The sequence below is a fragment of the Syzygium oleosum genome, unplaced genomic scaffold (genome assembly GCF_021117445.2).
Source record: "Syzygium oleosum isolate NSW1041296 unplaced genomic scaffold, Sole_v2.1 Sole_v2.01, whole genome shotgun sequence".
Classification (NCBI taxonomy): Eukaryota; Viridiplantae; Streptophyta; class Magnoliopsida; order Myrtales; family Myrtaceae; genus Syzygium; species Syzygium oleosum.
Window position 1 is genome coordinate 33,158,554 of NW_026607485.1, and position 71,925 is coordinate 33,230,478.

Below are 71,925 nucleotides of genomic sequence, written 5' to 3' on the forward strand. Positions count from 1 at the left end.
AGTCTAGTCAGCACTGACGTCCTACGTGGCACGACCAGCAATCCGACATGTTCTGACAAAGCTCAAAATGATATCGTTTCGAGAAAAAATTTAATTTAAATTTAATTTCTTTCCTTCGTCTTCCTAGATTTCAGTTGCTAGAGCCTCGGTGATGGCCGGTGACCCTCGCCAACCACTACTGAGGGTGGCACAGCCTTTGACTTTCTACAACTTGACCAATATTTTTTGGAATAGAAGATAGAAATACCTGATTGAGATTCGGATCGGCTCCAAGGGCCACAAGCCTTGCCTTCATCTTCCCTGATTTGCATCTTAGGGCCCGTTTGGTAACGTGCCAAATAGTAAAAATTTCTATTCTTTTGTTCCCAGAAATAGTTTGGGAACAGAAATGCATTTGGTAAACTTTTTGTTCCTGGGCACGTTTTTGCAAAAATTTGTGCCGAGAAACAGTTTTGGAAGAGAAACAAGAAGTAAAAAAAAGTTGCTTCTTGTTTCTCGGCACAATTTTGAGAATAAGTTTTTTTTTTTTTTTTTTTTTCTTTTTTTATTTTTGTGTTGTTCTTCCCATTTGGGCTGCTGCCGGCCACCGGCGACCGGCCGCAGCCCGGGTCCGGGCGAGGGCGTCACGGCCCTCGCCGGCCGCCGGCGGAGGCGAGGGTCGCCCTCGCCGGCGAGGGCGAGGGCTGGACCCTCGCCGCCTGGGCGAGGCGGCCTCGCCCAGATCGAGCGAGGCCGAGCCTCGCCGTCGGTCGCGACGGCGAGGTCGGCCTTGCCCGAGACGGCGAGGCTACGCTTCGCCAGATCCGGCGAGGCCGAGCCTCGCCGTCGCGACCCACGGCGAAGCCGACCTCGCCGTGGGTCGCGACGGCGAGGTCGGCCTCGCCCAGATCTGGCGAGGCCGAGCCTCGCCGTCGCGACCCACGGCGAGGTCGGCTTCGCCGTGGGTCGCGACGGCGAGGCTCGGCCTCGCCGCTCTGGGCGAGGCCGCCTCGCCCGGGCGGCAAGGGTCCCTCTCGCCTCGCCGGCGGGCCGTGATGCTCGCCCTCGCCGGCGAGGGCCGTGATGCCCTCGCCGGCCCTGGGCTGTGGCCGGTCGCCGATCGCCGGCGACCGGCCATGGCCAAAGAAGAAAATGAATAAAAAGAAAAAAAAAATTAAATAATTCAAAATATTATTAAAATATTATTTGGGAACAGAAATTTTGTGTAGTTACCAAAGGCGTTTCTATTCTTTTCTACTCTAGGAATAGAAATTTTGGACAGTTTATCAAACGCCTTCAAATACTCAGAAATTGTTTCCGGGCACAGAATAAAAAAAAATCATTTCTGTTCAGAAATAGCTCCGGGGCACAGAATGGTATTCATGCGCACCCTTAGCACCCATTTTTCCATTACCCCATCAAAACTCGTTATTCTCCACCAGTAAAGGAGTGCTAAGATGCAAATCGGGGAAAACGAAGATAAATCTTGTGGCAGGTATGCTATCCCACACACAGACAGCTCTCCAGGCCTCTATAAAAGGGATTGCCTTTTAGCCACCAAGCCCCTCTTCGAATTTTGATTCACACCTTAGAACTGCTTTATAGTAGCAGGATTCTGATGCACAGGTTCCATATCATGGCAAGTGCAGAGCATACTACCAAGACTAATTAACGCACATACGTTTATTTAAAGAATCATACCAGGCAGAAAGGTAGAAGTGAAGATTTAGGGACTCATAATGCACACAAATTTTATTTCTTGAGGCTTTTCTAGGAGCAGATCCTGCCTCCAAACTTTACAAGTATTGCCTTATATAGGCATAAAAGTAGACAAATAGCTAATTATTGGTGAAGGTATGGAAGTCACTAATAATTTGACACTCTCCGACTAACTACAAAGGCTTTTATAACTGACAGACAACTACAAAGACTTTTACAACTGACAGATGACTGACAGACTCATAATAAACTCTTGGACGACAGTTTTCCTTTTTGCTACAGTGATGAACAATGACTGCTACAGTGATGAACAATACATTTGCTACAGTACTTTTGCTACAATAACTTCCCGATAACGAGCCATTTTTTCAACCGTGCTCGGTACGTCTTTAGAGGTCATATTTATGAATCAGTTCTTCGGTATTGTCGTCATCAGAGCTATTCGAATTATCTCCGTCCTTTTGTCACCTGTATTCTCTAAGGAATCTTTCCACTTTTGCGATCTCTAGGCCCACGTCTTCATGAAGTTCTAAAAAATTTTGTCTTTTTTGTAGAGACTCATAGGAAGTACTGGAATGTCTACAGAACTTGAGGCGATATTAACGGGACATGATGGAATAGCTGGCTGGGGAAAGTTTTCTAATTGCAGTGATGGACTGTTTTTGTCAAGACCTAGACTGAGTGCAAGTTATAGCTTACTGTAATCATATGGGTCTTGCAATAATGGTCCTCCCCATGGATCATGTGACTGAGGGGCTTGAGATGAGGACGAGGACTCTTGAGGTGAGGACGAGGCAGCATCATCCATATCAGCTTGTATATTTATGCCATAATATTGTCCCAACGCTATATCAATTACTGTCTGATACCTGTGATCAGCTGGATGATCCCAAGATACGTTGCTAGAACTAGTTGGCCATACCTCTAGTGGTATCACTTGGTTGTATTGGCATAGAAGTCTCTGGAGCTCTCTATATTCCTAAGGAAGTGTCAAGATTATGGAAGAGTTTTGACGAACTTCTCTGGAATCGGCTAAGGCTTGTATGTAGTTACTCATACATCAGCTGGAATTTTACTCACATCTCCATTTGGATGAATAAATAACCATGGCCTGTGAAACAGGACTGTTGTATGCAACTCCGGATTGGGTCGACAGGTTCTAAGTTGTTCTTGAAACATGCATTTCCAAGCTCCCAATAATTTGAACCAATTAAGCATATCACCCAAATGCTTAAACTTCTTTTCTCCTAAGAGAACTCTGCCAATAATGAAAATAATTTTAGTTGTTGGAAACTCAATGGCTATGGTATAAAGATTGAACAGATACCAATATAACTACTTGAATTCTTCTGGGAACTCGTCTTCAAGATTGAGAGAGATAGGATGGATGAAAGGATAATCTGGATATAGTCCACTAGGCCTGAGACTTAATCTTCTGTACTTGCTAAAAATCAGCAGTTGATATTTCCACATTAGTGACGGCAGATTTTCAAAAAGGGTGTTGTCTTGGATGTATATAGGAACTTCTAGCGGGTACTACCTGCTGGGCTAAGAAGGTTTCATCTTGATGAATTTGAATCCACCGAATGGATTTCGTGATACATACATATTTATGGATGTAATTGGTGTAGCAAATTTTTTTGGCCATGATAAGAAATCAGCAAGCACATTTTTCTTTCCTACTATATGCTTGGTTTCAAAGGAATACTATGAAAACCATTCCGCCCATCTAAGGAGTTAAGGATGAGGAATTTACTTCTGTTTGAACTTCAGCATTTGGGAGAAAGAGAACATATCTAGTTCAACTAGAAAGTGATATCCAAGAAGATAAAATTCAAACTTCTTGATGACATACCTTACCGTCAATATTTCCTTGAAAGTAGAATGATAATGCATTTCGCTTTGCGTAAATCTTCTATTTTTGTGTCCACATCTTTTACGCTTTCCATTGATTTTTTTCGAAAAGAACGGCAGTCCAATACTCATCATCAGCATCTGTTTGTAAAATTCTCTTCCCAATAGATGAGATTTGCAGAGAAAGAAGATGTTGCAAAACTTTTTTGAGACATCTAATTGATTTAGTCTATTGAAGTCCCCATGCAGGAGCATCTTTTTTAAGCATCTGCTGCAGTGGACTCACTCTGAGATAATTGACTATCCCAATAAATTGTTGAATCTATTTGAGAGAAAGATTCTCATCAAGAAATTTGTGCAATTCTTCAGCAATATGGGGACCAGGATAATATGACTCGTCCTTAAGATGCATTACGAGAAATTCAATTTCTCGCTAGGCAATAATCATCTTTTTCTGGGATAGCATAATGCCATATTTCTGGACCAATTCAGCAAATTGGCCTAGCAGTTTACAATGAGAATCCTCATCGGAACTATAGAGGAGGATATCATCAACGTAAATTTGGGTATTAGCCAAAATATGATGGAAGATTCTGCACATAACCTTTTGGAATAATGAAGGAGCAGTTTTAAGACCAAAGGAGAGTACTGTCCACTAAAAATGTTGATTGGGGATGCAAAATCCGATCTTGTGCCTATTATATGGATGAATTCCCAATTGCCAGAACTCGGCTTTAAGGTCAAATTTGGAATAGACCTTAGCTTGAGTTAGAATGGAAAATAACGAGTTCCGATGGCGTAATGGAAACTTATCGTCTTGGAGGAACTGATTGAGAAGTTGGTAATTGATGACTAGCCTCATTTTCCCTATATCTAGCTCAGAACGCTTATTCACGTAAAATACTTCACAAGACCACTAAAAGTCAGATGGCTTAATTAATCCTTAATGGAGTAAGTCTGAGCATTCCTTCTGTGCCAAGATCAAATGGTCTGGATTCATCCCTGAATGAGTTGCTTGGTGAGATTGATATCTTCATTTTTCTTAAAAGACAGATGGATGAAAAAGTCATGATTTTTTCACAAAGGGTTTGGACATTTAAGGACAAATTCTGAATGAGATTCTGCACATGCACCAAGAAGGGCTTGTATGATAGGATCTAGTATATTCATTTGGATAGCAAAAAATCGTTGGATGTCCACAAACTCTTTGAATTGTCCTTTGAACCGGAGTCCATTAGACAAAATTCTAAGTTTGGAAATATGGGTCAGGATGTCCCATCCAATGATGATGTCTTTATCTGGTGAGTTAGAACCAAGGATTTTAGTGGTGAGAGAACATTGTGGGAAGAGCCAAAAGGTAATAGGTTTGCTTCAGACTCTTGTGGCAAAAGTATCTCCAGAAGCAGAATTAAAATACCGGGTGTATGAATTTCAATATTCTTCTGGAAGAATTTTGGTGTCAAGCATCGAAGCGCTGGCTCTAATATCTATAAGGGCTATAAGAGAAATAGTTTTAGCATATTTGGAAAGATAGATTTTGATGGGAAATTGTGGAAGAAATATATGCACAAAGATCTTGTATCGTGAGAGGTTTTGGATTTTCAGAAGAAAATACTCCTTTTTCTACTTCTTCATATGAGTCTTCAATGTCACTGGACTGGGTCCTGTCTAGATAGTGCATATGGTGTGCATTGTTGATTCATCTTCTAAAAAGAAGACAGATTCAACATCATCATCCTGAAGAGAAATTTCAGTTTCTTTTTCAAGCTCCTAGATTAAATGAGAATTTCTTCTCTGAGCCTTCGGACAATTCTTCGTAAAGTGGCCTCTTTTGTTACAGATGTAACATCGGTCGGATTTCTTACGTCTTCCAAACTGATCGCATTTGGATCGTCTTCTTCTCAAGAAATGCCATTTACATATTCTTCCTAGACTGAGGGAGAATCGTTTGAAGTGCTTTTTTTCTTTTTACGCTGATCTCCGCAAGAAGAGTCATCACATGATTCTTTCTTTAGACACTTGATTCTTAATTCTGGTCTTCGACAGGCTCGATCAAACTCTTTATTGCTCTTATGATAACTTCCGAATGCCTTTTAACGAATACAGAGGTCATCAAGAGCCAAATGTATCTCCTCCTGCAGTTCTCCTATCGAGATATCAGCAATCTTTCGTTGCTTATTCTGAAAGGATCTTTCTACAACTTGACCAATTTCTTTTGGAATAGAAGATAGAAATATTTGCTTCAGATTTGGATCGGCTCCAAGGGCATAAAACAATTTAAGCATTTTTAACAATTTAAGTATTTCATAAAAATGCTTATTCAGGTGTTTTCAACGTAGAGAGCATCATCTTTTATCAAAAAACTCTCTCCTTTTGAGTTTAGGTTGGTCTTCTAGTTTACCAATAAAGAAATGGTGGATGATGCAGATTACATAATGAAAATCTGTTTTGAGTAAGAACGTCATCTGATATTGATCAGAAATAGTTTTTCACTGCCAGTAAATCTGCTGACGAACTCAGTCAATATATCATATCGATTTTCAACAGTAAGGGCTCTAGTGCTGAGCCAAATATGGAACTCCTGTAGTCTTTCTGGCCATTTAGTGTATGGAATATCATTAAGAGTGAAATAGTATTTGGAGGTCGAAGTTCCAAAACGAGAGTTCTAATTATGAATGTTTACTATTTCTGGTTCAGATGAGTTTGATTCCATATCTACCTCAGGGGGATCAGCCATGAGAGTAGCAGGTTTAGGGAAATTTTGTATCTCAGGGTCAGAATGTAAGGCTTCTTATGAAGAAAAAGAGGCTGTTTCAGAGTTGGAAGAGGCATTTTGCTGGGATGGATCGATTGTAGCAATAACTGGTAGCTTCTATTGGCATTGATCTCACAAAAAAGCCTCTAATGGATTTGAAATCATGGATAAAGAATGAGGTTTATGGGAAGGTTCAGGAACGTCTGACTTATTCTCCTGCTGCATCTTCTTTTGTTTTTCCATTTCACGGATATGATTTCGAAGTGTAACAATATCAGTCCGATTTTCTTTTGGGGCTTCAACAATGATTGAGGCAACTGAAGTGACTTTTGTAGGGGAGATTTTCATCCGAGTTAGGTACCAAGATTGAGAAAATGGATCTATCGTAGGAACATATTTTCGTTCTTGAAGGAGTTTAATTTGTCTATGTAGCTTTTCCATTTCGGCAGTCTAGTTTTCCAAATATTGATGGGAAATATATTTACCCGATTTCATCTGCTGCAGTTTCTTCTGGAACGTCTCAAGCAATTTATTTGTGACCAAAGCCGTTTGATCAACCTTTTGATCAACATGGTGAAGGCGGGCTTGGACGGTTGAAAGTTTTGTATCAATTGTCATGATGACATTATTTTGTGCCAGAGCATTTTCTGATTGCCAATTCTAAATAACTTTAGCGGAAGTAACTTTCTTTTGTCTCCCATGATTATCTATATTCGTAGGGTTTGGAATCTTTGGCATGTGTCGAAACCGATGGTGTGTGGCTGTAAATTCTTCTAATGCTGGAAAAGGAGCACTAGAATTTGTTCTTTTCAAGGGCGGAAAGTCCGAGGGTTGGAACATACAGACAGCTGGGAGTACTGGCGGTGGTTCAGGCTTTGAAACATATGAAAGCTAGGGTGCTTTGGGTAATTGCAAAGAATAGAATTTTTTCCTAATCCATTTTTTGATGGGTTTATAGAAGAGTGAAACAACTGGCTTTTGTGGTGGAGTTTTTCTGGGTGGTGCTTGTGGAGGTGAAAGAGGTTTACAAGGTTCAGGAACTAGTAGAGGAATTTGTGGCCGGGGTGGTCCATATGAAACCATAAATTGGTATCTTCCTCCATCCTCACTAATGAGTCCTATGGTAGGATCCCCATTAAGATATCTCTGGTAGAGATTATCTTTGGACCGTTTCTTTTTCTTTTTGGATAGTTTGTCATCTTCTTCGTCATCAGGAGGGCTTGTGCAAAAGGAACATTGACAATCTAGATCCCAGAAGCAGTATCCTATTCGAGGATCTTTGTAAAAATGAATAGGTCATCCCTCTTGATCAAAAAACTCAATCATAGTATTTGGATCAAAGTCACCTACCTCCATAGGAACATTAGCATGACAAGGTTACATCATAAAAATAGTAGGAAAAATAGAAGAAGAGGCTTCTTCCTTTCCCTTACTAAATTTAATGACAACCGTACCATCTTTCTTTTTTGTGAACTGAGATTCCATGGATTGGATAAGCCTGGAGTTCTGATGGAGTTTTTCATAGTTAATTACTCAAATATCAGGGAGTAACTTAACTAATTGATCCTGAGGAATTTGTCTTGGTACATGAACATAGGAAGTTTGATCATTATCCACTGAGATGAAAAGAGCATGAAAATTAAGATCAATAGCATGATTTTGGACCCGATATACCATTTGGTAATGTAAAGTAGTAGCTATAAAATCAAGGGTCTGAGGAGCTCCGGTGAGATACAGTTGAACTTTAAGAGCAGAAAGGAGTCTTGGGTACATAAGGGCCATGTTAAAATTTGGAAACAGAGTAACAAATACTGTTCCAGCATTAAGGGTGGTTTGGATTGTACCAATACAAGCATGTTGGTAATCCAAGAAACGAGTATCCAGAAGGGCCATTCGGGCAACAACAGGTAATCCTTTTCTACCATAAAAGAATAGTGCAAGACGGAGAGCACCAAAGTGAAGATTCGTATACCCTTGTTGTACCCATTAACGTGGAGAATCAGAAGGTATCTGGAGGGTAACAAAATGTTCTTGCTAGGTAGCAGAAATAGGATGTTGATCGAATCGGGATGATTGGACATATTCCTTAACTTCTCGGGATGTATGTTTGATAAGCTGTTTGATGGAACGGAGAGGGGAGAAAGATGGGGGTTTTGCGTAAACAGAATACGAATTAATAAGTGGAAGGTGAGTTTCCGAAATTTTACTATCTTCATTAAGGTATGAAACCTCATAAAAATAGTTAATTTTAGAAACATTTGAAGTGCGAAGATCTAAATGGGCATTTATAGTGACTGGTGGACTGGAATCAGTAGAATTACTCATGATGGAATAAGTCTACCTTTTCCATCTGGTATTTCATCTAAAAACAAGTCTGCTCCCAACGCCCAAGATGAACAGTAGAAAAGGGAAAGAAAAGAAGAAACAAAAGAAAAAAATTTTAAATTTTTTTTAAAGAAAATTGCAAGATGACTCGCTTCATCTAAGATCGTCTATCAACCGCCGGCCGTGGCATGTAGGATGGCCAGCGTTAGACCGGACCGCCACGTCAACGACTTCCGGCCTAAATCGACTTGACGAACTACATTGAAAAATCGCGTCGAAATATTTAGGAGTATATTGGCCAAAACGGAACGTTTATGATCAAATCGGTGACCTCACAATAGGTTCAGGACCTTTGGACTGTTTCCCTCGTCGTCAAAGTCCTCGTCAATTTTGCCGGACAAATTACGTCAATAAATTACCATCACCCATCATGAAACTTACTGCTAACGTCGACGTACGCAACTTCTTGCAGCGTACGCAACAGGCGCGTGGACATAGACTTCACGATAGCAATAATTTCAGCTGACGGAATCGCAAGCAAATAGCATTTCTGTTCCACATGCGAGCATCACAGCGACTCAGATCGGGACATGTTTGTAAGCGATGAGGAAAGTTCCGCCGTATTTCGACCGATTTCTGCCGGTCAACCAACTTGCAGACTTGGGACGGCCGTTGGCACCGCAATCCGCAGCCAAATTGGAACATAAGATGAGGAGTCATTACCTCCAATACATGGCGGAAGTGGGAAAAGCTATGATTTTCACATCAGTGGGACACACACATGATAATGTAGTTTATACGTATATGATGATATAGTTAAAATACTAACACGATTCGCGGCAAATGTGTCAATTACGTCCGTCCAAACTAACTAATTGAAAAGAGTAATTATAGCATACCCCACTTGTGTGAAATTTTTATTTCCCACAACCGGGCTTACCCACGATTGATTTGATGGTTAACGAGCAAAAATAGTGATTAAAACCTTCAAATCAAGAATGGATCAGATTGCTTGCGTAAAATTCTTTATATGAATTGACCTTTTACGTATGTGGAATTATTATGTCAAAGGAAGTAAATACTATAAAAAGTTTTCCCTCTGCCGAAAATTGATAGCCTATTCGGTGTTACTTTTAGCTTTTATTTTTTACTACTATTCCTTTTCTTGTTTAACTTTTTATTTTAAACCTGCTGTCGAAAGCTTAAAAAGAATTTTAAGCGCATAAATGTCAATATGCATATATGGGGGAAAGTAAAAAAAAAATCATAAATCTATTGCATTGTCACCAACTCAATCTTAAATCTTTTAATTAGATCAATTTAATTCTATACATTTTTTTATTTGTGCCAATTGAGTCCATCCAGCAAATTTTGGCCAAAAATCACTGACATGGATGTCGGTTGTCCTACGTGGCACGATCGGTGCTGATGTGGACAAATTTTTATTATTTTTCTGAATTTTTTCCTTTTTATTTTCGTTTTTTTATTTTGGCCGGCGAGGGTCGCGGCCCTTGCCTCCCTCACCCAAGCCGTCATCCGCCGCCGGCAATGGCCAAGACCCTTGCTAGCGGCCGGTGAGGGTTCGCAAACCTTGTCACCGGCCACAATGAAAAAAAATAAAAGAAAAAACAATTAAAAAAATTTATTTATTATTTGTGCACGTTAGTACCGGTCATGTCACGTAAAACGATCGAAGTCTATGTCGGCGATTTCCGATCAAAATTGACCGAATGGTTTTAATTGGCACAAATACAAACGATTTAGAACTAAATTGATCTAATTGAAAAGTTTAAAATTGAATTGGTATCAATGCAATAGATTTAGGACTTTTTTAGCAATTTCCCCACGTACATGGAGTCATGTGAAAGTTTTCATATTGTTTTAAAACTTAGAGTATGGCGGTCTTGAAAAATGCATAGATAAAATCTGAAAAAATAAGCATGGTGATTTTGATGTTTCAAGAAACGCTAAAGCTGATACATGGGCATGGTGATACAGATAACTAGGGGTAAGCATGGTCCGAGTGGGCGGTTCCCACCCTAGAATCGTGAAATTGCCCACTAAGGATCAGTTCTGAAAAATTAGAATCAGGAATCGCCCTTTGATTCTATGGGTCCACCGAGGACCCGACTGCTGATCCGGTCCGGTTCCCAAGTGGGTTCATGGAACCAATCCCACTAGCCAAGGACGGAGACAAAAAGACAAAGACGGAGATGAAGAGTTTGAGACAGTGAGGTGAGCATCGAACGAGAAAAGTGAGAGTGAGAGTGAGCGTGAGGCAAAAGCAAAAAAATGTGTTTCTCGGCTCAATATGAGACTATGAACGTCGAGCGAGTTAGGTTTAGTTTAGGAATTTATGATTTTTCTTTTTTAAAAAAAATTAAATAAATATATTATATTTATTATTATATTACCTATTTGGTCCAGGTGGCAAGTGGGTGGTTCCACACCTGGAACAGGGATTTAGATCGGTACCCACCGGTTTCTAAAAATTGAAACTGAAAATCGGATCGATTTCCTTAGAAATCACCGGTTCCGAGTGGTCCGGGCAATTCATGATTCTTTTGCGCAACCCTACAGACAACCCCTGGAATTGCATGTGTGGTTTCTCCCTCTGTCGGTCTGAACTCATACGCCCACTTGATCGGGCCTAATAAAGCCAAGGGTTGACAATGAATAGGTAGGCCCATCATAGCAACTTGGAAAAAGTGACCATACATATCTACTTCCAAACTAGGGGTCAATAGATATTTCACCAATATAATATTCACTACTCAGTAAAGATACAGATGTAATTGTTCCCTTATACAACTCTTATCATGTAGATACTTCTTGATTATCATACTCGTCTTCGCTATAAATACCACTTGCACGAACCCATTCATTCATGCAACACAACCCAACACAAAACGCAAACCCGAACCCCAAAATCCTCTTTGCTAAGTCCTCTCTCTTGTTTGCCCTAGAAAAGCTAGCCATGCAAACCCAAAAGCCTCATGCAGCTCTCCTCGCGAGCCCCGGCATGGGCCACCTCATCCCCGTCGTGGAGCTCGGGAAGCGCCTCAGTGCCCACCATGGCTTCGATGTCACCATCTTCGTGGTGGCGGCCGACTCGTCGACCGAGAAATCCCCCATCTTCGCCTCGGCGTCGGGTCTGGACCACCTGAAGCTCGTCTTACTCCCCCCGGTGGACGTTTCTGGGCTCATCGACTTGACCACCTCAGTCGTGACCCAGCTAGTGATGATGATGCGCGAGGCCTTGCCTTCATTGAGGGCCGCGATCTCCATCATGAGGACACGTCCGACGGCTCTCGTGGTCGATTTGTTCGGAACCGAAGCTCTGGCTGTGGCTGAGGAGTTCGACATGCTCAAGTACGTTTTCATTACCTCGACGGCGCGGTTTCTTGCGGCCACCATTCACTTGCCCAACATAGATGCGAAGGCAGAACATGAGCATCGTATTATGAAAAAGCCTTGGGAAATTCCAGGTCTTGAACCGGTCCGATTCGAGGACACCTTGGACCTGTTCCTGAACCAGACCGATAAGAGCCTTTACGCCGAGTATACTCGAATCGGGAGGGAAATACCGACAGCCGATGGAATCCTGGTGAACACATGGCAAGATCTAGAGCCTTCAACCTTGCATGCACTAGAAGACGATGAGTTCTTGGGCCGGGTCGCTAAGGCGCCGGTTCACCCGGTCGGTCCATTGGTTAGACCAGTCGGACCGAATTTCAAGAGTGAGGTGATGAACTGGTTGGACAAGCAACCCGTCGAATCGGTCATTTACGTTTCGTTCGGGAGCGGCGGGACCCTATCGGCGGAGCAAACCACCGAGCTGGCCTGGGGGCTGGAGCTGAGCCGGCAGAGATTCGTTTGGGTGGTGCGCCCGCCCGTGGACAACGACGCGTCCGGGAATTTCTTCAACGTGTCCAACAGCCAGGACGGGACGCCGAATTATCTCCCCCAGGGGTTCTACACCCGGGTCGGCGATAGGGGAGTGGTGGTGCCCATGTGGGCCCCGCAGACCGAGATCCTGGCCCACAAGTCCGTGGGAGGGTTCGTGTCACACTGCGGCTGGAATTCAACCCTGGAGAGCATAGTGAACGGAGTGCCCATGGTGGCGTGGCCGCTCTACGCGGAGCAGGGGATGAACGCCGCCATGCTGGTGGAGATGCTCGGCACAGCAGTCCGGCCAAGGACGAGGCCAGCCAACCGGGCGATCGGGAGGGAGGAGATAGCGGACATGGTGAGGAGCATCATGGATTCGAAAGGGAACGGGATGAGGACCAGGGCCAGGGAACTGCAGCGTGGGGCGACGGGAGCCGTATGCAAGGGTGGTTCCTCGGACAACTCACTGACCCAAGTGGCCAAGGAATGCGAAATCAAGCTGCACCGCCTAAGTGCCAAGGCTCTTGGTGCTTAGAAATTGCATAGATTTAGCTGCTTCCTCTTTTGTTTTTCTCATACTTTTGGAGATTATCTTTCGTTCTCCTTCTTTCGGTTTCGAAATGCGTGGAACAACGGCGGTGGATCTATGTGCACAGGCTCTTCTCTAGTTTTGTCACACTGATTTTTCTTAATACATAACCTATGTGACAGGAAAATGTATATGGACCGACCCCACATGACGATAAGGCACACCGTCTCTCAAACAACTCCACACGGACGTCGTATTAAGTTTGTGATTACGTTTGCTAGAGTTTAAAGCACGTGGAATAGATAAATAAATAAAAGTTCATTTTGGGTTCCAATGTCTAGATCAGTGGGTCGACATCCATCTCAAACGTTGATCCACAATTAAAGATCCTTAATTTAAATTGGAGTTTAAAGAATAGGGAAGCAAAGAAGGTATGGGCGATCACATCACCAAAAAGAATCAAACAAATCCCATAGGACATTGACGTAGACTTTGGCAATATACGAAGACAGCAAATTCGTGCTCTGTTCCAAGTTCCAGGTCCCTTGTCACGTGGCCGATGACTGAGATGAATGCAAGTCTACGCAAATGAATGAGCAGAGATCTTCTTTGTCCCTTTCAAAATTATGTGCCCCAATGCTCTGTCCACATATTACATGGGCTGAGCTTGCGGGTTCCTGTCGATCGTATAATATGTGACTTACAAAGTATACCCAACGCAAAATATTGCAATATTCAAAATATTAATTTGCACTAACATTGTTTCGTCGAAAAGTGTCGACAAAGCACCTTTCGAAATGTGAATCAATATGGAAATCGACAAAAGATGGGAAGAGTCCTTTGTTAATTTTGGACAGAAATTGTGGATTGACCCAAAAATTAAAAGTACGAAAATTGGAGGCAATCAACATCGGCCATGTAAAAGGGGACTAAAATTGTAAAGATAAGAAGAAGATAAAATACAACATTAATTGATTTGCGGTCATTTGCTCGAATCACAATCCTAATACGTAGAGCTAGTAGAAACAATTAACAACAATTACAAAGAAAGTAAATAACATCCTATATGACTCCTAAAATTCAGTAACATGTATTTATAAACGGTTACCAAAAGATCCATTACTCAACGATTATGGCCTCATCACTCGCCCCACGTCAACAGTTTCTTCCACAACTCGTAAACTTTCTCGCTGATGGTTATAATAACCCACATTTTTCGGCCATTATCATTAATGGCTTTTGAGATTCACGGATTCTACGGATGGGTGATCCTGCTTACCGAAATTATTGGCCTCATGACTCAAGAGCTTATCTCGCTCTTGATTCGTCAATCTTCATCTTAGCTTCAATTCTTTTGTCTATCAAATCAAGTTTCATTTGCTGACACTTCGTGACTCAACACTCAGCAATTTTCTTTTATATTATCTGTTGGCAACTCCGCATCATCTTTGTCGATTTTCCATAGTTGCTAACCTAAAGGACTTAGCAAATTTTATCATCTTCATATCTACTCGATGTTATTCAACCTGAGTCGACAGTAATGACTTGGGCATTTTGGGTAATAATAAATATGAAGAAATAATGTTTTGCAAATTATAAACTTTTACGTAACCAATGCATCGAAACACTAATGAACCGCAAGTATAGAGACTGATATCCCACGGTCCATCCAATACAATCCCTCTTAGATAATTTAATATTTTAAGACGCCTCTTCACTTGATTAGACAACTTTATTAATCACTACCTAACATTACCCTTCTAAGTTTTGAGTCGCTGATTTGGTACTATAGCTATTAGCTATGGCTGTGATGCTTTTGCCTTGATTGTTTCGGAGAACATCTTCACAAAGTCCCTTCAACGTTTGAGATTATCCAATCTGACAGCTATTATTGAACAAAGCATCTCCTCCCTTCTTTGCGCGCAAGCTTCCATACTAGTTAGAACTTAGGCGATTATCAATTCAGGACAAAAACAAAGACACCACAAAATAAAGTCAGGCCAACATATGTTCTTCCAGCTTTCTGAAGAACAATATGAGATTTGGCGAATCAGCCATGAGTTTTTCCCTTTTTCCCACTATGGCGAAAAGTCGCCAGAAAAGGACCTTTCGTTATTCTTGATAGCATTCCAGAAACTGAGTAAACGTGAGCAGGAATCTCAAAATGGTGCACTCTTACTCTTTCTTTAACCAGCCAAGAAATACTAGTCGGAAGGCAGGCAATGCAAAACTAGAGAGCCACTAGCAGGGGTTGCTGCTCAGGTCTGATCTTTGCCCAATTGATCCTACAACCCTCTCATGCAAGCTAAAGAATTGTCTTATCTATGATGCCTTCGATCGATGGTTTACAAATATAGATGTTGCATACATTTAATATTAGTTAAGTTTGCATGTGGGTGATATCTATAACTTGTAACCCTCTAATCAGAGATCTCCAACTAAGAATAGAAGACAATATGGCTCTTCTTAATATCACATAATGGGCATGCAATGTGGAATATAGAAAATCGGTGTGAGTGTCCCACATCCGCATTTCACTAGATCATGGTTGGATTATGGTTGTGAAAGTGTAGTTTGTTGGGTGATTGAATCAAAATTCAGTGCTTGATTGCAAAATTTTAACTATAGTCTAATGAACATTGACGGAATTTTCTTATCCGATGAAACGTACCATTGTAGGGAGAATAATGTCAACTAATTTAAAAGTTGTTTTAATATCTATAGACCGTAACTACTAGTTAGAAGTACTGTTAGAGGCACATTGCATGACGTGATTTATGGAGCTACCTAACTTTCCAAACACGTACATAAATTCCCAAGTCATCAATGACGTTGAAAAGTATATGTTCAGCTGAATCAAACATAGGGTTTCAAGATTCTTATGCCCTGGTCACTGGAGTAGGCCATTTGTGTATCAAAAACTTCAATAAATAATCTGAGGAGGTCGCACGTTCAGTTCAGACACACTCTTATTCTCCTGGGCTGGGTATAAAAAGCAATTTGTACGTGTTCAAACTCTCTCACTCATGACTGACAGATGGTAATCTAACGAATAATTTTAATTAATAGGAAACGACAATGCATGAGAACAAAACAGAGATTAAACAAGTTGAAATGGAGGTTTAAAGGGAAATTTCGTAGTTTGTATATGTTATTGGACAGGAACGTGGCCACTTTGTTAGCTAGGGCATGATAATTCGGGCTTTCCTATCCGAGTGGGGTTTTTACTTTTCATATTTGTCTCTCATCGTTTGAGAGATGATTAGGACAAAGAAGAGGACAATGTTTTGAAAAGGGAACGATGACACAAATAATCCATGAACTTTGGTCCAACGTGCAATGTGGTCCATAAATTTTTTATTTGTTCAATGTAGTCCCTAGACTTTAGCCCAATGTGTAATGTGATCTCTGAACATTTGATTTTTTCAATATAGTCCTTAGACTTTTGGTACATGTTCAATTTAATCCCCGAACAATATGAAAATGTCCAATGCTATCCTTCCATTAATTCAAATTTGGAGACATTAGTTCTCAGAACTCCACACCACCTCATAGTCGGGTTGTAATAGAGTTTCCCATAATTTGAAAGCAAAGCTTGAAGAATTAACAAAATCTAGAATTCTAGATGGTCTATCTTGAAGTCCCATGACCCTTGTTACTCGGGCAAAGAACCAGGTGGAAGAAAGACTAAGATTGGACTATACGAGAGAGAGAGAGAGAGAGAGAGAGAGAGAGAGAGAGAGAGAGAATGATATTGAACGCAATTAAAGGTTGAAGAAAGATTTTGTTCACGCACATTAACTTGTCGATTGAGTTCCAGGGGTCCTAGTCTAATTTCCATCTAGAAATGCTGATTCGAGAAGTGCTTATGATCATTGACTCCATGATGATCACCCAAATGGAATGAAATTGAGGCACTAATGGTGTCCCATCAGTGAATGTACTGAATGCTAATTCCAAAAACTAAGCTATAGAGGAAAGAGGAATATCACTTCACAAAGCCAACTGGACCTACAGGACAAGGATTTGAAGAGTCTCATGCCGTGCTCATTGGAGTAAAACTTGTGGCTACACAAAAGTCTTTCCAAGAAAATTCGAGCAGCTCGCGTCTTTTTCATCATCGTAGTGCTTTGTTTCCGTTCTCTGTCTCCGTCAATACAAAGAGGCAATGGAAATGGAGGTTACACAGAAACTTCGCTGTTATTGTGGACTGTAATGTGCCCAAAACAGAGATCTCCATTACCAAACGAACACGACAATACATGCGTAGGTTACCGAGAAGTTCCGCTGTTTATGGAGGCCTCGAACTGCTATGAACCCCTCTTCAAAGAGGATTTGACAAAGAGTTAGGCATAATTCCCTAAAAAAACCCTAACTTTAGGTCAAGTCCCAAATCTGCCCCAAACTTTTTTTTATCTCAGACAAAATCCCAAACTTTAGGTCAAGTCCCAAATTTGTCCCGAACTTTTTTTTGTCTCAAACAAAACCCCAAATTTTATGTCCAGTCCTAAATCTGCCCCGAATTTTTTTTTATCTTAGAAAAGACTCCAAACATTAAGTCCAGTCCCAAATCTGCCTCAAATTGTATTTTGTGTTAAAAAAATCACCAAAATTCAATTTATTTTCAAATATATACCCCCGTAATCCGGTCTCTACTTGACGTGGCACTTCCACGTCAATAACAAATCCACATCAACAAAGTAATTGGGCTTTTTTTTAGACAAAGAAAAATTCAAGACAAATTTGGATTGAACCTAAAAATTGAGTTTTTCTTTAAATTAAAAAAAGTTTTTGTGGGATGGATTTATTATCGTCCCTAACTTTCATATCCCAGAACGGTTTTATTTTGAAGAATTTCAACAATTTTATTGGGTTGGATTTGATATCGAAGTGGAAATGCGACGTCGGTTTGTACCTATTACCCCATTACTTTGCTGATGTGAATTTGTTATCGACGTGGAAGTGTCACGTCAAGTTAGAACGGGATTACGGGGGTATATTTTTGAAAATAAATTGAAATTTGCTTATTTTTTTTACACAAAACAAAATTCGGGCTAGATTTGGGACTGAACTTAAAGTTTGGAGTTTTTTCTGAGACAAAAAAAAAATTTCGGGATAAATTTGAGACTAGACCTAAAGTTTGGAGTTTTTTCTGAGACAAAAAAAAAGTTAGAGCACGTTTGGGACTGAATCTAAAATTTTGTGTTTTTTCTTAGATAAAAAAAATTCAGAATAGATTTGAGCCTTGATTTAAAGTTGGGGTTTTTTTCGGGGAATTCACCCAAAGAGTTATTAGACAAAAGTATTGAGTAGACCTCGCGATGGAATTTGGACACAGAAAATGCCAAGCAGGTGCATGTTAGTTGACCACCTAGTTTGACACTAGATTTCTTTTTCTTGTTTTTTTGGGTCAAAATTTGACACTAGCTTTCATGTAAACATCGACGTGGCTTCTGACCAAAAAAAGAAAACATTAGCGTGGGTGCGGGTGCGTCTCGATTAATATACAAAAAGTAATGAAAGAGAATCAGAAATAGATGCTCGACTCTGCCTATAAATATCATTCAACCAAACTCATGCAAATCCATCACTACGAGTGCCATATCAAGTACTGCTTAGATCTCTCAAGTATTAAGCCATGCAAAACCCAAACCCTCATGCGGTCCTCCTCGCCAGCCCCGGCATGGGCCACCTCATCCCCGTGTTGGAGCTCGGGAAACACCTCGCCACCCACCACGGCTTTGACGTGACCATCTTCGTGGTTGCCGCCGATGCCTCCATCACAAAATCTTCACTCTTTGAGCCGTCACGGTCGAGTCGGTTGAGTCTCGTATTGCTGCCTCCGGTGGACATTTCCGGCCTCATTGATTCGACCACCTCTGTCGTGACCCAGCTCGTGATCATGATGCATGAGGCTCTGCCATCGCTTCGGGCCGCCATCTCTGCCATGAAGTCTCACCCCACCGCTCTCATTGTCGACTTGTTCGGAACCGAGGCTTTTGCGGTAGCGGAGGAGTTCGACATGCTAAAGTACATCTTCATCACATCGACGGCATGGTTTCTTGCGGTCACCGTTCACTTGCCGTATATAGATGAAGAAGCAGAACAGGAGCACCGCATCATGAAAAGGCCGCTTGACGTCCCAGGGTGTCGGTCCATTCGCTTCGAGGATACCTTGGACCTGTTCCTCGACCAAAGCGATAAGAATCTCTATGCGAACTTCACTCGCATTGGGATGGAGATATCGAACGCTGATGGGATCTTAGTGAACACGTGGCAGGATCTCGAGCCGTTGACCTTGAGTGCACTGGAAAATGAGAAGTTCCTGGGTCGGGTCGTCAAGGCACCGGTTTACCCGGTGGGTCCGCTCGTTAGTCCTGTCGGGCAAAGTTCCCAAAGTGAGGTGATGGATTGGCTAGACATGCAACCGATGGAGTCGGTGATCTACGTCTCGTTCGGTAGTGGCGGAACCTTGTCAGCGAAGCAAACTTCCGAGCTCGCCTGGGGGTTGGAGCTGAGCCAACATAGATTCATCTGGGTGGTGCGCCCGCCCGTGGATGGTGATGTGTCCGCAAACTTCTTCAACGTGACAAACAGCCATGACGGAACCCTGAACTATCTCCCCGATGGCTTCTTCACTAGAATCCGGAACAGGGGCATGGTGTTGCCCATGTGGGCGCCGCAGACTGAGATCTTGGCACACGAATCAATCGGCGGGTTCTTCACACACTGCGGTTGGAATTCAACCCTAGGGAGTATGTTCAACGGGGTGCCTATGGTGGCGTGGCCACTCTACGCCGAGCAACAAATGAACGCGGCGATGTTAGCAGAAGAGCTCGGGGTGGCAGTCCGGCCAAAGACACAGCCAAACGCCAGCGTGATCGAGAGGGAGGAGATAGCGGAGATGGTGAGAAGGGTCATGGAATGGAAGGGCAATGAGCTGAGAGATAAAGTTAAGGAGCTACAAGGAAGTGCCAAGCAAGCGCTAATGCAAGGTGGTTCCTCTTACAATTCACTGTCGAGAGTGTCAAAGGAGTGTGAACTCAAGCTGCATCGTCTGCGTGCTATGGCTCTTGGTGGTTGAAGAAGATGGCTTTAGCATTTTTGTGTGTTTGATTCTTTCTGTCGATTCTCGATAATGTCTTCATTTCGTCATTCATGCATTATGATTTTGTAGACACGAGAGCTGTTGATACTGTCTTCATTTGGTGATCAAGTTACCTCTTTCTGACCCTCCAATCCAATTTAAAATCACCGGATTAAAATTGATTATGACGTCTGTTGGAAATATAATGCGGTTGTAAATTAAGTCAATGCGAAAATACCAAAGAAATAAACGAGGAACGATAAAAGACACCAGAGATTTACGTGATTCGGTCCGAATATCGGTACCTACATTTACGGAGAGAGCCAGCAACAAATAATTTACTATAATCGGAGAATCAGAATTATAATTCACTCATACGTTCAAGTATTTCCCACACCTAAATTTAAGCCCAAATCCAAAGTATTTACGAATAAATAACTTAATTGGACGAAATAAACTCACGGCACAAATCACCGTGTTCGGAGAATTCCTTCGTACGATTTCTCATCGGCGATCGCAACTTCTTCCTGTGTGGCTCTTCGCGGCTCAAAAGAAAAACCCACGGTTCTTTTCCCTTATGTATCCACGCGGCCACCGCAGGTTAGAGAAGAGAAAAAAAACAAACGAACCCTTGTTTTTGATGTTTTCTCACACAATGACCTTTATGCCCTTGGATAATACAAAAGAACAAACTCTTCAACCGCACAACGTGAACGCTCTGATCTTCTTTTCTTTTACCCTTGGGCCCACAAACTACCCATGAAAGAAATATATAAATTGTAGAATATGTGTGCTCATCTTTTGTCCTGTAGTGCCAATATGTCCTTTTTGCTGAAGAGGTCCACAGTACGTACCAGGAGAGGATTTCCTTTCGTGAACGATCTTCAATATTATCCCCAATACAAAAGATATATTTATCGGAGCAAGACACATTCCGTAAATAGCTCAAACTCGAGCCGTAATTTCACAAGGTCAATCAACTCTATGGAATTTAATCGACAAGTGATAAACCTCCTGATCGAAAAGGTGCTGGTGGGAAGAGTCAAAAAGTGCCTTTATAAGGGCACTTGGCCCTGCATTCATACAGCTAATTACATATAATCACAGTCTATGACGAATCGGTTTTGGTTTGTTTCCGTCTTTTTCTTTATTTTCTGTGAGAACGGACCGAAACACACGATGTTGGAGAGACTCATGAATATGACTAAGTGTGTAAAACAGTTGTTGTTATTAATTTTTTGGTTGACGGCAAGAAAAATTTCGATACCGCATGATAGATATTTAAAATTAGTTGAAGTTGTTGATATGTGCGTGTGAGTTTTGTTAAAAAAAAATTCTTATATCGGGAAATTGATATGGTGTGCAGTAGTTAATTATCCTAAGAGACTCATAACTCATTGGTTTAAATTTTTAAATGAACGTGAGCTTAATCATATATGTTGACGGACTCGAACTTTGATTCTCCCTTGGCAATCTCTCCAGATTAATGTATTGGGCTTTTGCTGTGCGCTCTCAACGAGTGGTGGCAGAGCCGATAGTTGATCAATGTCCCACTCACAACATGTATCGGAGTTTGGTAAATATCTCAATAAAGGAATCCCGTGACCAATGTAGTTTTCAAGCAACCTTCATTGTTCGTTTTGGCAAAAGAGACTTGGGTGAAGGTGGTGTGGCGATCCTTCAAAACAATTATTGAAATACACGTGTGAATTGTGGTAAAATAAAATCCAATATCGAAGAATTGGCGTGGTGTGGAGTTGCTTATATATATTCTAGTTGGCATATAACTCATTGTCTTAACCTTTTGAGTGAAGGTGGAACTAAGTGAATATGTTAACTGGCTAAAATTTTGGCTCTCCCTTTACGATTTCTCCAAGCAAAGGAATCGGACTTCTATTTTGCACTCCCAACAGAAACTTCTACCTCAAGGAAACTATCCAAAAAGTCATAAACCTATTGTACGAAGGCCGATTCGGTCCAAAATTTTTCAATTTTACCAATTTAGTCCTCAACCTTTTGACGATTTGCCAATGTAGTCATTCTGATCAATTTTGGCTGAAAATTGCTAATATGGATATCGACCATCTTACGTGACACCATCGTCACTGACATGGACGAAGGAAACAAATAAAAAGAAAATAAAAGAAAAGAAAAAGGGAAAAAAGAGAAAAATTAGAAAATTCTAAAAAAATTACAAAAATCGCCCACGTTAACACCGGCCGTGCCCCGTAGGACAATCGGCACTAACTGAACCGCCATGTCAGCAACTTCTAGCCAAAATTGGCTGAAATGATTAAATTAGCAAGTCATTAAAAGGTGTAGAACTAAATTTGACAAAATTAAAAAGTTTTGGACTAAATTAACCGTTGTACAATATTATGACTTTTTGGATAATTATTCCGAGGAAGAACATCCTAACTAAAAACAATGTTTTTGTGCTCTAATCTTCCATAACAAGAATTAGCATTCGCTTATTCAATGTGCTTTGGTGTCTTGATCTTTATCTTATCAGAAAATACCACAAAACACTTGTTAACAATAACTACATATAATAAATATGTATTCTTAAGATATTGAATACTAAACAAGTAATTGAATTTTGACTTATCAGGAGGGAAATAAATGCACACAAAGGATGATGTTTAGACAATGTTATGAAATATTTTGTTGATATAGTTGCTTTCATTAATTAGCTAGACGGTCCTAAACTTCTTATCAGTTGGTCGGTCATGTGTCTTTGACGGCCAATTACATGACCTTAACGTTTCATTCTCTTTTTTTTTTTTTTTTGATTGATCAAGTTCTAAAAAAAAATACCAAAAAAGTCCTAAACTATTATACTTGTGCTATTTCAATCATAAACATTTCAATGGTACGAATTGAGTCCTAAACATTTTTACATTTTGTTAATTGAATCCATCCGACCAATTTTAACAGAATATTGCCAACGTAGACGCTAGCCGTCCTAGGTAACACGATCGGCACTAACGTTGACTTTTTAAATAATAGTATAATAATTGTTTATAATGTTTTTGGTTTTTTTCCTTTTTTTTTTCTTTTTTTTTTCTTTACTCTCTCTCTTTTTTGGCTGAGGGCCGACAAGGGCTGCCAACCGACCCTCACCGGCCACCAGCAAGGGCCAGCAGCCCTCGCCGACACTAGGTGAGGGCATGGTGCCCTCGCCTGATGCCCTCGCTATGGTCAGTGAGGGCCTGGTGAGGGGCACGACGCCCTCCCCTGATTTGGGCAAGGCCACAACGCCCAAATCGGGCGAGGGCTTTGTGCCCTCACCCCGATCCGACGAGGGTCGGCCGGCGGCCTTTGTCGGCCCTCAGTAAAAAAAAAAAAAAAAGAGAGTAAAGAACATAAAAGAAATAAACATTAAAAAAATTCAAAAAATTATTAAGATATTATTATTAAATGTCTACACTAGCACCGGGCATGCCACGTAGGACGGCCAAGATGTACTTCAACGATTTCCAGCCAAAATTGGCCGGATGAACTCAATTAGCAAAATATGAAAAGGTTTAGGACTCAATTGGCACAATTAAATTGTTTAGGACTGAAATGCAATAGGTTTAAAATTTTTTTGTACTTTTCTCGTAAAAAAAGGAACAAATACTAGAATTCTATGTTTCGGTGTTGTGAAGTGTTGGTCATGGACTCATCGAGAAGAATAAAAAAAAAATTGGAGGTGGACTAGAACTACAATTCTAGATGCTCTAAGTCCCACCACCCATGTTTCTTGGGCAAAGACCGTGGTGGAAGAAAGACTAGTTTGGACTATACTAGAGAGAGAGAGAGTGGTGGTGGTAGAATTCACCAAAAATAATTCCTACTCTCTAAATCACAAATAAATTGTACTTAGGGTGAGCAGAGTCCAATCCATAGAGACTGACAAATAGTTAATCCCTTGAAAACCAAGTAAACAATAAAAGCGAAATTAAAATGGGAGGTTTATGCAGAATATTCTTAAATAAAATAAGCAAACAGAAATTAAAGAAAATCATATTATGCAACATCTAGCAAAGGTAATCTCATTCAAGTTCGGAAGTTGATCATTGAGTCAAACGAATAATCTCAAACACTGCAATAGACTGGTTATGGTTGTTGAAACGCTTCTAACAACCTAATCTTTCCTTAATATTAGATTAACCGAACACGCACATGTGATTAATCCCTTATTAACGAATAACCCCAACACGCGCCAAGGATTCAATTCGCTAATAGCATGAAAAACGAGAAAAACCCAACCCTAGCCAATAAATCACACGCGTAACTTATTCAAGCTAGATCATATATTCTCGTAATACAACTTGAAAATCTGGTTTTAATCAAGTCATATTATTTGCCATTATTATTAAAACACCTAAACAATTACGGGTTTGGGTATTTCAATTGGCAAACTATAACCCTGTCAATTGCACAACGAGCTCTTATTGTAACAACCAACAAAGCAATGGTAAACAATAAAACAGAGAATATATAAATACTGCAGAAATTAAGAAGGAGGATTAAGTTTAGATCTCACAACTTGAATAAACTTGAACTTTGATAATCCTTTGCTAGATTAAAAAGGAGTTAGCCACACATGGCTACAAAATGCGCAAAATAATATGTTTCTGAATTTTGTGGAGTGAAATCTCTCCTCCCCTCTTGCGTTCAACCTCTTAAATAAATAAATAAAAAGAGAAAGTCTAGAAAAAGAAATTCTATCCAACATGGAAAGAGAAAATAAAAGGCAAAATCTTCTCCCTAATGTCCCTAATTAAGAGTTCTATTTAAGTACAAAAATCCTCCTCAATCAGATATGGAAAATATGGAAATTAATGGCCAAATCACGTTCCCAAATTCTGCGCTAGCTTTACATCCACGCGATCTTAAGCAGTGAGCACGGATCTCTGGAAAATGGATCTTTTACATGCAAAATCCCAACCAACAGCTCAAAAACACATCAAAAGCGTCCAAAATCTTCGCGATTGCATCATTCACCATCACCTAACCACAATGCATAAAAACAAATAAATAACACTTTATTTATTCGAATATTTGCCCAAAATACCACCAAATATAATCAAAATATAAGTCAAAACGTAGTTAAAGGTTGAAGAAAGATTTTGTTCGCGCACGTTAACTGGTCTTTTGGGTTCCTAAGGTCCAAGTCTGAGAGAGAGAGAGAGAGAGAGAGAGAATGAACGTAATTAAAGGTTGAAGAAAGATTTTGTTCGCGCACGTTAACTGGTCTTTTGGGTTCCAAAGGTCCAAGTCTGTTTCATCTAGTAATGATGAATCAAGAAGTGCTCATGACCATTGATTCCATGATGATCAACCCCATAGGATTTGAAAATGAGGTACTAATAAAGTCCGATTATAAGCATGCTAGATGTGACATAATGAGAACTAATACCATGTCGCAGAGCTGAATTCCAAAAACTAAGCTATAAAGAAAATGAATCCACATCGTATATTTCGTATGTTTTGGTGTGTCGACACAGAAGATCTTGCCTCAGAGCTCACATGCGTTTCAAGCTTTACCTTGTATTATCGTAGTCATGAATCCTTAAACGTCCCACACCTTCGTCCAATAACCAATCTCTTTTTTCATCATACATGTTGGTCATAACCTCATTCACAAAAAGTTTCAAAGAACATATTATGATGGTATGCTACTAGCTGATAGTGCTATCCGAAGAACAAATTACATGACGTCGCTCATGAAAATTTAAGCATGCACAATTTTTCTAGTCGCCAATTACTATTTAAAGAAGAAGACGCATCTCTTTCACTGACTCAATCCCGGTAAAAAGCCAACTAGACCTCCTGGACACGGATTTCGCGAGTCTCATGCCGTGGTCGTCAGGGTAAAACCTTTTGGCTTAGCAAAAGTTTACCAAGAAAATTCGAGGAGGTCGCGTCTTTCTCATCATCGTCGTCGTCGTCATTATGCTTCGCTTCTGTTCTTTGTCTATGACACAAAACAGCAATTTTCACGGGGCATGACAATTTGGACTCTTGTCCATGTTCTGTAGCCTTTTAAGGTTGGTAACTTTATTTCCGTCGTTTCTCATTGTTTTTCGAGGCCTCGGACCGCTATGAACCCCACTTCAAAAGCGGATTACACGCGATTCATTATAAAGCGTTGGACAAAAGAATCGTAAGGACTTTGAGAGCTAGTGTGGCATTGACCCTGTGAAGTAATTTGGCCGCAGAAAATGCCAAAACAGGTGTTCGATTGTTGACCACCTGGTTTGATACAAGTTTTCGTGTGAACATGAACGTGTGTCTGGATTACTATACCAAAAAGTCATGAAAGAAAAAATAGAAGCTTAATTCTGCCTATAAGTATCATTCATTCGAACTCATGCAAATTCATCACAACGAGCCCCATATCAAGTACCGCATAGTTTTCTCTCAAGTACTGAACCATGCAAAACACAAACCCTCATGCAGTCCTCCTTGCCAGCCCCGGCATGGGCCACTTCATCCCCGTGGTGGAGCTCGGAAAACGCCTCGCCACCCATCATGGCTTCGACGTGACCATTTTTGTGGTCGTCGCCGATGCCTCCATAACAGAATCTCCACTCTTTAAGCCGCCGCGGACTCCAAATCCGCTGAACCTCGTGTTGCTTCCTCCGGTCGACATTTCCGCCCTTGTCGATTCGACCTCGTCGGTCGCAAGCCAACTGGTGATCATGATGCGTGAGGCTCTGCCATCGCTTCGGGCCGACATCTCTGCCATGAAGTATCACCCCACCGCTCTCATAGTTGACTTATTCGGAACTGAAGCTTTAGCAATAGCAGAGGAGTTCGACATGCTTAAGTACGTCTTCATCACGTCGACAGCATGGTTTCTTGCGGTCACCGTGCACTTTCCATATATAGATGAAGAAGCAGAACACAATCACCGCGTTATGAAAAGGCCGCTCGACATCCCGGGGTGTCGGTCCATTCGCTTCGAGGATACCTTGGACCTGTTCCTTGACCAAACCGGCGATAGGAATCTCTTTTCGGGCTTCACTCGCGTTGGGATGGAGATCTCGAATGCTGATGGGATCTTAGTGAACACGTGGCAGGATCTCGAGCCTTTGACTTTGCGTGCACTCGAAAATGAGAAGTTCCTGGGTCGGGTCGTCAAGGCGTCGGTTTATCCGGTGGGTCCGCTTGTTAGGCCTACCAGGCAAAGTTCAAAAAGTGAGGTGATGGATTGGCTAGACATGCAACCGATGGAGTCGGTGATCTACGTCTCTTTCGGGAGCGGCGGAACCTTGTCGGCGAAGCAAACGTCCGAGCTCGCCTGGGGGTTGGAGCTGAGCCAACATAGATTCATCTGGGTGGTGCGCCCACCAGTGGACGGCGATGCGTCTGCAAACTTCTTCAACGTGACAAACAGCCACGACGGAACCCCAAGCTTTCTCCCTGATGGCTTTTTCACTAGAATCCGGAACAGGGGCATGGTGGTACCCATGTGGGCGCCGCAGACCGAGATCTTGGCACATAAATCTATTGGCGGGTTCTTCTCGCACTGTGGTTGGAATTCGACCCTGGAGAGTATGGTCAATGGGGTGCCTATGGTGGCGTGGCCGCTCTACGCCGAGCAACAGATGAACGCAGCGATGTTAACAGAAGAGCTAGAGGTGGCAGTCCAGCCAAAGATACGGCCGAATGCCGGCGTGATCGAGAGGGAGGAGATAGCAGAGATGGTGAGGAGGGTCATGGAATTGAAGGGCAATGAGATGAGGGATAAAGTTAAGGAGCTTCAAAGAAGTGCCAACCATGTACTGATGCAAGGTGGTTCCTCTTACAATTCACTGTCGAGAGTGTCAAAGGAGTGTGAACTCAAGCTGCATCGTCTGAGTGCCATGGCTCTTGGCGCTTGAAGATATGGATTTTTGCATTTTGTATGTTTGATATTTTCGGAAGATTCTCGATAACGTCTTGATCTCGTCAGTCATCCACAATAATATCGTCGACAGAGAGTTGTTGATTATGGTTGAAGATGATATGGATAACAGTCAACAATAAAATGGTAACCAAATTGACGCGAATTTGAATCCGATTCCCAAGTCTTAGTCATTTAATAGCACCGGAAACGTAAAAAGAAATCCGTTTTTTTGTCACAGAAAAAGGACATAAGTGCATTAGAATATCCCCGTGATTCGATTATTACTGGATATGTATGAAATGAAAAGAGCTGAAGAGTCGTCGTTAAAAAGTTCACAATTACCCAACTACTATCACACTGATTCCGTGCAAACTTCGCCTCCAGTGGAGACCTCAGTGACTCGCACACTAGCAAGATTCATAGAAGCATGCAATGCTCATTCCTTATGTTCTAAATGTGAGTCACTTCCTCGCTTGCCTCACCAGCCGTCCAATTATTTCTCGCACTTCTAGGTCCAATAGTAACTGTCTAGGGCTTGTTTGTTTGGATTAAGAAAAACTAGAACAGATGTTAGTTTTCAAGTCTAAATCTAAAATTAAATCCTTTGAAACGTCAAGTGTTTCACGCTGAAAAAAGTCGAAGCGAGTGCACCACAAAACTTTCGAAAGAAGAGTAGCGAGCACGGTCTTCAAAAGCATGCTTTCGGTATAAATTTTTAAACTTTGCAAATGCTTTTGCGTGGGTATCGCCATACAAGTTTAGTGTGTTGAATGGCAAATTCTATGGTTCAACGCATAGTATAAGTCGCTGACCAGCTTGCGTAACCTCAATGATCGAGACAACATACAAAGTCCAAAATCGATTCTAGCTTGCTTCGATTTGCCTTTGGAAATCGGCTTTCAACCTTTTCACGTTAAATGCGTCACCACTCTTTACATTAAATGCACAAAAGCCTTTAAACCATACATATTGACAGTTAAAGTCACTCTAAATTCTTTGAAATCTTTTCATAAATTGTTACATAATTACGTTTTGATGGAAAATTCAGACTTGACGTATTGAATGGCTTAAAACCGTAAAAGGGTCCAACCCAAACGCCCTCAAAAGTACTACGTTTGGCGTGAATCTTACAGGAGCTACTGACTCTTCCATTAGCAACTTTTAACAATGGAAGCGAACCTACCACCCAAAGCCTGAATATCGAGCCAAACGACTTTTCAAAACCTACTTAGGCCAAACTTCATATTCCCAGAAATTGGCAATTTCGAAGGGTTTACTCTATGTTGAGGCAGAAAAGTAATGATCTTTAGCCAATCAAAGGAAAAGGACTTTGCAAGTATGAAACATATATGATGCTCGCAAGAGAGAGAGAGAGATGGATAGCTATTAGCTCACAGATGAAACCATGGAGACAGATCAACCCTCAAAACCAAGCTCCACGGTCTTTTAACTAATTAACCACTCCCAAAAAAAAGGCAGAAAATATTTTTTCCTTTCCTTCTACCCCAGCTAGTCAATTCGTGTGCGTTTTGTGTGTGTGTGTGTGAATATTTTCTCGAGATCGTGAGAGAGAGGGAGAGAGAGATCAGGAGGCATGGAACCTTGGCTGCCTGCTCAATTCAATTGTGGAAGATGGTCTTGACGAAATTGACAACCCCACCTTTTCGAAAAAAAAAAAATTGACAGCCCCAACTCATTTCTCTTTTTCCCTTTTATAAAGATGACCGAATTTTTGACACCGTGACTCATTTTCTGCACAATCTATATCTCAATTTCTCTCACCTAGCTCAAGTTCTGCTCAAATTAAAGGCTACCCCAGCCCATCCACAAAATTATCCCCAAAAAGACTGCAAATGGGTCAGATGATGCAACCATAAGATCTGAAGCACAAATCTGTAAAAGGCAATTGACATTCAGGATGAAAGTAGAATCAACAGTTTCCCTACCAAAGAAGCCTCTCCGAAACATCTAAAAACACATTTTTTGAGTCACATCACACGATTAACATATGGCAAGAACAGGGTCTAAAGAAACATAAGAAGATGCAGATCAAAGTTCACCATGAACCTTCTGCACCAACAGTGGGGTTCTTGTATGCTTCAAAGCCCCAGAAGGTTTTCAAAGAGTAGGGTGGAAAAAGTGTTGCTCCTTCTTCAGTGATTTTTGCAATCTGCAGGTCAAGTGCGCCATGTCATTTAGATGTTTCGAAATCAAGCTACTGTCAGTTCTACAAAAAAAAAATTGTGAATGCCCGTAGACAGAACTACATATAAGCAAATGCAAGAGAACAAACAGAAGAGCATGTGAGACAAGTGCAACAAAAGAGTGCGAAATGAAGTCATGCACCAGAGGAGATCAATTGCTGTGCATAACGAACATGACCAGTGAGAAGCTTCTCCACCATCTTGATTATGATTTAATTTCTCTTATCATTGTAACTACCATTTGTCAAAATTTACCAAGCAACTTGTCAGCCCCAGACACTACGAAACCGACTTGTCCGCCCCCTCCTTCTCTCCCTCATGCTCAGTGCTTGGTACAATTCATTAGTTTATAACATGGATCTTGTGGTAGTTCCGAAGCAAGAAAACGACAGACCTCAAATAAACTACAAATTCAAGCTCTAGCAGTTCTCAAATGTCAAGATTAAAGGCTAAAATCCTTTAAAAAGCCAAAAAACAGTATGATATCTCTTGGGTTCCAATTTTGACTTAGAATATGGATTTTCCTAATGAAGTTCAAAAAGAAATATACTGGAAAGAAGATTTGAGGAACAAAGAGCTTCGAAAACAACTTGACATTCATCCTCGTTATTCTTCATCAAGATGCAGAATTCAAAACTCTCTGTAAACATCTCCTCAGAATTTTTACGATACAAACCAATACAAGTCATCCATGACTAATCATTGTACAACTAGGTGATAATCATCCATCACAGGTGGGTTGGACTGGCTTAGGTGGAAATGTAGAGAGGGCATGGACCGTATTGTGGTGGATCCAAGAGGGGGTCAGAGTGCAGGTTTTTCTAATGCAGGGGCTGGATGTGCTGGGCATGGACTGTGTATTGCAATGGTGGATCCAAGAGGGGGCCAGAGTGCAGGTTTTTCTAATGCAGGGGCTGGATTTGCAATTACGTAATCCACAAAAGGGTACTCTGTAATTCTCCCTCTTAGCCCCAGATAGGACAGCCTTTCCTTAACAAAAGGAGGAAGCATAAGTGCGCGCATAAGTGTGCATCAGTTCACCAAAATCACACAGTTATACGAGGAAGAGAAAGCACACATCCCAGCTTTATACTACGCTGCCAATTGCAACCATTGAGAAATAGAGACAACCATAAACTATAACACAGAGAAGACTAGAACCTGAAGCTTGTTAACTGCAGATCTGTCACGATACAGAAGCACACGCATGCACTTCTCCAACAGCTTAACACCATCTTCAAAACTCAAGTTCTCGTTCCACTCGTCCCGAAGAATTGGCCGTGCAAGGTGATTTCCAAACCCAGTCGCCACATGGTTATCTTCGAAATTCACACCGATCATGCTAACCTGTATAAAATTGAACGACAAGTGAATGATTATCCGACAACATTCTGAAAAATTAAATCAATCTAACCAAGGGTCGAGACCTACCATGCCAAGATATTTTTGTCCATTCTTAACTCCACCTAGAACCAGTGAGTTCCACAATGGATTGAACTTATTCCGCCTATTGTACATAACCCGAGTCAGATAATTATGCACCTCTTTCGGCCCCAAGGAATTCCCATCATCCCACATGTTGTCATAAAGACTGCAACAACGGACACCAGAATCATCAGTCTTGGTCAAAAGCAGCCTCAAAGTTAAAAAAGCAGGGTAACTAATATTTGGTGATAAAAAAAAATACTGCTGCTTGTAATCTTGATCAATTGATACATACATCAGTTCATCAAGATATCGTAATATCTCCTGAAAATCACTTATCTCTCCACTCGCCCCAAGGAGAGAATGTTTCCCAATAGGCTTTATTCGCTCAACAGTTTTGTATCTCAAGGTGGATCCATAAGATCCTGTAAAATATTCGTCACTATCAGAGCACATAGATGAACAGAACACTGACATAGTCACAAATAAGGAGAATGGAGGACTCAATAACTATGTTACTAAAAAATGTTTGCAAACAACAGAGGAAACCAGTTCTAAGATAACTATACTATCTAAAGTTAAAGAGCTTTGAAAGTAATGTAGTTATGACAACTTAACTAGGTAGAAATAGTTGAAACGGAAGAAAATAGGCAAGCAGTAGAATGCTTCCTTCTGGCATGGCTAGTCAAGACTAATGTACACAATGAGCAGATATATAGCATGCCAGAACAAAAGGAGTAGCGAAGCAGCAAACAGCTTTTCTGATTTTCCTCGAAAAGTGACAACGGGCGGGTACCGCCAAAAAAGACATTTAGCAACCCAGTTTATATTGAAAAGCAGAAGCATCAAGCTTTAGTATTCAAATTAAACCAGATTCTCATATTTCATTGTGGATTACATAGAGCTGAAATTTCCATCAATTAAAAATTTCAGAAGTCAATAACATATATTCCAAAATACAAGTGTGTCATTTAAAAGATAGGTGAATCAGCACCCATCTGCATTAGTAGCAACCAACCATTCTTAATGGAACATTGATACAACTCAATGGAATACTGACAGAATTATCTGTAACCATAGAGGGGACAAGACGACCATCTCAATGCATTGCTAATCAGTCCACCCTTAAAACACCTCAAAGCGACACTTGCTAGCACTCTCTCACCATTAATTGTGATCTTCATAAACAACAAAATTGAGCAACGGCCTTTACCGCTCTCTTTGGATGGTTTCACCCAGAAAAGATCATCTCTAAAATCCGACAATTCCAATCTTAAGACAATGCCATTGGAGACGTTCCTAAATTCCCAGCATACACGATAACCGGGCCAATTGTTATAATGGGTTCCCTCCGAACCTTCTGCCAGGGATATCCCTGCATATCTTCAGAGATATTCGGTCGACCGAGAAATTAACCTTAATTCCTCAATCATCTAAGGAAGCAACAAAAAATGAGGCATCTTAAACTAATCCAAAATCGACTCAAAATCATTCTGGAGGGATCGACAGCCATCTAACTCCCCAACACAGACAGATAATCAGATGTTCCCCCAAAGCGAAAGTCCCCAAATTGTTCAAATCAAAGTGCAGCAGCAGCAGCAGCATAAGGGAATCGCAAAAACCCGATCGAGCAAAAGAAGCTAACCTCCCATGTCGGCCGCCATCAGAATCCCATCCCTGTACTTGAAAGCCACCACGGACGTGCCCGTCACATACGGATACCTACATCGCGCGAGCCCCAAAAATCCGCGGTCAATTCCACGCGCGGAAAAAGAGGCGCGCGCGCATCGTCCGCCGCGCGGGGAGCCGGAAACCCCTCGACGCGCGACGAGCGATCGGAGATGGAAGGGAAGGTTTTTAGCTTACAGAGTCCTTTCGGAGTCCAACGAGAAGGACGAGGCGTCCGGGCCCCGTTCCCCATCCACGACCGGCATCTTGGAGAGAGACATGCTTCGATCGGCGACGGCGACGGCGACGGCGACGGAAGGAGGAGGAAGAAGAAGTGGAGAAGTATCTACCGTCTTAAATAGCAGATAGCGTTTGCCCTACTCTGCTCAAGCCCGGCAAGCCAGCGAAATGAATTCGAATTTTTATTGCAGCAAATGTTTTTTTTTTTTTAACTTTTGCGAAGACCTATAATTAAAATGGATATATACACTGAGCATATATTCCGTTTCTTTAATCTTTCATATGGAAATATTCGATTTCGGGACACATCGAAAGGGGAGTTCAGAGCGCACCTTTTTTTGTAAGATAATAAATAGATTTTTTTCTTTTTTTTTTTTACATAGGAAAAGTCGGCTAGCTTGTAACCTGTCTTCGTAAGAAAAAATTACTCTTTTAACGGAAGAAAATATTAGCTAGGCTTACAAGTTTTATTTGTGAAGGAAAAAAAAAAAAGAAAAAAAAAAAAAATAATATTAAAATTAATTCGGGTAAAATGTGAAGTCGTGCAGGTTTGTGGAAGGTTGGGTAAAATTGTCAATGAGTATTGTTAGAGTTTTTATGGTCAAAAAATAGTTTGGGTAAATGTGTCACAAATGTACCAGCTTTAATTTTTAGTTATTAACCCTAATTAAAATGCTGAAAACTTCTTATCGCCGTCATCCAGATAAAATGGATATATACACTAAGCATATATTCCGTTTCTTTTTAATCTTTCATATGGAAATATTCGATTTCGGGACACATCGAAAGGGAAGTTCAGGGCGCACCTTTTTTTGTAAGATAATAAATAGATTTTTTCTTTTTTTTTCTTACATAAGAAAAGTCGGCTAGCTTGTAGCCTGTCTTCATAAGAAAAAATTACTCTTTTAACGTAAGAAAATATTAGCTACGCTTACAAGTTTTATTTGTGCAGAAACGAAACATGTGAAGTCGTGCGGTTTTGGAAGGTTGGATAACCAATAAATATATATTTTTTTAATTTTTTCATATATATAAAATTTAATATATATATATGAAAAATATTTAATATTGATCCCATTGGAATCGATTGTTCAATTTTTTCATATATTATATATATTTTTCCAATTTTTTCCATGACCTTATGGGATCAAATTAGAACTACAAAGGAAAGAAGGGAGCAATCAGTTTCCGGTTCACAAATAATATTTAATATTGATCTCATTGGAACCGGTTCCCGATTCTTGGATTGGATCGGACCGGACCGGGAACCGCTCACCCCTAGGTTGGATTGGGCTTTGGACTTGGATCCCATATGGGCTACAAAGTTTAGTGGGCGGGCTTGACATGGGCCTTCACAGTTCAAGGATGGCAGAGAGATAGATACCCAAACTGCTCATATGGTGAGCCTGGTTTGACTGGTGGACAACTTGCTAATGAGTAGAATCATTGTTAGATCTACCTCCTCGGTATGGTTGCAAAGGCAAGGCATCGATATTGGGATCGCGGATTCATGATGAATTACTTATTTGTGATCCGATCCATAAGATGTGCCGAGTGAGAATTAATCAATCGGAGACCTCACGTTTTTTGAAACTCTAGATTCCAATAGCTTTTCCGTTCGATCAACCCCTTGATTGAACATAGAAAACTTAGATTTTATTGTCGCCGCGTCTGCTTGATAGCTACTGCTAGCTTTGCAATTAGTAACCTAACGAGTCTAAAATAAATTAGGATTATGAATATAGAAGACGAATGATTATGTACTCATTCCTGATGAATAGAGATCCTCTCAGTTAAGTATGATTAACGTGCTAACTAGGCAAGTTCCTTTCTCTTATATTATCTCATGCTAAATCTCACGCTCATCACAAGTTGGAATTGTGATTATCTCAATTTTTTTTTACTAAAGCCCTTGAATGGAATGATCTTGAGTTAAAACCTGCTAAGCTGTTGGTTTAGATGACACGAGAGTCCGCTCATCTCTTTGTCGTCTTGAATTCAAGTCTTGCTAGGAGACTACTGCAAGAGTAAATCTCAAATGCACCAAGCCAACATGAGAGAGTCTGCTCTTAACATCGTCCGAGGACGTGAATTAGTCGAAATGCGTGAGAGCCAGCCCAAACATCGCCTAATTGCTAAAACGAAAACCCCACTACTACAACATTTTATGTCCTAGATCATCCTGCCCTTTCTCTTTTTCATACTCCTTTTAGAAATATATTGGCCAAATTGGTGTTCGTATCTCAATCCTCACATCCCTTCTCCATCTATCCCTCTAAATTAAGAATAGAATGAAAATGGGTGTTGTTGACAAGCATGCACAAGGTTACATTTGATATGACAAAACGAAATGAGCATTCTTAAACACAACGGGAACGGTGACACAATTTGCATCTTATCAAAGAGGAAGAACATTAGCAGGTGAAATCGGAGGCATTGGCATCCCATTAACAAGAGGAAGAAAAATACTCTCACTCAACCGATTAAAAAAAGAAAGGTTTGATTCCAAACACAAAACATCCAAGACATGAGCCGTGAAAAGGAACCGAGTAATGCCACAGGACCACTCTGCAAAACCTTTCTTTAGACTTTCCATCGCATACTGCAAAGAAACCGAAAGCGTAGCCTAAAAAGATCGTCATCACATGTACAAATCTGTAAAGTTCCAAGAACGAAAATAGCATCCAGCGCTTCTCTACCAAAGAAGCCTCTACGAAACATCTGCAAGCGCATTTCAGAAGTGTTACATCACATGATTGTCATGACAAGATCAGGGTCTGAACAAACAGAAGAATATGCAGATCAAAGTCCAACATGAATGTTCTGCACCAACAGAGGGGTCCACAGAGGTTTTCAAGGAGTAGGGCGGAAAATTTGTTGCTGCTTCTTCAGTGATTTTTTGCATTCTGCAAGTCAAGTGCGCCGTGTCATTTAGATGGTTCGAAATCAAGCTACTGTAAAAAAAGAAAAGAACAAGTCCAATTGCCGTGGACAGAACTCGATATTAGCAGATGCAAGAGATTAAACAGAAGAACATGTGCGACAATTGCAACAAAAGAGTGCGAAGTGAAGTCATGCACCAGAGGAGATCAATTGCTGTCTATAAGGAACATGACTAGTGAGAAGCTTCTGTGCTGTCTTAATTAGGATTTAATTTCTCTAGTCATTGTAATTACTATCTGTCAAATATTTATAAAGCAACTTGTCATTAGTTTATAACATAGATTGTGTAATAGCTCAGTAAATATGAGAACCTCAAATTACCTACAAATTCAAGCGCCAGCAGTTCTCAAATGTCAAGATAAAAGGCTAAAAATCAATGGCCAAAGAACAGTATGATATCTCTTGGGGTTCCAATTGTGACTTAGAATCTGGGGCATCCCAATGAATTTCAAAACCAAACATACTGGGAAGAAGATTTAGGGGACAAAGAGCTTACAACTTGACATTCATTCTCATTAATCTTCATTAAAATGCAAACTTCAAATCTGTCTGAAAGCATCTCCTCAGAATTTTCAAGATACGAACCAATACAAGTCATCCATGACCAATCATTGTACAACCAGGTAACAATCATGCATCACGGGTGGGTTGGACTGCTTAGGTGAAAATGTAGAGAGGGCAGGGACCATATTGGCAATGGAGGATCCAAGAGGGGGTCAGGGTGCAGATTTTCTAATGCAGTGCTGGAGGTGCAATTTCGTAATCCGCAAAAGAGTACACTGTAATTCTCCCTCCCAGTCCCAGATAAGACATCCTTTCCTTAACAGAAGGCGGACACATTAGTGTGCATCCGTTCCCCAAGATCACACAGTTATATGAGGAAGATGAAAACACTTGCTAACAACAGGTAAGACAAAGAGGACTAGAAGTCTAGAACCTGAAGTTCGTTGACTGCAGATCTGTCGCGACACAAAAGCAAACGCATGCACTTCTCCAATAGCTTAACGCCATCTTCAAAACTCAAGTTCTCGTTCCACTCGTCGCGAAGAATTGGCAGTGCGAGGGGATTGCCAAACCCAAGTAGCCACATGGTTATCTTCGAAACTCGCACTTATCATGCTAACCTGGATAAAATTGCATGGCAAGTGTATGAGAATTCGACAACATTCTGAGAAGTCAAATGAATCTAAACAAGGGTCGCGACCTACCATGCCAAGATATTTTTGTCCATTTTAAACTCCACCCAGAACCTGTCAGTTCCCCAATGGGTTGAACTTGTTCCGCCTACCAGACATAATCGGAGTCCGATAATTTTGCACCTCTTTGGGCCCCTAGGAATTCCCATCATCCCACATTTTGTCGTAAAAACTGCAACAACGGACCCCAGAATCAAAAGTCTTGTTCAGAAGCAGCCTCAAAGTTAGAGAAGCAGAGTAACAAGTATACGTCAATTAGAAAGAAACTGCTGCTTGTAATCTTAATCAAGTGATAACGCAATATCTCCTGAAAATCACTTATCTCTCTGTTTACACCAAAAAGTGAAAAAAAATCATGGAAATAGGCATCGGGAGCTTTGGCGTCGGTAACTTACCGATAGTTCGCAACTTACCGATAGTGGGTGAGCAGAGGATCGGCGTCGGTAACTTACCGATAGTTCGCAACTTACCGATAGTGGGTGAATTGAGGATCGGCATCAGCAACTTACCGATAGTTAGATGTCAATAACAAAACTGCTTATGGATAAGGGTGGTTATTTGAACGTGGAGAGTGCCTAGAAAATAGGAAGATAATAACCACCGTTAGGAAGTTACTTTTTATTTAAAATTTAAAGTTTGTAAACGCTTGTACGGGATTATAAATATCCCAAGTTTGTATTTTAAAGACCCCCCGAAATCAACAACAGAACTCACGTTCTTTATCAGTTTATATTTTCTTTTATCTTTACATTTCCTGCACTCGTACCTTTACATTTGGCCAAGGCCATTATTTTCCTGCAATTTACAAGCTTTAATTCTTTAGGAGTAGTTCTAATGCTCAGATTCACGTCGCCGAGTCGTCCTCCGATATGAATCTTCATCCTTGGTGCTTCATCGTCGAGTCAAATCCCGGCGTAGTACCGCCGCTCTTTCAAGCTTCGTCCTCGAGTCAAATTCCGTCGAAGTTTGTTTCAATAGTACTTCCTAAACTTTTCCGTCGAGTCAAACTCCGGTTTGGTTTAGGTTTGTACAATTCCACGATGATTTTTATGATCGCTTGGATATTTCCTGTCAAATCACCACAGAACCCGTCCTTCAATTAAAAGCCGAAGATCCATTTTCGGTGTTTGTTTCCTTAAGCATCAAATTACGGAGAAACACTCTCCACTCGCACCCAGGAGAGAATGTTTTCCAATTGGCGTTGTCGCTCAATAGTTTTGTATCTCAAGGTGGATCCATTAGAACCGGAAAATTATTTGTCACTATCAGAACACCGATTTGACCAGAACGCTAATATAGTCATAACGTACTATAAGAAAACCAGTAAATTAAGAACTACGAACTAATATATCCAAAAAAAAAAAAAAAGAACGACGAACTTTCCTCCAACATGACGTAGAACTCCTTCTCAATGCGCCCATTGCTTGAACCGCTGACTAATATTATATACTGAAAATAATACAGAAGTTAAACGGGTCTTGCAATCTAAAGCTTAGAAGAAGAAATTACCGAGGAAATCAACTAGGAACGATCAGAGCACCAAAGTTTTATGGGGTTCTGTTGAAGTGTCGGTACTTACTCCACTGAGAGAGCCGGCCAGTTTACAGTAGCTCAAGTGCTCAAGTCTTTCTTGTTTTTCCTGGATGCGTTTGTTTCGCACAAAATGAATAATTTGAAAAACATTTTCCTCAAAAAATTGTTTGCCTCGCTTACAAAAATGAATAAACAAAAAATATTTTCATCGTTCACGAAGACATTTATATATAAATCGTTGTTAATACTGAATATTTTCCATTAACTAATTATTTCAAGCGATATAAGTAATTATTTTTAGAAAAATGTTCTCACAATCATTCATTTTTCCGCAAAACAAACGGAGCTTTAGCGTATAGTCACCTAGTAGAATTCCATCTCTTGTATATATATAACTTTGTATCTATTTTGCCATAATTGCGCTTGCAACGAAATCTCTTTTACCAAAAGTCGTTCTTCGATTTTTATTAAAGGAGAAACTAGGGTTCTGCACCGACTCTAGACAGGAAGCATCACAGGCAAAAGGGACCAACATATTAGAATAGGATTGTACAAGCACAAACCATGTTGAAATTTGATTGACAACAAGGCTTGGAAGGTATAGACTCAATGAAGTAACCAAATGTAAGCAAACTATGCTGGAATTTAATCAACGACACAACTTGAAAACATAAAGATACTATGCCAGAAGTTAATTAGCGACATGGCATCCGAGATAGAGATTACATGCCGAAATTTAATCGACGACGCAAATCGATAAGTTATAGCTATGAAATAAGATGCAGTACATGAAAGTAAATATGCTCAAAAGATAGTAAATTTGTTTGATTTGTGCGAGGTGCTTCTAGTAGCTGACTAATAGTATTTATAATGATATGATGGTAACTGCTTTTCGACGGTTTCCAACCGTTACGTTCCCTCGAGCAGTTTTCGTCGATTGCTTCCGTGAATTTTTTGTGCTCACGTTCTTATGATGCGTGTCAACTATTCCACGATCTTACTTTTGCATGATCCTGTTTTTTAATTGGTAATTGTTCCCTCCAACGATGCAAGTCCATCTCCCCTCAATCTCAACAGTTTCGCTGATTTCGAACTTCGCAGTCGTGCTTTGATGCTCTTCAAGTAAACGTCTCCCGGTTTTTTCATCACCCCAATTGCTTTGACTCAAGCCTCCTCGTGTCTTTCATGTTTTCAAAGAGCTCGAAAGGCGATCCGCCATTCACCCATTGCTAGCATCTATCTCAATGGTTACTAGCTGTTCGTCATCATATATTGATAATCGAATATGTACTACGGATGCATATCGATGTCAATCAACAAAAGAAAAAATTCACGGTCGACAACTCCATTGTTTTTTGTGTAAACAGTGTCCTAGGCGGGAAACCTATTTAATTTAGAAGACCACTCAAGCTAGGAAAATAAAGCATATTAGGAGTCCAACTCCAATACGAAAGGTATTCCTAAAGCTTTTAACTTCCTTATTTGGAATTGAAATTTTTTCCTTGGATAGGATTTGATTTTTATTTGAAATTATTTTTTCGGGAAGAATCTTTGTTTTAATTTATAATGATGTTGAGAAATTTTTTCCTAATTATTTATAATCATAAATATATTTTACAGCTCATTTTCGCGTTCCTATCCCTTTTTTTTTTTTGCTTAGGAGTTAACAATCCACCTTCGACCAAACGCATGGCGTGATTACCAATCCCGAGGGCGAGCCTTGGAATCGTCGCATTGTCCCGACCAATGCATGCGACGGAATCGAGTGACGTGGGTGGGCGGGCGACCAAGTAAATTTTAGTGCCCCTTCGCCTTGAATTGAGAGCTCAAAATACGACACTCACGTCCATCACCCCCCACTAAGATATTATATAATGAATTGCCCTAAATCAAGGCGTAACTTGTGGATTGTTCATGTCCGGACTTAGAAAAAATAGTTTTCTTTGGGTTACATTGCCGAGAGAGGCCTCTAGCCATTGCATGCGCGACGGCAGAAATCGATCGGTGTGCGAGAGAAGAAGAAGAGGACAAAGTCCTGTAATGTCACGACCCTATCACATCACATGATAACATGGTATGTACGCATCAATTTTGCTACTGTTAATCTCTGGAATATATGTCGCCGGAGTGTGATAATGACACTCGATTTATCGATGACATCACGTTGATGTGCCACGCATTATCTTCGTTTGATTCCGGATTTTTTCCTTTTCTTTTAATTAGAGAGAGATCGCAATTAGAAAAAATATGTGGCAAAGCTAAGTCTATTCACATGATATACACGTTCAAAGGAAACAGTTTGATCAATCTGCTGTGATTAATCATGAAACATGCACCTGGATCTTCATAGGATAGATATGTTTATGAACCTAGCTGACTGGGGGAAAACTTACTAACGAGTAGATCATTTGTGATGTTGGGAGTTTTTTGATACACTCTTTAGGTGATGATTCAGCTAATTTTCACATACCATATTGGATCGACCTTCTCGATTTGGTTGCAAAAGGATGCCGTCCACATGAGATTAGAGATTCACAAGGAATTACTTCCTTGTGACCTGACCCCACGAGGTTGGGCTGAGTGGGAATTGATCAATTTGTGACCTCGCCTTTTGAAACGCAAGATTCTAAGTTTTATCCCTTGATCGACCAACCCCTTGAGTATAGAGAAACTTAAATATTATTGGCGCCACGAATGTTTGATAGCTGGTCCCTAGCTTTATGATTAGGAATCGAATGTGTCCAAAAAACTTTTTTGATTGTGAATATAGAAATAAATTATTATGGACTCATTCTAATGGATGGAGATCCTCTCAATTAATTATGATCGACGCACTAACGAGGAAGTTTCCTTTCTCTTACTATCTCATGCTCATAACAAATTGATATTGTGATTTGACTAAAGTCCTCGATGGAAAGCTGCAAGAGTAAAATCCCGAATACACCAGGCCAACTTGAGGAAGTGGGCCTTTAAGATCGTCCGAGCATGTGGATTAGTCGAGGTGCGTAAAAACTGTCCCCGACACCAGCCGACCGCTAAAAACAAAAAAACAAAACAAAACAAAACAAAAGAACCACCGGTACATTTTATGTCCTAGAGCAACCTTCCCTTTCTCTTTTTCATACTCTTTTTAGCCATTTTGGTGTTCATTTTCCAATCCTCGCATCCCTCCTCTATCTAACCGGAAACCTAGGAAGAACATTAGCAGGCGAAATCGGAGGCATCGGTGGCACCCCTTTTAACAAGAGGAAGCAAAACCCTATTGCTCAACCAAATAGAAAACAGTTCAATTCCCTCCAACCAAACACAAAACATCCAAGACATAAACCGTAAAAAAAATACCCAGGTAATGCCACAGGACCACCCTGCAAAACCTTCTTTAAACTTTCCATCGCACGATGCAAAGAAACCGAAAGCGTAGCCTAAACTAATTGACTTCGTATGTAAGATGGCCAGTGGCAGCGAGCCTCCCTTAGCTCGAGGAAGAGAATGATTATCCCATTAAACAAGTACAATTGGCAATCCAATCACCAATTATCATCCCAATACGAGAGTTGTAAATAACATGGGGAACCATGTCTACATGTGTCGGGAGAAACATGACACCCTGATGTACGACGTTTATAAATTCGATAGTTTGGTACGAAATAATGCAAATCGAACTCTGTAAAACAACTCAAAAGCATGTGTGAGGGAATCAATCCCACGCCATGCGCATCTTCTCCAAACCTTTTCTTTATCCTCTTCTTGTTTCATCCATATCCTTTCTTACTTACCTTTATTATCATTGTTTACACTATTTTACTTTAACCATAAACAGTAAAATACGTCAAAAGTCTTCTAGGTTATCTGTCTTTCTGCTTAATATAACATTTCGACTTGAACTGGAATTTACCAACCCTAGGAAGGGAGACCATTTTGCTTAGGTAACAAGGAAGTTAGTGACGTGACAGACCCGTTTTGCTATAAAAAGTCGAGTTAAAGAGATAGAGGAAACAAAAAAAAAGGGTTTTGAAGCAATAAACAAAAGCAACAAGCCAAGTATAACGTGCATCATCATATTTTACCCTACAATATCATGCGAATAAGATCCGTATCTTGACTTGAAGTTACATGGAGATATATGAACACGACACAATATCTAGTTAACTGTTGAAGGGTCTAATGTTTGAGGCATGCAGGACACGCACGACAACACAGGCGCAAGCACGAGCATGGTAGCGGTCATTAGAGCTTGGGCCATCGGCCGACACCAATGATGCGAGATAAGTCGGCCTGCCATATAACTAGGTCGGACATGACCCATTAAAGTGTCGCACACCCCCGGCATCATAGGTTGGTCTGAGATTCGACACAGCCTGAATCCATGACTCTCGGAGAGTACAAGTAACACACAAAACAACATACGAAATGGAATGGCAGGAAAATCCATTGAACATGCGGTGACCTTTTGCAAGAGCCACATCCATTGAACATGTGGGCAGAAAAATCCGGAAAAAGACACATCATGAAACTCTTGAAAGTTTACTACAAGATGACCATGCGCACAAGGAAACCCCAAAAATGAGAACCTACCCATTTTGTTAATATGGCCAAAGAGAGCTTGGTGTCATGTTCTCATCTAAGTGAGCTGAACCTATCACCAAAACAAAAAGAATTTGACCAAAAATGCTGCAAAGCAGCTTATGTTTCTCCCACCACGGCACTGTACATAGACAATGTTGTCTCTTACTCTTGGTGGTTAATAATGGCTATTGTAAAAGCTCTCCTATATCTTTCTGAGATCGATCACTACACAGAAGTTGAGTGCGTGAGGGATATGTTGCCAAAGAAAGAAAGAAAAAAAAGAGAGAGAAGACTACAATTAAACCTCACTTATGACCTAATAACCATTTATGTCTATTTCTTGCTAGTGTCGCTCAAGTGCTTCAAAACAAAACCCCACACTGGAAAGACGAAATTGCTCTTCTATGCAAACTCATTTTAGCAACTCGCGTAGGGTTTGGACGATTTTTTTCTTATTTGGTTTTGAGTGTTTCAAATGGGTCTGAGAATTTAAGATTTGGAAATTGGTATAGCTAGAGCATGAGGATAATTGATGTGAATGTACAAAATGGAGTCCAGAGATAAAACTCGGGTATGCATTTGATATTACTAAAATATAAAGCAATATAGCGGGATGGTTATTGGGTGAAACGCAAGGTGCGTTTTTAGCATTTTTAAAAAAAAATGTTCATATGCATGTTTAGCATGTGAGTGTTTGCCATGACAATATTCATATCCACAATTCATGTCTTTGAACTATACGAAAAACTAAGTCCTTGAACTATGTGATTACCATATGATAATAATTTGGCAAAAACACAATGTGGTACATATATATATACATAGGTTGGTCCACCAAGATGGATCGATAAAGTTCGATTCTTTTGCAAGCCATTGGACCATAAAAATGAATGTTGAAGATAAATCAAATGGCCATGTCGGTAGAGCAGCAGGTGTGGACGCTTCGAAGCTCTCACCAGTCGACACGTAACCCTATTTCGGCTGAACAAACGTGCTCTTCTTTGGTTCATAGCTCTCTCTCTCTCTCTCTCTCTCTCTCTGGACTCTCTCGTCACTCCCAAAGGGAAGTCTCGACCTCACTTGGCTTGGCTCCATGTCTAAAGACATCAGTTCATACGTCGATTCTTTGCACGGGGATTCGTGTTTCGACCTCTGACTTCTCAGCGTCATCTTCGAATTCAATGAGGTTAGGCAACGTACCAGAGAGGAAGAAGGAAGATCGCAGACGTAATGCCGATGTGGTTAGGTGGCGATTGCATGTTTGTGATTGGCTATTTGAATTATCTGCGATTGGCTAACTAATAAAGATCGAGTCGCTAATCTTTGCTGACCTTTGATGTCGATTAGGGTAAGTAGTGTTAGTACTAGTTCTGGCGGGAATCGTGGGGATAGTCTAATAACTCGATGGAAACAGTCTCGTGTTGACTCTAGCCAGTTGTGGATTTCCATAACAATGTTATGGGTGTGGGAAGACACTTGCACATGTTTGTACCTGGTGACAGCTTATTAGCAAAACATGACTAAAGTTCAAAAATGAGAGAGCAAGAGAGATATGGACGGGGAGGGTAGTCTGAACCCTAACCGAGTGAAGGTTGCCCGAGTGCAACGGGGGTTGACGGATAAGACACTGCACATGTTTATACTTGGTGACAGCTTATTAGCAAAACATGATTCAAATTCGAAGATAGGAGAGCGATATATATATGTATAGAGAGAGAGGATTGTCCAAACCCTAACCGAACGCCGAGGTCTCGCTTGGGCAACCCCCATTAGCCACCAGCAAAGGTCGCCCGAGCATGATGGGTGGGTCGACGGAGGGACCCTCGTCGACGGATGGCGTGGAACCATCTGCTACTCACTCCCTCTTCCTAAAGTTAACTTGCGAAATGACATCACGAGCTCCACGTACATATTAAGCAAGAAGGTACAAATGATGCTCAAATACTCTTTCCAACATCACGTGGTTCATAGTTTCTAGTCATGAAAAGCAGCAATATCTCTAGGACTGGGTTTATTTCTATTTCAAGCATACGATCAGGGGCCTTCTCTAGGACTATGGGAACTTTTGCCATTTTTCCAACTATATAGAGTAAAGATATAAGATAGGATGTGTAGTCACTTATCCAACCTTGACGTAAATTAGACGTAAAATCAATAATACCAAATGAGCTATCATGTTGTAAAGATGATGGTCCCAAGCCGATGACGAGTCATATGATTGAACCAACCTCCTTGTCTTACCCCTTTTTTCGTTTCTCTATTCTGTTTTTCTTTTATTATTATTATTTTCATTTCGTTGGTAGCTATAGAACATTGATAGAATGCAGGTAACATGTTCCCCAACCACAAATAAAGCAGATAACCCTTTTCCTAATTACAAGAAAACCTTTCTGATGCCGGAAAGATACAAAAATAAAATAAAAAATTGATGCGTGTGTGAGGATGTTAATGAAATAAAATCTCGGATAAGATAAATACATAAATGGTAAGAAGCGGTTAATACACGTCTTTAACCCATGATTTAGCGACTTAAATTTGAAGGGATAATTGTCCAAAAAGCCCTAAACTAATCGTACGGTAGTCAATTCAGTTATAAATCTTTCAACGGTGCCAATTCAGTCCTAAACATTTTAACGATTTGCTAATTTAGTCCTAAACATTTTAATTATATCAATTTAATCCTAGACATTATGATAATTTATCAATTTAGTCCTAAACCCAATGTAGTCATTCCTGTCAAATATCTAAATAATAGGTCTATGACTAAATTGGTAAATCATCAAAAAGTTCATGACTGAATTTATATAATTGAAAAATTTATAATTAAATTGATCTTCGCATAATAAGTTTAGAATTTTTTAAACAAATTTTTCCTGAATTCGGGCCGTCTCTTCACTCTCAAAAGGACGTTTTTTCCAAGCTAGGCTTGCCCTTTGTTTCCTTAGAAGTCAATGCCACATGTACCCTCCCTCTATCTCTCTATCTCTATCTCTCAACCAAAAGCTAAACACAGCTGCTGCTCCGTTTCCCATTGGGCGTGTACGATCGTGGAATTTTGGGTCACTTTAAAGTTTGCATGTACCTCTTGAGCAACGCCACGTGGTGAATTGTTAATAAATTTGCAAAACTCTAAAGCCAAAAGCTGCGCTCAAAGACGTAATCAAACCCCCAGTTAGGCACCGAGATTAACCCTTTTATTTTAATTAGTTTACTACAACCGAGATGGTCGGTTTTGGGATCTTAGCCATCCACGAAGCCCTTGTTCACACATTAAGGTGTACTACTGAACGCACTAGAATGATATTATCAACTAATCGACTATTTTCTTCTTTATTTGATTCTGTGGATAAACCAAATTCGCACATGGTATAGCAATAAATCAAGTACGTTTAGAGCCAAGTTTTCGTTTTACATGAGGAAAAAAAAAAATTCCAAGTTTGGTATTTAAAAAGGGTTAATATCAACTAATTTTTTTACCGTCAAAAACCCCAAACTTATACATTTGTGACAAATTTACCCTCCCTTCAATTTAATTAATAGCATAAAAGACCACAAATTGGTACGCATGTGATAAATGGAGGGTATAATCTCAAATCGGTACACTCGTCAACTGTCACGCGTCATCCAACTCAGAAATTTGATGGTAAAATTTAACGGAAACTAACAGAGAGTAAAATTGTCACAGTTGTACTAGTTTGGGAGTTTTGGCGGTCAAAATATTAATTTGGGGTAAATTTGTCACGGATGTATCAATTTAGGATTTTTCATGGTATTAACCCATTTAAAAATCAAGACTTCCCTCGCTCACAAACGTCATGGAGTCCGTAGAGCTGTAAATATTGTAACTGCATTTTTTGCTTGATTAATCTATGACTTTGTTACCATCGTTTTGGGCCGCAAATGTCCGATTTGAGCTTGACCCCGAATTGTTCGTTTATTTGGTTAAAATCAAGTGCCAAGAAGTAGCACCGGTCGCGCTATGTTGTTGCATGCGGCGAGTAAACTTCGCGCATACTAGAGACGAGGCATCTGTAAATTGAGCAACATTTGAAATACGTAAATCTCATTGCTCTTGGCGATTCATTCGGGGGAATCATTTATACGCTTGGATTTCGGACGGTGTCTATGGATGTCCCACAATTTCTTTTATCGATTTTGGTAATGCGATTTTCTGTGTCCATCCAAATCAATCATCGCTCTCGTCGTTTAAGGGCCCGTTTGGCAACGTGCCAAACAGTGAAAATTTCTGTTCTTTTGTTCCCAGAAATAGTTTGGGAACAGAAATGCGTTTGGTAAACTTTTTGTTCCCGGGCACATTTTTGCAAAAATTTGTGCCGAGAAACAGTTTTGAAGAGAAACAAGAAAAAAAGTTGCTTCTTGTTTTCTAAGACAATTTTGAGAATCAGTTTTTTTTCTTTTTTTCTTTTTTTTTTTTTTCTTATTTTTGTGTTGTTCTTCTCGACGGCGCGGTGGCGCATGGCCTCGTCGCGGCCGAGGCCATGATCGGCCATGGCCAAAGAAGAAAATAGGTAGAAAGAAAAAAAAATTAAACAATTCAAAATATTATTAAAATATTATTTGGGAATAGAAATTTTGTGTAGTTACCAAACGCATTTCTGTTCTTTTCTACTCTAGGAATAGAAATTTTGGTCAGTTTATCAAACGCCTTCAAATACTCAGAAATTGTTTATGGGCACAGCATAAAAAAAAATCATTTCTGTTCAGAAATAGTTTCCGGGCACAGAATGATATTCATGCGCACCCTAAGTGTGACCAGACTTTTTAAATAAGTAAGGTTGGATGTTGATTGAATTGGCTGACATCAACATACGATATGCACTCGAGTCTTGAGAGAGTGTGCGTGTAAGTTTGCCTTGTCTGTCCTCCGCGAGTGGCAAAAAGCGTGATTTCGATGCATATTGGGGGGTGCTTTCAAACTTGAGCCCTATAAAAGTCCTCTCCATCATCGTCCATCCAGCTCTTCACTCGGACGGGACCGGAGTCTCTTCCCTGTCAAAGCAAAACAGCAACCTCGTCACTGATCAGAGAGAGAGAGAGAGAGAGAGAGAGAGAGAGAGAGAGAGAGAGAGAGAGAGAGACACGGGCACGCCATGAACGACCTGAGCGAAGATGACATGGCACTCATCTCTCAGCTCTACCCTGGAGTGTACACGCGATTATCTCCTCCACAAGGTCTTTTGACGTACAGATTCCCACGCACCAGCACACACTATCGTGTTTAAACGTGATTTGCCTAACTGGGGTTGTCTATCTCTGTGCAGAGGCGAAGCCGCGGAGGAGGCGGAAGAAGAGCAGCAGAGGACCCGAGGGCGAGGGCGAGGGCGAGGGCGGGGGAGGAGGGGAAGGGGGACGGGGGAAGCGGAAGCTGAGCGCGGAGCAGGTGGAGCGCCTCGAGCGGAACTTCGGGGACGAGCACAAGCTCGAGTCGGAGCGGAAGGACAGGCTGGCGGCGGAGCTCGGGCTCGACCCGCGGCAGGTGGCGGTGTGGTTCCAGAACAGGAGGGCGCGGTGGAAGAGCAAGAAGCTGGAGGAGGAGTACGCCAAGCTGAAGTCCGTCCACGAGACCGCCGTGGTTGAGAAATGCCGTCTCGAGTCTGAGGTCTCATTTCTCTCTATTAATTTTAATTTAATTTAATTTCCACTGTTTAGAGCCAAGTATCAATGTTTTTTTTTCTCTCTAGTCATGAATAATATTTTAAACTTTAACAGCAAGATAATCAAATCCTTTTTAACTTATTTTTTAAGTGGAAATAATCGGGGACAAAATATTTCCCTATTTTTTTTCCATTTTCATGCATCCCATTTTTATCTGATGCCCTTTTTGGGAAACGAGAAACAACACGAAATTCATAAATTACTTCTTTGACATTAAAGCACGAATACTTCTTGAGATGATGAGTTTGGAATTTATCGTGACACGAAAATTTTTGCACATCCCGTGCCCGTGGGGATTGTGAAAATTACCTTTTACCTTAACGATCAAGATAATAAGTTTCCGAAACGAAATGAGATTTTCTGGATAATGGAATTTGCTAATTTTTCTTTTATAGGGAGATTTTTTATTATATTGGATATACAACTTTGGTTATAGTTCATGATTCCAAATTCATGATTTAATCCTTAATTGGACAGATCCGAGTTTTCCGGCAACTGATCCAATTGCCTGCCATTTTAAACCTATAGTTCAACTCGGCTTTGACAGTGTTTTCTTCTTTTTACTTTTTTCGGACAACACTCGAAGATCTTTGGATGTTTGGTCTGCATTTGAATTAGTCATGCTAGAATCCACAGACAAGATTGAGCTCTTAATCCCAGGAGAAATTAGGCATCTCATTTGTGATGGTCATTTATCTGCCAAATTTAAAACCTCGAACACGGATGTCGGGTCTAAATCTCGCCGCGGTTCGTGTCAAAGCCGCCTTCAAATTCGTCTCGTATTTCGTTAATGAATCGAGCATGCATGCTCTCAAACTCGACATGTCCTGTGAGACCATTCGACCGCACTCGACCAGGCTCGTGCCGAGGCCTCTCGGAAGGCCACATGGGGTAGGGCGCGAATGCCCCGTTTTTCTATCCGGCTCGGGGTTTATACCGGACCTAAGTATGACCTTTTTGTCCTTAAGTACCCCCCAAAGTATTGATGTCTGTGTTTCATTCATCAATGTTGTCTGCAGGTTCTGAAGCTTAAGGAGCAACTTTCAGAGGCGGAGATGGAGATAAAGAGGCTCTCCAGCAGCAACAGCCCCTGCTCCTCGGCCACCATTGATGCTGCGGACAATCCCTTTCGGGGAGATTATGGAGTTGCTGAGGAATGCGATGACCACCAAGATGTGTTGTATTACGCGCCACAGAATGCTTACCTTCAAGGCATGGAGTGGTTTAATCTTTATGTGTAGCGTGGTATAGTGGTTAATTAGTGGCAAAATTATTGCTCTATAGGATATGTGTGGATACTGACCGTCCACTGTAAAGTTTGTCTTCTAATAATTGACTTTTAGCTGTTGCATTAAAATACGTTACCCGACAAGACAAGATGATAGGCCGAACGAGGTAAATAAATTTGACATCGGATTTACATAATTCGGTTAGCGCGACACGCTTCCCGAGAAGGGCAGCATGGGATTTAATTATAAAATTAAGCGATCCAGCGGAGACGGCAACCACACTTTCGAACCATCGAAAACAACCGCCTATGATGATCAACATGGTAGCGTCTTGATTTGATGAGCCCGCTACATTGACATTACCAACTCTATTCAGTTAATTATAAAGCAAATCAGTTGAACATTTTTTACTTAAATCTAAACTTTTGACCCGACATTGTATTTGTTACTCATGCCTTTCTATTCCTAACACAAGGGTTCCATCGGGACACAATTGACAAACGGATCTCATGCGTAGCAGACCGTCATGGTTCAATCGGGTATGTGTTGTTCGAATTTGTTATCAAGCCGTCCCGAAAGAAACGCGTCATACATACCATGTTTGTGGAAGCATCCAAAATCGGAGCCTGTCAAACTTTTGGGCCCACACCTGCCACCCACATGTTTTGCAGGATCAGCACTTAAGTTCCGTTTATTTTATAAAAAATAAATAATTTAAAAATTATTTTCTTGAAAATAACTGCTTTTATCGATTGAAATAATTAGTCAATGAAAAATATTTTTATTAATCGACAATAATTCATATCTAAATATTTTCGTGAACGATGAAAATATTTTCTATTCACTCATTTTTACCAATGATCTTTTAAGGAAAATATTTTCCAAAACATTCAATTTCCACGAAATAAACGGAGCATTAGACAGATCCCAGGCCAACCAAATACTATCATATTTCTACGCACCGATGTCGACGAGAATGGCAGGGCTTAACGCAAAGACAAAGCCGCTGCTGGAGGCAGAAGAAGAGCAAAGGATCAGAGAGAAGGGACGGAGGGCTAGGACCGGGGAAGGGGAAGGGGAAGCTGAGCGCAAAGCAAGTGGAGCTCCTCGAGTGAAACTTTGGGGACAAGCACAAACTCGAGTCAGGGAGGAAGGACAGGCCGGTGGCAAGTCGCGGTATGGTTTGAGAATAGGAGGGCCCGGTGGAAGAGCAAGAAGCTGGAGGTGGAGTAAACCAAGCTGAAGAAATGCCTTCTTGAGTCTAAGGTCTCTCTCTCTCTCTCTCTCTCTCTCTCTCTCTCTCTCTCTCTCTCTCTCTCTCTCTCTCTCTCTCTCTCTATTTTCTTTGGTTACACAGTCTTTTGTTTTTTTTTTCTACATTAATTTACTTTCCACTGTTCAAGGGAAACATCAATTGTTTCCAATATTTTTATTTTTATTTTTTCCTTAATTTTAAATTATGCGGCGCACGTACATAATCTTTCTTATAAATTGAAAATGTTGACATATAAATTCGAATGTAAATTTTTCATAATTTTTTGGATGTATATGTAATAGTCTAAAATTTGACAACAAAATAATAATATACCTTTTACTCATCATGCCCATTTCTTTTCCCTGTTTTTTTTTCCGTTATGCTCATATATATCATCATGCATTCAATTTTTATCTGACTCGGTGCCCCTTTTGTAGACAAGAAAAACAGATAATTCATAATTGAATAAATTCTTCAACAATAAAGCACGAATAAATTCTTTTTTTTCTTTTTTGATTTGGCTCCGATCCAGCACTAACGGTGAGCGATTCTAGATTCTTTACAGGTTCCACTTATAACCTACCCGTCAAAACAGATTTATCATATTTTTAGAATCTGGACCTGCTCTACATATCCTGGAACCTAAAACTTACCCTGTCACAAGTTTCAGGTTTACCCAAGTTCCACCTATATTCATAATTAAATTATTGCAGTGAATCATCACCTCCAATGACTACCATATGATGTTACAATCTACTGACCACAACTTATTTTTAGACATATGAAGAATATAAAGCATTAACAAAATAAAAGTCTCAATCATTGATATCGCCGGAAATGGAACCTCATACTAGTGGTTCTACAATACAGGCTCATCATCGGACGCCATGGAATATCGCAAGATTGCGCAAATACATATAACAAAAAAAACACAAAAACTTGTTCCAGGTTTCAGATTCCAAGTTTTAGAACTCGTTAGAACCGGTTCCGTTCTACCTTGGAATCATGCTCACCCCTATCCAGCACCAAACCAAAATGATCCTCGTCTCTAGAGACGCCTCAAGAACCAACTGAAGTGGAAATTTTAACATTTATTAGTAGAAACCTGAGTGTAGAAAAGAATTTTGGACAACAAATATATGAAAAAATTATTAAAATTAAACCGCCATAGAATGGACACTATGTGTGATTTGGAATTAGTTATATAACCAAATTGTTTCAAATGTCAAACATCTGACGGGGATCGTGAAAAGAACTTTATACACTAAACTTGAGAAAAGTCAAAAACGAAATGACATTTTTTGGATAATGAAAAAAAAAATTTAATAAATAACCTATGCTCTCTCTCCAACCATCATATTAAAGGGCGGATAAAGTTGATATTTAATAATTTTTTCTTCAAAGAAGATGGGTTTTCCTCTTTTGGAAATTTTAATTAGTTCATAGTACCAAATCATGATTATTCCTTATTGAAAACTTTTTTTAAAAAAATTTCTTGAATAAGTGCATTAGAAGTCCCATAACTTGTCCTGAGAGTGCAATTGATAACCCAAAACTTTCAGAAAGTGCAATCCAGTCTTAAAACTTGTCAAATTGATTCAATCAAGTCATTTCGTTAACATCGTCAATTTGACTAATGAAAAATGTTGCTATGGCATTTTTTAATCAATTTCTCTTTCCTACAAGGCAGGGCTTCGTTGATGGAGTGTTACCACAGCCGCCTAGCCCCAGATCCTTAAGTTAAGTTCCCTCACTTGCCAGCGAGGCCTTGCTCAGGGCTTGCGAGGGCTAGTCGCCGGCCCCTCCGACGATGGACGGCGGTGGCGGGGCCTTGCCATTCTTTTTTTTTCAGTGTTGTTTTTTTTAAAATAAAATTTTAGCCTTTTTTAATTTTTAATCTAATTTAAATAAGATTTGAAGAAGAAATAAATTAAAAAGCGCCATGTAGGAGAGAGAAATTAATTTGAAAATGCCAACGTTGGCATTTTCTATTAGACTCATTGATGGTAACAACAGAAGAACTTGATTGCACCAATGTAACAATTTTTTGGACTTGATTGCACTTTTTGAAAGTTTCACGAATCAATTACACTTTTGCAATAAGCTTTAGGATTTTTAGTGCACTTATCATTTTCTTTTTTTGGGACGGATATGAATGCCGTTTTTTTTTTTGGCTCTAGTTTATACTACACCTAAGTGTGTAGATCCTGATCATCCAATGTAAATTTATCTTCCAATAATCGACTTTAGCTATTGTGAAGAATAACTAATCGGACAAAATAATAATATAAACGGGAAAATTGTTAAAAAATTCTTAAACCTATTGCACTTTTGCCAATTCAATCCTAAACCTTTTAAGTTTGTCAATTCAGTCCTAAACCTTTTCACTTCTTGCCAATTCAGTCCATTTGGCCGGCCGGTGCTGATGTAGCAATTTTTAAGTATTTTTTTCGAATTTTTTAATATTTTTTTCTCTTTTTTTTTCCTACCTTTTCCCTCTGGCTGGTCCGACGACCGACGATCGGCCAGAGGCGCAGGCCAACGAGGTCGACCTCGCCGGCCTCTGGTGAAGCTCGCCCCCGCCGGCCACCGGCTAGTGCGAGCCTTGCTTACCGCTGCAAGGCTAGCCTCGTCATGGCTGGGCGAGGCTCGACCTCGCCCAAATCCGGCGAGGTCAGCCTCGCCCAGCTGAGGTGAGGCCGGCCTCGCCGTCGCGAAAACTCGCGACGGCAAAGCCGGCCTCACCGTCGCAAAACCCAGCAACGGTGAGGCCGGCCCGCGCCTCTAGCTGGTCACCGAACCGGCCAAAGGGAAAAGGCAGAAAAAAAGAGAAAAATTAAAAAATTAAAAAATTCGAAAAAATATTTAAAAATTGCCACGTCAGCGTTGGCCGGACGACCAGTGGCCACGTCAGTGCCGGCCAGCCAAATGGACTGAATTGGTAAGAAGTGAAAAAGTTTAAGACTGAATTGGCAAACTTAAAAGGTTTAGAACTGAATTGGCAAAAGTGCAATAGGTTTAGGACTTTTTGACAATTTTCCCTAATATAAACAAAGAAATGAACCCAACATTGGGCCGGCCAATCCTTCGCCGGGCGGCGAGCCCTTGCATCTTCGCGACATACATGGGCTCGTCGGTCATAGAAATTCGGTCGATCGGTGAGTTCGGAGCCTTATTTAAAACTAAATTAGCCACTTCAAGACCTTATTTGAGACAAGATCAACGCCGAACCCTTTTCTTTTTCTTTAGGAGAAAATGGCATTACTTCAAATTCCTATATGTGCTTATCATCGTAATTAATTGGGCTTTAATGAAATTCTAATTATGCATGATGCAAAAAAATGAGATACCTTAACTTTTCCTTGTATGGCTTTCCTCGCAATCCCATTCATGACCCTACCAAATTCGACTCTGGACCCTGCCAAATTTGACCATTCGTCTTAATATGGTAAATTAAATCCATAAGTTAACTCCAGTCCATGGACTAGTCATAACAATAATGATACCATGCATCCAATAATTTTCAGAAAATTTTTGTAAGATTAACACAAAGTGACAGTCGAAATCAAAACGTTAATGCATTGCCCTACTTTTGGGGATATTATGGCTTCGAAAATTTTTCAAAAAAACGAATGGACGTCACATCTTGATTCGACCCTTTAATAAAAGCCTAGTTTCCTCATTTCATTTCCATTCTATATAAGTCCCCCTCGTTTCCAAAACAGCCACCATTTTTACCTTTTAGTCTCCACAGCAAGGTAATTATGGAGCAGCAGCACCCCAGTGAATTCATTCCATTGTCGATGCTGCAACATGGGTCGTCCCAGGAAGAGCTCTTCAGCCTCTCCATTGACAACATTCGCAGAGCTCTCTTCGGATTCAGGAGCGACGACGGCGATGGCGACGCCGACACCAACGTTCGTGACGATCCGGTCGAGATCGATGAGAGCCTGCTCATCGATACGAGCCAGGTGTGGATTGGTAAAATGATCGGGGAAGGTCGTCACTCCATTGTCTATGAAGGACTGTAGGTTCCTCTTCTCCTTGCTCCTCTAAATTAAAAATGGTTTAAAAAAAATTCATTTTATTTCCTGGTTTGGATAATTCATCTTTGCTTGCTCTTGAGAATTCATCAAACCCTGTCTGGCTAGAACAAAAAAAAAATCATTTTTTGTCTGAAACTTGCTTTGCTTAGATCTATGGCGGGCATTCTGGTGCTAAATCTTTGTTTTCTCTTATGGTATACGCAATTGGTTGATCGGATCAGCGCGGGGAAAATGATACACGGATGTGTGGTTAGAGTTTTGGTACGGACCGTGTCCACGTGGATGATGACGACCGAATTGACAGATCAAGTAATAGGCTCTTAGATACGGAAAAATCTAATCGCATTAACGATCTATTGATCGGTTGTTCGTGGATCTCACGCAGATCAACCACGTGACACGTGGTCATAATACCGTTATAGAAACATCCAAAAGGGTGCTCCGTGACGGTCGATCTAGGTCTTTGGATAACGGGAATTGGATTGGATTGGCCATGATCGATGTGAGGTCTTTCAACCCCGAAAAAACCCAACACGGCATATGATGTAAAAAGATTCACGGGGCTATCTGTTAATCTTTTAATCCTAATTTTTTCAGAGATAATTACTAAATAAAATGTCGAAAAAGAAGTTAGTAACATAGATATAATCATTCGAATCCCACATTTCAGGTACGATTCCATGTCAGTCGCAGTGAAAGTCACACGGCCCCATGGAGAATCAGCGACTAATGAGGATTACAAAGAGAGATTCAGAAGGGAGGTCTTGCTTCTCTCCAGGGCCAGCCACCAAAACATTGTGAAGGTATATTCTTAATTTTGGTGTGTTTGACATTAATTTAGATACCACATATAACCTTTTATTTTCTTCAAGGATAAATAGTATTTTTTTTTCCTCCTTTCTCATCATTAAGAAATTATGCCTTTTTTAATCATTCCGGGCTTTTTTAGGAAGATTAATAAGCTAATATGATGTTCGAGCAAAAGTCGCGAACACGGCGGCTTATGAAAGAGCTTGACATTCTTGCATTATAAGGAAACTTGAGCTACCATAAATCGTCAATGGAAAGTGGACTTGTCGACGACTTTTTTACCTAAAAATTATAGCTCAAACTATATATCCCGATATTATTTTTTTGTGACAAGCTCTCCATGTTGGCTTACAAGAATTATGTGAACCTAGCTTGCATACATCTGGAAACAGTAATGTTAATGGCTATGGAAAAGTATAGTGAAATAAGTAAAAATTCCTACGGTTAGGTTTCTTTTCTTTCGATGCTGTGATAATTTGGGTTTAATTTAAATTAATGGGAATATTTTTTTCCCTACAAATACATCATGTTTATACTTTGTTCCTTTAAGTGCGAACATTTTCATTTTTATTTTATGTCGATTTTTCAAAAATTATTCGACATTATAGATACACAATACCTGTCATCACTGGCCTCAATTAGATAGAAAATGTCATGCACAATACCATCATTCTTTGAATGGCAAGCCCTAGGCTCGAAACCCACCACACCTAAATACCTTCGGTACAATCAATCCATAATTGATAGTTAAGGTCATGTGATTAATACTCGGGCTGTTGTAATTAATCGTGCTAACTTTGGTATAGAAAGTATGCATGAATGTAGTCTAGATCTAGCGGCTGTCGAAACTCCATCTATAAATGGATAAAACTTCGGCCTTAGTGTAAGTGTAGGCGAATTTGTGTCAATCAAGACTTCTCTACTTGGGATAGCTTCCATTTTCAATGCAATCTACATCTAATTAAGCCACAATATTAAGAATGCTAGTGATTTACCTTATTCTTAAAAAATTTTCTTTGTTTATCGAAAAACAAGTTCGTGGGGGCTAGCGTGCAACCAGCGATGCTGATCGTGACTGAGCTGATGAGAGATGGCAATCTCCACAAGCACCTGAGCAGCCTTCGACCACAGCCTCTGGATCTGAAGCTCTCGATCGACTTCGCGCTCGACATCGCCGGAGCCATGGAGTATCTGCATGCCAACAACATCATCCACCGAGACCTCAAGCCAAGTACGTGATCATTTCATTCTTTTTCTGCTATTTTCCATCTGGTGTTTCTTTCCGAGTTCGTGTCTCGAACTTCCGCGAGACCCTCACCGATCTTTCTAGGACTGAACTCGGGATGTCGCCGACAGGGTTTAGGGTTTGAATACGTGCCCGTGATTTATATCTACTGTCATTAGGGTTTTACAACGAATGGATTATATTCACTAGATGTAGATGGATTCTAAGGATTTATATCATGTACCCTTTTGCCAAACTGATGCTGCCTAGGCAATCTGCTCCTGACGGAGGACAAGAAGCATCTGAAACTGGCAGATTTTGGGCTTGCTAGAGAAGAAGTATCCACAGAAATGACTGGTGAAATGGGCACTTATGGATGGATGGCTCCTGAGGTATACTTTAAATTATTTTCAATACCAATTTACTGATTAATGACGGCTCTTTTGATTAGAACAGTATCATCTAATTCAGTCTTTCACCTTCTTCTCTTTTTTTTTTTTTTCGTTTGGGTCTCTGTGTGTTCAGCTGTACAACACTGAACCATGCCCGAGGGGAACAAAGAGGCACTACGATCACAAGGCGGATGTCTACAGCTTCTCGCTGATTCTGTGGGAGTTGCTCACCAACAAGACTCCGTTCCATGGGAGGAACACCATACTCGCGGCCTACGACACATGCCGTGTACGTATTACACTTTTAATGCACATTCGAGAAACTGTCCGCCCCGATTTAGGCGAACATTCTTTGAGCCCGTGATAGTAATTTCCTTGAAGTGACCGTCATTTCTAAAATGTTGCGATTTTGGTTTTCAGAACATCAGGCCCAGTGTGGAGGCCATTCCCCAGGAAATCATCCCTCTCCTGGAGTCCTGCTGGGCGCAGGACCCGAGCTGCCGCCCCGAGTTCGCGGAAGTCACGGGCGTCCTCAACAAACTGGCAAGTGAGGTCGAAGCGGAGGCGAAGGGGGAGGCCGAGGCAGAACCGGCCAAGGGAGCCAACGAGGAGGAACCAGAGGATATCAAGCAGGCGATGATCGTGGCCGTGCCCAAGGAATGCAAGCATAAGCATAAAAAGAGCGGCTTCCTGCCGAGGGTCCGCTGCTGCTTCTATGTCTGCACCTGCAAGGTGGCTAAGTGAGTGCTTCGCCTCTGCACTCCGCAGAGATGCATGTAGGATAAATCGGGAGAAATCCTGAAGAGACATCTTTATAAAGTTCTTGCTCATGGGTTGAATCAAACGAATGATTTCGATCCTAAGATACAATTCCTAAAGTTTGACTGTCGTGTTTTTGACTTCGGTTGACTGGTGCTTCAATCTTCATGCTTCCTACAGTTATCTTGACCGTTGGTTTTCAAGTTAACCTCCGGTTCTTTGCCTTTCTGGGGTTGTGCTTGCCTATGATTTTGAGCTTGCTTTATATTTATAATCGTCGGTAGTATTTGATTATGCCTTTATGTGCTTTAACAAAAATCTATTTTAAAAGTATATTACCTAGCACAATTTAATAAATTTAGTTAAATAAATTGTTTTATAATCATTTTTAATTAGTTTGCCATGCTTTAGAATTATGTTTGGCAAATTCTTATACAACATTTTGATAAAAACCCGAAATTAAATTTGTCGAAACATCCGTTCCATTTCCATATTTTTTGTAATCCAACAACCAATTCTCATTCCATTCCATTCTTACTTGAACCATCGTTCCATTCCATTTCTCTTCAATTTTATTTCCTCGATCGTTTCTGTTCCGTTACACCATGTTTGGTGTAACGTTTAGTGGTCCGGCTTCGAATTAGGATAGGATAAGGTAGGATTAGAAATCCTCCAAATATCCTTCAGATCGTAGAACATCCGATCATATGTTTGGTGCAACCTACGACGGGATTAAATGTTTTAAAAATCCTCCTTGTTGAAAAGGAAGCTTCCCCTTCCTCAAGCTCAGGATTGTTCTCATCCATCTCGCACACAACTCCCAAACCTTGACAACCTAAAAGCCAACTACCCCCAAAACCCTAACCTTAATCCCACCTCCCAGAAATCCACCTGTTCCCTCGTTTTACGACGAGGAATATCTTTCACCGAAACTTCAATTTTCGATTTTTATTAAAGTAGGTTCTGTGGCTTGATTTTTAGGAAAATCGTGGCGAAAAACAGAGTGTAGTGCAGGGTTATATGGAAGCGGGTAGAAATTGAGTGGATTGAAAATGGATCTGAGATCAACAAAGTTTCTAACTACGTTACAATACTCCTGTGAAAGCTGTAAAGGACTTGAAGGTTAACTAAAATTACAGGAAGCTGTAAACGCAGGAAGTAAAAGTGCAGAGGAAACTAAAGTGCATATAAGCTTGAGTGTTTTTGCATTGTTGTTGATTTTTCTCTTCTTCTTTCTTCTGAGTATTTATATCTCCTGCTATCCTGTAACTGCTTGTCGGTTACTTCTTTGTTTTCGAACTTTGAATCTTGGCGCTTTCAATAACTGCCTTATCTACCCACGTTTTCCAGTTTCATTGTCCACCAAAACTTGATCTCAACCGCTGGAATGACTTCCAATTTGGATAAATAATCTCCCACGATCTGCTCGTGCTCACTATCTCCGCTTTTTGCTCATAACTTCCTGTTGTCACGATTCACGTGGCTGGGTTGTGATCTTGCCGATTTTCGGTAGTTTCAGCATTTTCTGAAATGTAAACTTTTCATGTTTCGGTAAAATTACCGATTCTCTCCAATCACAGAATTCGGGACATGGTGTCATTCACGCTTACTACATTCCCGAATTTTATCCAAACGTACTTCGGCAGACGACTGAGCTCCATTGTCCGTCGGATTTTGACATTAAACCGACTTGACATCTATGCCGATTTTGGTGTAAACAAATGCCCCCTTTTAAAAGAAATAAAAGAACTTTTAATTCTTTTAAATGTCAAAGAAATAGTACCTATTCTTGACGTCGCTTCGTCACCTTGCTTCGCGCGCCTACCCTTTCGTCTCCAAAACACTTTTGATAAAAATTGTTCCTTTTTCGTTCTTCTTCATCTTCACCTTTTCGAATCTCTGCAATCTTTTCCGACACTCTACTAAAATCCATGGCTTCCAAAGCTTCCAAGGACCAAACTTTCTCCTTTTCTGCATCAGATGCCCTCAACCGATATTATCTATTCCGGGATTCTGATAATTTCAAAGAAGGATCTCATATGTTCTCTGTACAGAATGATTTTGAAGATTCTTATATCCTCGACCCTGCTGCTCATAATCACTTTTTCGTTCCACAATGCCTGTCAAACTGCTTCCCTTGTCATCAGATTGAGGTACTTCCCATCCATGAGTCATCTATTTTGGCGTACCAGTGGTATTCTCGTCCTTCTCGCCTTAGGGCTTTCTCTGATTTTGATTCTGAGTTCTATCAATGGTACCTTCATCTTCTTCCTTCTAAGGGTTCTCTTTGGAATACCCTTTCCATCCATGATGCTTTGCGTCTTAGTTGTTTCGACTACCATGTGAATCGGGAACTAATTGGCGCATTGTCCTGTTTTTGGTCATCTTCGACCAACTGCTTCTTTTTCCCTTTTTCTCCTATGTCGTTAACTTTGCTTGATGTACATTGCCTTACTGGGCTCTCTCCTTTGGGTACAGACCCATCTACCCTGTCTCCAGTTTCTCATTCGCCGCTCGACAAATTATCTAATTCTGAAATGGCCTACGGGACATTCATGAAAAACTACTTTAAAAAGGAAAATGCAATTACCGACGAAGAGCACACTGCTCTTTTTTTATACTGGCTCTGTAAATTCCTTTTCTGCCACCCTATAGTTAGGGTCTCGAACGATTTTGTTGCTGTTGCTTCTGCTTTAGCTTCAGGGACCCAACTTTCTTTAGGCAAGACAATGTTGGCCTTACTCTATCGGGGTTTAGCCCATGCTTCTTCCTCCACTACTTCAGATGAAGTTAGTGGCGTTTTTTGTGGTCCTCTTTGGCTTCTTCAAGCATGGGCAACCTTCTATTTCCCTGCTTGGTTTTCCGAGGATCAAGTTATTCAACCTCTCTCGGTTTCTATTCCTAACCAACTAGTCTGCCAAACTTTGAGCAGGAAACTGGTCTCTGTTCCTAAAGCACCATCCTCTTGTTTTCGGTACTTTATTTCTCAAATTTATTCCATTAAGGAGAATCCACATTCTTTCTCTCCTTTCTTCACTCCTCAATTCAAATCTTACCTTCCCTGCCTTTCAGAAGAACAAAAGTGACTTTTGGCAATCTGTCTTGACTTCTGTTGATCTCCCTGTGAGATTTTCGACAAAAGGCAGGTTTGCTGCTGGCTTTGAAATCTATTCTCCCCAATACTATACCAGGCAACTTGGGTTAATTCAAGGAGTTCCTGTTCCTGCCCTTTACACTTTATCTGTTGCTTCTTTTGATAAATTAACTTGCAAGCTGAAGGATGATCAACCTTTTAATGAGCTGACCACGTTGATACGGGGTATCTACAGATTGTCCCGTGTCATCGAATTCACTGGCTACTCTGAATATTCTTCAGCCAATTTTGACCTTTGGTGGAAGGATTATCAAAAGACTGTGTTTTCAGATCCTCTGGATCTGATTCTTTCAAAAATAAGAGATGTTGTTCCTCCTGTAGCATCAAAAGCAATTGAGGCTGTGAATATGCCTCCAACCAAGTCAATAGAACCCTCCAAAGGTAATTTGATTCTGATTTGCAATATATGTTTTGCTTGATTTTCAGCTTCCCATTTAACATCATACTCTCGCAGTGAACAAGAAAAGAAAGACTTCAGACTCTATTGCTCCAAAGAAAGCACCAGCAAAACGCGGCTTTAGAAAAGTAATTATTCGTTCCTCAGAATCTCCAGAGAATCCTCCAACATCTGATCAATCTTCAGAGCTCACGCTTCGAGCTATGATGAAACCGCGCACACCAAAAGGTACTTCTCTTGCTTTATTTATGGAGACTAGCAATGTGCATATTAGCACTAACCTGTATATCCTTTGATTAATCTAGATACTCCCAAGACTTATCCATCCAGTATTGCTTCCCCTGTTCCTTCTCCTAGCAAGGCTCTTATCATATCAGCCCCAAATCTTTCACCAGTGATTCCTGCTTCTTTGATAGAAGTTACTGCTGAGTTGGTTCAAGATCAACCTCCTATTTCAGATTCTCAAGAGGGTATACCAACGCAGGATACTTATACCAATGTCATAGAACCTGAAGAAAATCTTCCTCTAGCTCTTACTGGTAAATGTCATTGCCCTGTATTTGACTCGAAATTTCTATTCAGTTATCTGATATACATATGTTACAGCTGCAGCTTCTGACATACCTGCTTCTGCACCTCAAGAGATTCCAACGCCTGAAGAAACGACGATTCAGGAACCTTTGAGTGTGCAAGTGCCACCAACTTCTCAGATTATCACTGTTTTACCTCCATCAACATCCTCTGCTGTGCCCAATCCATCTGCTCAGATAGAAATTTTCTCTTTAGCAGAACGGGAGGAGTTGGAAAGAATATTGGCAGGTACTCATCCCAGTTCTTCAATGACTGCTAATTCCTCAGGGCCTTCAACTTTGTCAATGCTTGCCGAAGTTCCTAGAGAAGTGGCTAAAGCTAAATGGGAACAGCTCTTAAACCTATTAGAGCCTGGTTATGGGAAGTTGATCATTGACTCTAACAAAGAACGCCAAGCGAGGAATCTTTTTCAGGAAATATGCTCTGGCCATCCATCCTTTATCTTGTCTGATTCTTTTCAAGATAAGATTGATCTCTTCACTGTTGACTTTGTAGATGCTGTGACTACAATCAGAGTCAATCTTGATCATCTCCCCCATCTTCTCTTTGGAGAAAGCCGAGGACTGGCAATCCAAGATGAGTTAGCCCACAAGCATGAAGATGCTCGTCTCTTCTATAATCATTTTAAGGTTGAGGCAAGCAAACTTCAAAGCTTGGAGGCCAGAAAAGCAGAACTTGAAGCAGAGCGTGAGGATGGTGGATGCTCAAATTATAGATCGAAATTATAGCCTCAAACTTTTCTCCCACACTTAGACGCAAGATGCGTAAATGTAGGGAATTGGAGAGAGAGTTTGATAATACTATTGGGTTAGTTAGGGTTCATGAGAAGAAAAGGGCAGAGATCATGGATGAAAACTACAGGCTAGAGATTAGATTAAGAGACTTTGTAACTGAAGCCAAGACCCTACTGGCTAATTGGAGATAAAATGTCGAAACCATTTGTTGGATTCCATTCTTGGTCTTCCTTGCATTTGCTTAATTGTAGAATATCCTGACAGAGCAAATTCCCAATGCTGTATATTCAAATGTAGGATATCCCGATAAAGCAAATTCCCGACGCAGTATATTTTAGCAATCGGTAACTCAAACGTTCTACCCAAATGTCGCTCTTTATCTCTGTCTGGTTCTTTTGGATATTTGGATCAACTCAAAGATAATTGTTCCACTACAACTTGCGTAACTGAAAGATCAAACGCTAACCTTTCCTCTCATTCATTCTCTCTGAACTTATTGGTTACCAACTTAATAACTGCTTATCCACATGCATGAATCAAATTCCATCTCCATCCCATCTCTCCGAGAAAATTCTGACACATCATCATCCACGATCTGCTCCCTTTTATAACTATTTAAGCTTGCCACAGATTCCCTGCAAACTCACAATCCTGTTCATGATGTCTTCACATGGTTCTTCATCTCGGCTGCTTCTTTGGTCTCGATCACAGAATGGTCGTAATACTTATGAAGGTAAACCTTCTACCTGACCTTTGACAATCATTCTTCATTCCCTTTAACATGACAACTTGCTTCATTCTCTATAGGTGATCGATCCTTATGGAGGCGACTACACGAACTGCTGTCCCAAGGACACCATGCTTTATTATTGAACAACAATCATAAGGTAGAAGTTACCGACCTGACAGACTTCTTCAGATCCAAAGTATTTCTGTCTGCAGATTCTACCTTTCTGGATCTGGTCTGGGAGCTATGTTCTTTATTCCCTGATAACTTTGATGCATTCAAACATAATGTGAGGGAGATTTGGAATTTGGAACCTGTTGTTGTGGAAGCTGATGCTCTTCAGCTTCAGATTGAGAAGGAGTTTTCCCGATTGCAAGATTCTAAGACTGAATATGCTCAAACCCAGGAGTCTTGTACTCAAGCTAAAGATGATGTTGAGATGGCACGTCGACTCCTTACTTTCTTTTTGAATCATCGTTGTGTAGAACAGAGAGTGATCAGAGATGAAATCTCTCGAGTTAGATCCATGGTTGAAGTTTCTTCAAACAGGCACAGGCAGTTGCTTTGAGAAGCTTGGGAGAAGTTTGAAGTTGTCCGCTTCCATTCTCGTCACATGAAGTATCTTGAAGAACAACTTTCTGAACTTCACCCGAATCTTGCCTTACATTCTAATCTTGTAGCCCAAAATCTCAAACTTGTTAAGGATCTGCAAATCTTTGTAACCAAGATCAGAATGTATTTTGACTTCTAGTGGATGAATAAATCTCCTTATGTTTCCCAGATTGATGGATGATATTTCTTCAGGAATTTCCCATTTATAGAACGTGATAGTTCTTTTCCATTGACATCCATCAACCTGTATGCATTCCCACTCAGCACTTCGGTAACTAAATAGGGTTCTTCCCAATTTGATGACCATTTACCGAATTCTCTATTTTGGAGATTAAAAGGCAATATCGCTTTCCATACTAGATGCCCCACCACAAACTGCTTAACTTTAACTCTTTTGTTAAAAGCTCTGGCTACTCTTCTCTTTTGTGCAATCAACTGATCCAAAGAAGCCGCACGAACTTTATCTAGTTCATCCAGATTTATATGCATCCAATCTTTATAATCTTCAGGCAACATTTCACTCTGTAATTGGACTCTTAAAGATTGCACTGTCATTTTCATTGGTAAAACTGCCTCTTGTCCATATGTAAGCATATAAGGGCTGATACCTGTACTTGATCTTCGTGACGTTCGGTATGCCCACAATACTGTTGACAATAAAGTATCCCATTCCCTTGGATTTTCTTCTAGATATTTCTTGATAAGACCAATAACAATCTTGTTAGTAGCCTCAGCTTGTCCATTTGCTTGAGGATAGTACGGTGTGGAATAAATCATTTTGATTCCTCTTGATCGTGCAAATTCCTTTACTTCACTTCCAGTGAACACTGTACCTTGATCGGCGGTAATTGATTCAGGCAAGCCAAATCGATGAATTATATTTTCCTCCATAAATTTGATCACGGTTTTTGTGTTATACTCTTGTATGGAATGGCCTCCACCCACTTCGTAAAATAATCTGTGGCTAACAAAATGTAACTGTGCTTATGAGAAGAGGGTGGGTAGATCTTACCAATTATATCCATTGCCCATCCTTTAAATGGCCACCGCTTTATAACAGAATGGAGCTCCATAGCAGGTACATGTTGCAACGGTCCATGTTTTTGACATGAAAGACATGCTTTGGCATAATTGATACAATCATGCATCATTGCTGGCCAAAAATATCCATACCTTTTTAACAGCTATCTCATCTTGATTCCTGCTTGATGAGCTCCAAATACGCCTTCATGTGTTTCTGCCATAACCAATTTTGCATTATCTTCATCAAGACAACGCAAGAGCAATCCATCTGAGGATTTTCGGTGTAATTCTTCTCCTAATATGACATATTTCTGGGCTTGTCTTCTCAGCTTTCGATCTCTTGAATCTGGATTCTTCAAATACTCGATGATACTTTGCTTCCAATCCTCTTTTTGGACTACCTTGCTAACTGCTATCGGTATCTTTCTTTGTTCAATAGAAGGTACCGATAGTGTTATGGTGGTTGTGATGTCAGCTAACTCTTTTGATATTCGGTATCCAGAAGCTACTTGAGCCAACTCGTTAGCCTCAAAATTTGTATCTCTTTTAACATGGACTATGTCGTACTCCCTGAATTGCTCTAATTGCTTCTTAGCTAGATAGTAATAACCAATCAAATTCTCATTCAAACACTGGTATTCTCCCCTTAATTGCTTCACCACTAATTGTGAATCACCGAATACTTTGATAAACTGTGCTTTCAACTCAATCAATATTCCCAGTCCGATAATCAATGCTTCATATTCGGCTTGAATATTTGAACATACAAAATTTAAACTTATAGACGCACCTTGTAAGTTTCCCATCGGGAGAAATTATTACCAATCCAGCTCCAGCCATGCTCTTAGCACGCGATCCATCAAAATACATAGTCCATGGTAGAACTTGACTGAGACTTTGCTCATTTTCTTCCATTTGTAAACATGGATATTCGGTAAGAAAATCAACAATGGCTTGGCCTTTTACTGCTTTGATCGGCACATATATCAAATCAAACTCGGACAAGATAAAGGCCCACTTTGCTATACGCCTTTTTATAATAGGTCGAGATAGCATATATTTTATTATATTAGTCTTACCGATCACATGTACTGCAGTTGGCAGCAAATAATGCCTTAACTTCATACAAGCAAAGTATAAAGATAGATATAATTTTTCAATTGCGGTATATCATTTTTCAACATCAGTTAACACCCTGCTCAAATAATATACCGCTTGTTGTTTCCCATTCTCATTTTCTTGAGCCAACATACTCCTGATAGTTATATCGGTAGCTGATAAGTACAATTTCAGTGGTTTGCCTGCTTTTGGCGGCATTAATACAGGCGGATTCATTAGATAAGCTTTGATCGAATCAAATGCCTTCTGTTGTTGTCGCGACCTAAAAATTTCTCTCGGGCTAATGGATTATTAAGTCTAAGCTTAACTCGAGCCCTCCCAAGCCCTACCAATTCGCAACTTAGGATTTAAGTTTTTAACATGCAAAAGTTTTCATGCTTGGAGTCGCCACTAATCTATTTGTGGTAGGTCGATTAGAAACCTAAATAAAACATAGGGAGATATGTTTTATTCCTACGAACCAGAGATTCTAAGCTCGGGGACTTGATTACGCTAGATCTAATCTAACGCCCTTTCGGTACCTTTACTTTTCAAAAAATGTTTATGCATGCGGTCTGGATCCATTTTAACTTAGTCACTAACATGTGAGGTGATCATGCGGGTGCGCAAACCACCAAAGTAACACTCAATAATCAATAAATTGCAAGATCGGGAGAATTACTTACCTCGAAGCAACGTAAGCATCTGCGTTGTTAGCTAGAAAATCACATCAACAATCCTAATATGATTTCTAATTAACAAGCGTCACTCAATATTTTTTTAGGATTTTCACTTATTTAAATGAAAGCTAACCTATATGTAATGACGTGCAAAAATTAACATGCAATTAATGCAGCCTAACATGCAAACTATATGTCATGCGACGACGTGACCTAATTCTAATGACGGAAAAATGATTTATTTTTGGTATTTTCAAATGAAATTCGGAATTAAAAATTACTCAAATTAACATGCAATCTATCCTAGAGAAAATGATTTGATCTATCCTAAAGTGATTCTTTTTTTTGGGATTTTTATTAAAATTCGAAATTATTAAATATCCTAAATAATCCACTAAGATTAAAACAATTTCTAATTTAAATCTAACTAACAATTTTTTAAGATTTTCTTTATTTAAAAGGAAAACAATCAAACAAAAATACCAATCACATTCAAACAATCCACGCAATCCGCAAGATTCTTCAAATTCAGATAAGGCAAAGAAATCAAACTAACGGTCATATCTATAGGGTTATAGATATCGACAGAAAGTTGATTGTTTAAATTTGGAAAGCAAATTAAATCTATTATCGTATCCAAGTGATTATGGACAAGATAACGATTTTCCGTATCGCCGCGTATCGTACCTTAGGGATAAGGTCGGATAGTCGTTCAGATACGTTGCCAAATTAGGAATGATTCCTAATTTTGGGTATTTTCAAATATTGCGGATATCACAAAATTACCCTAAGATATCTAGCTATCCACCAAAATATTCACGAAATATTCAAACACCCGAAAACTAGGAAATTAAATATTTAAGAGAAATATTCGGATAATCTTACCTAATTGGCGGATAATTCCAAATTTGAACTCGGATCGAACTCGGGCTTGCAGATCGGGACGGTGGCTAGTGGACCGGCAGCGGTAGCGATTCTCGGACGTGGATAGCGATGCACGACGGTAGTGCTCGGTCGTAAAGGGACAACCTACGGCGTGGACTTCTCGGACTACAACTTGTGACGCTGCTCGTAGAGGCAACAGGCAGGACTCACGGTTTGGGATGCTTGGTTCAAGATGCGTCTTAGAGCTCAGCCAACCTACGAAACAGAAACGATGATAGCGGACAACCGAAAAAATGCAATGTCGTCACGTAATCAAGTGGCCAACATGCAGCGAGACAAAGCAGGCCCAAGAGCAGCAATAGGTCGCCGTGGAGTAGCACCGGTGCAGAACAGCGGCGATGCAAGGACTCGGCGTTGCAGGTGAGAGCGTTATCGTCGTGGTGCAGCAGAAGGACTGTCGACTGGGGAGCGTTGCCGGATCAACAGCAGGGAATAACCACGTCGTCGTCGAGGCAGGAAAAACGGCAACGCGATCTCGATAAACGCCGCCGGGCTCACCGTTCCGAGGCGTCCAGATGCCCGCTGCGCGTCGAACGATGGCCGGGGCGCGAGGAAAGCCGCGAAAACGCCTGGAATTTGGGCAAAGGACGCGGCTTGCCCAGGGAGGAGAAAGAGAGAAAGAACCAATTTTTCTTTGACCTTTGACCGTCCGGGCTCCCCCGAAAGCACTCTTTGGGGTTTACCGCATATGGAAGATGACCGTAAACTATCTCCCCTTTTGCGTTTTCTCCTTTGGCTTCTCTCGTGAGTGCAGAACGTGGAGAGCTTTTGCTCTCCACCTTGACCCTCGTGAGTTGAGCCTTAGGCGTAAAGAACAAAAACCATATCTCTCTCTCGCTCCTTGCTCTTGCGTCTCACGATGTGGCCGAGTATGTAAGTGGTATCCCCCCTCCTTTTTGTGAACCCTTAATGAATATTTATAGGTAAAGTGTAGGGTTTTTTTTGCTTGCAATTATTTCCTACTTCGATTCAAAGAAGATATTGCAATATATGATATTATCAAATCAATTTGTTCAATTTAAATCACGGTAATATCCAAACTAATATTTTTCAACTCGACATTTTCCAATGAAAATTTCTGCTCTTACAATGTTCATGGGCTTGGCCAAGAAATTTTTTTTTGAACACGGGCTTAGTCCAATTTCATTAAGTTCAGAGCCGTTCACTCGAGTCCATTCACCGCCGGTCCGGTAAATATCCAAACTATATGGGCCTATTAATGAAATGCTCCTAATATCTATATGCAATTTAACGAATATTTTTGCTAGGTGTCGGGATCGACTCCTAATTTTCCTATGCAATATGTACCTAAATGGATCGCCAAAATTTAGGTGTCAACAGTCTGCCCTCTTTGAAGGGGAGCTCGAAGAGGTTTCATTCAAAGATAAAATGATACCTAAAATTTGACTATGCAAATGCAATGAGAAAAATTAATCTTTTTGTCGAGTAAATGGGATCTCAATGAGCCCACACCCATTTTCTAATATGATATGAAAATGCAAATGCAAAAATAGAAAACATACCTGCATTTACTTACCTGAAGATTTGGAAAAGCAAAATTGGGGTATGGATCAGCTTTCGAAACCCGCCAAGTATCTGGAATTCCCAATAGTATTTGAAAGCTCGAAAATTCCCTTCGGATTTTCAGAGAAGATGCTTGAGATGAGATGGGCTCGAAAATTCCCTTCGGATTTTCGATGAAAGGTATCGAATAATTCCCTTCGGACTTTCAAGAAAAATTCCTGAAACTTCAATTAGATACTTGAATGCGCTCGATGATTCCCTTCGGATCTTTGAGAAGATATCTCAAACCGCAATCGATATGATTAATAGGATCGAAAACTCCCTTCGGATTTTCGGAAATGATATCTCGAAACTTCAATCGATACTTGAATGGGCTCGATGATTCCCTTCGGATCTTTCGAGAAGATATCTCAAACCGCAATCGATATGATTAATAGGATCGAAAACTCCCTTTGGATTTTCGGAAATGATATCTGAAACTTCAATCAGATACTTGAATGGGCTCGATGATTCCCTTCGGATCTTCGAGAAGATATCTGAAACTGCAATCAGATATGATTAATAGGATCGAAAACTCCCTTTGGATTTTCGGAAATAATACCTGAAACTTCAATCAGGTATTTGAATGGGTTCGATGATTCCCTTCGGATCTTCGAAAAGATATCTGAAACTGCAATCAGATATGATTAATAGAATCGAAAATTCTCTTCGGATTTTCGGAAATGATAACTGAAACTTCAATCAGATATTTGAATGTTGAAAAATATTTAAAGAAATTCGAAGCTTCAGATAGCAACTCAAGCGTCAGGAACTCTTCAGTCTTCGAGGAAACATTACCTGTCGGACATGACTAGAGCAAAAACACATATTCATTCATAAAAGAGATTAGCAATCACGGCTACTCTAGAACACACATTTCAAAATTCATTAATTCAATTGAGGTTTATGCATGATGGTTTTACCATATTTGCATAACCAAATTTCCACTAGGGAGAATTATCATTAAGACAATTTTCACTTATAACGTGGATTTCTTAAGAATGCTAAATGAGAGACTTTCAGTTAAAAAGGGCTTTCACTCACTCTCATTCAGAAGGGCTATTTTATGAGAATCACTCCATCTCACCATCATCATGTTGATAAGGGTCCGAGTATTCTCGCAAGCGGTACAACCTTACCAATCTGAGAGGTCTTTGTCAGGAACGTGGTGTCGGTTTGGCCAATGGCTTAACAAAGGAGACTCTTCGAGTCG

The 71,925-nt window shown here is 40.5% G+C and overlaps 5 protein-coding genes and 1 pseudogene across 6 annotated transcripts; 4 read left to right on the top strand and 2 right to left on the bottom strand.

Moving 5' to 3' along the window:
- Positions 1-11,502: 11,502 nt before the first annotated feature.
- On the top strand, positions 11,503-13,239 carry LOC115682501 (UDP-glycosyltransferase 72E1-like). The gene has a single exon (XM_030606734.2). The coding sequence runs from the start codon at positions 11,520-11,522 to the stop codon at positions 13,056-13,058; it is 1,539 nt and encodes a 512-aa protein (XP_030462594.2). The 5' UTR covers positions 11,503-11,519; the 3' UTR covers positions 13,059-13,239.
- A 5,429-nt stretch (positions 13,240-18,668) lies between these two features.
- Positions 18,669-20,136, top strand: LOC115682588 (UDP-glycosyltransferase 72E1-like). The gene has a single exon (XM_030606847.2). It carries the CDS (start codon positions 18,691-18,693, stop codon positions 20,134-20,136), a length of 1,446 nt encoding a protein of 481 aa, XP_030462707.2. The 5' UTR covers positions 18,669-18,690.
- Positions 20,137-26,387: 6,251 nt separating this feature from the next.
- LOC115682574 (UDP-glycosyltransferase 72E1-like) lies at positions 26,388-28,184 on the top strand. Its single transcript, XM_030606831.2, has one exon. The coding sequence runs from the start codon at positions 26,565-26,567 to the stop codon at positions 28,014-28,016; it is 1,452 nt and encodes a 483-aa protein (XP_030462691.2). The 5' UTR covers positions 26,388-26,564; the 3' UTR covers positions 28,017-28,184.
- Positions 28,185-29,915: 1,731 nt separating this feature from the next.
- LOC115682573 (proteasome subunit beta type-4-like) lies at positions 29,916-37,099 on the bottom strand. The gene is made up of 8 exons (XM_030606830.2): positions 36,966-37,099; positions 36,210-36,279; positions 33,517-33,695; positions 33,296-33,372; positions 31,946-32,075; positions 31,657-31,816; positions 31,387-31,572; positions 29,916-30,191 (listed from the first exon to the last, which is right to left on the bottom strand). The coding sequence occupies exons 1-8, from the start codon at positions 37,097-37,099 to the stop codon at positions 30,078-30,080; spliced, it is 1,050 nt and encodes a 349-aa protein (XP_030462690.2). The 3' UTR covers positions 29,916-30,077.
- A 324-nt stretch (positions 37,100-37,423) lies between these two features.
- LOC115682533 (proteasome subunit beta type-4-like) lies at positions 37,424-38,937 on the bottom strand (annotated as a pseudogene).
- Positions 38,938-48,777: 9,840 nt separating this feature from the next.
- LOC115682575 (homeobox-leucine zipper protein ATHB-40) lies at positions 48,778-50,831 on the top strand. Of its 2 annotated transcripts, none has more exons than XM_056317592.1 (4): positions 48,778-48,858; positions 48,897-48,989; positions 49,079-49,416; positions 50,492-50,831. In XM_056317592.1, the coding sequence occupies exons 2-4, from the start codon at positions 48,908-48,910 to the stop codon at positions 50,711-50,713; spliced, it is 642 nt and encodes a 213-aa protein (XP_056173567.1). In that variant the 5' UTR covers positions 48,778-48,858; positions 48,897-48,907; the 3' UTR covers positions 50,714-50,831. The 2 variants fall into 2 exon arrangements, with proteins under 2 accessions (XP_056173567.1, XP_056173571.1); XM_056317596.1 differs by having other exon boundaries at positions 48,810-48,852.
- Positions 50,832-71,925: the final 21,094 nt, after the last annotated feature.

Excerpts from the sequence above, each read along its gene's own strand:
- LOC115682575 (XM_056317592.1), top strand. The coding sequence starts at position 48,908 with ATGAACGACCTGAGCGAAGATGACATGGCACTCATCTCTCAGCTCTAC. Across the intron at positions 48,990-49,078 it reads GCGATTATCTCCTCCACAAG|AGGCGAAGCCGCGGAGGAGG; the intron begins GTCTTTTGACGT and ends ATCTCTGTGCAG. Across the intron at positions 49,417-50,491 it reads AATGCCGTCTCGAGTCTGAG|GTTCTGAAGCTTAAGGAGCA; the intron begins GTCTCATTTCTC and ends TGTTGTCTGCAG.
- LOC115682501 (XM_030606734.2), top strand. The coding sequence starts at position 11,520 with ATGCAACACAACCCAACACAAAACGCAAACCCGAACCCCAAAATCCTC.
- LOC115682574 (XM_030606831.2), top strand. The coding sequence starts at position 26,565 with ATGCAAAACACAAACCCTCATGCAGTCCTCCTTGCCAGCCCCGGCATG.
- LOC115682573 (XM_030606830.2), bottom strand. The coding sequence starts at position 37,099 with ATGACTTGTATTGGTTCGTATCTTGAAAATTCTGAGGAGATGCTTTCA. Across the intron at positions 33,696-36,209 it reads TCTTGGAACTTTACAGATTT|GGCAAACGCTATCTGCTATT; the intron begins GTACATGTGATG and ends TGAGCAGAGTAG. Across the intron at positions 31,573-31,656 it reads GACAAAAATATCTTGGCATG|GTTAGCATGATCGGTGTGAA; the intron begins GTAGGTCTCGAC and ends AATTTTATACAG.
- LOC115682588 (XM_030606847.2), top strand. The coding sequence starts at position 18,691 with ATGCAAAACCCAAACCCTCATGCGGTCCTCCTCGCCAGCCCCGGCATG.